We start from the raw sequence: 72,089 nt of genomic DNA, 5'->3' as shown, positions 1-72,089 counted from the left end.
AAAGAAAAAGAAAAAAAAAAGGAGCTTTCTTTGGTGGATTTTGAGAAATGGGTTTTTGTTGTTTTTGAGAATTATGTTTGATTAGTGATTTTATTTTGTTTGGTGGGTTTTTTTGGGGTTTTTGTGTGTTTCATGGCCTTGCCTCTCTGTATTTTTCTTTTTGATTTTTTTTTTATAAAAAAAAGATGATTTATTTGCTGGATTTTCTTATTTTAGAAATGGGTTTTTATTTTTTTTTAAATTCTTGATGTTATTTTGTTTGATGGGTTTTGGGTTTCATTGCCTATCTTTTTGACTTTTTCAAAATTTTATCTAAAATTCTTTTTTGGGTGGATTTTCTTGTTTTTGAGAAATGGGTTAAAAAATTGTGTTTGATTATAGAGTTTGCTTCGTTTGGTGGGTTTTGATGCTTCATTGCCTCTCTCTTTTGCTTTTCTTCATTTAAAAAAAACAAAAAAAATCAAATTTTGGTGGTTTTTCTTGTTGTTGAAAGATGGGCTTTAGTTCTTTTTCAAATTTCTGTTTGGTTATTGAGGTTATTTCGTTTGGTGGGTTTTGGGATTTTTGTGATGTGGGTGAGACTATTATGAGAGTGTTGGATTTCAGAATTTGTGTTAAAGAGTGGGGTCTGAAATTGGGTGCAGGCGAATGTGTGGAAGGATGAGGTTGCAGCATGGCCAGTGGCGAACCCTGTGGTGACTTGTGCTTCTGTTTCTGATGCTGGTTATCCTAGCAATTTTGTTGCTGATCCTTTTCTTTATGAACAGGTACAATTTCTTCCTGTTCTGTGATTTTGAAATTTTATATTATTTTTTCCATTTTGAATCACCATGTTGTTGGTGTTCTTTTATTTGAGGTGGCATTGTTTATTTCCTGTGTGTTTTTTTTTGTAAATGAATTGGTTGTTGTATAATATAACACGCAAAGTTGATGAATGTTTGTTTAGTATTTAAGGGCTAGTGAAGGGTACAGAAACAAATTCTAGAATTTTAAGTTGTTGAATTCTTGTGTGCGTTCTTAACAGAATATGTCACGGTTCTTTCTCTCTTACGTTGATGTGATTTTTTGAAGTTTTACTATTTGAATTCAAGTAGTAAAGAAGTTTGTCCAACCATATGGCCGGCCTTATCGAGGATTCATAATTGATCCCAAAATTTTGAGAATATGGTTTTGTTTGTTGTTGTTCTATTTTAATTCATATTAGCTTGTGATATGTGGTCCCTGTTAATAGGTAATTTGCTTTTCTTAATTGACGAGAGGAATTTATTATTAGGTTATTCTGTCAGATGTTTTTGTTCTTATCTTACAATTTGAAAGTTTGGTGAAGTTCACGGGGCTTTGTTATGAAAAGCAGGGTAACAGTTGCTCTTCGTGGTGAAAGATTTTCAGTATTTGTGTAGTGGTTCACATGATATCTGCGTTTTTGTTTTCTCTTAAAATTTTTGAAGCCAAAAGGTTGCGGCTCGGTTGGTAGATTCTGAGACTTTCTTCAACTGAAGGTTGACTAGGACTTAGTTTTGTAAAATTTTTGGAGTTGTGATGTTTTGTTTTTTTGATAAGGGATTTGTGATGTTTTGTTATTCTTGGGTCCACCGAAACAAGATAAAATGATGAGAAAATAATTCAAAAAAATTTCCAGAGGGAGAAAGGGAATAACATGATGTGTGATTTACCCAGCTGAGGCCTCTTTAATTTGAAATCAATAATTGTGAGTATAAGAGTCTTCTTGTAAATATTTCTTTTTTTCATAGAAAAAAAATTACAGTGCCTCTCTTTTGTATGAACTTTTCTAGTGTTGTGTATATTTAAGTTTTTATCTATTTTTCTGAGGAGAAAAAATTGATGGATTTGTTGTTATTTTCTGCTATTCTTATGCTTATCATTCTTGTTTGGTTATTTTGTCTATATTTGGTGGATTTTGCATTAAAATCACTAAGCATCTTCAAATGGTTTGAAATAGATGGATGTTGTGTTGCCAATTTCCATATAAAATGGATGACTCAACTGAAACTTTTCCTGATTATGGAAAATGAAATGTTCAACTTGTCACAGAAGGAATAAAACATATGCAGAAATGGGTAGTGGGCAATGGAAAGGGGTATTGGTAGCATGTGCAAAAAAGCAGTTCGTTGAGGAATATTGTTCGTAAATGTTTAAAAGAGATATTTTGATTCACTCAAGATGGTTAAATAAATCACTGTTATGTTCCTCTGAATGTGTCTTATATACTAGGGGGGGAAAACATACTCTACCAAAGATGGTATGTAGGTCATGCCAACATCATGTAGCCAATTTAAATTCCATAATAGAGGCACCATAATAACATGTGTAATTTATTAGATTAAGAACCTAAAATTAACCTTCTGGAAGAAGAGTGAACTGTATGACCCAAATTAGAGTATTGGTGAAGAAAATTCATATCTCTAAGTCATACTTTATGAGGCATTCTCGGACAATCTAGATGGTTCATACAGATAATGTTGAAGCCAAATAAATTCTTTGGCCTGAAACTACCTACCTGAAACTACCTTTACAGTTCATGAGGTGTTTTTTTTTGACTCTGCATTCAAAATTAAGCAATCCGATAATAAAAGTCTGTTCATTTATTTTGGGAGTCCATCTAAGTAATTTTGTGGTCCATGCTGCTGACATAAAGCATGACCAAAACGTTTCTTTTACTTTTCGTTTTTTTATTTTTTTCAAAAAAATCAACCTTTCTTTCTTTCCTGCTTAATATTGACCAAGTTAAATAATTATTTTGATTTAGGATTCTCTTGTATGGTCAAAAATCAAATACATGGAGAACACAATGTTGTCCCTTTCCCTCTGGCAGGCTGCCATGCAAGACAGTTGTGCTTGGAATGGGTTCTTTACAAATAATTAGGCTTTAGATAACAAAATTAAGTTAAGTTCTAGTATGGTTGTACTTTGGAGAACCTTTATTCTTTTGAAAGAATAGCCAAATATATATGTATGGTTGTGCTTTGGAGAACATTACTTAGAGTTACATCAGGTGTAACTCTAAGTAATGTTACATCACCCAGTAACTTGTTATAGAATTCATATTTTGAAAATCCCATCATTGAATTACATGTTCTATATGTTCTTAACATTTATGCCAATTGTTATGTCAATTGGATGTTATTTATCATTCGATCCATAAACTCATTTTTATGCATTATTTTAAACTACAAAAACTTGAATTTAAATAATTGATTGATGACATGGGTATTAATCTTTGATCACCTTGAAATTTTGCAAGCATGGAGAATATATGAAGATAATGTAATCTAACAGTGCCCAAACATGGAGAATATATATATATATATTTTTTTTTTAATTTAGCAAAATCTTCCCCCCCAACCCCCCGCTTCTGTTTTCTGTAAGTAGCTATGGAGAGGGGTTCGAGGGATACTGCGGTGGTTCCAGCACCTCTTGTGGTGCTTGGGCACTGGGGTTTGAACCCCAACAGCCCCTTTCCCCTAATTAACTATCCAAAAGGAAAAAGCCAAAAGCTCTCTTGAGTAAATGGCTTTTGATGGAGAGTGGATAAAAGGACAACTGATTACTTTTTTTTGGACACTACATCCTTTTGAAAGACTCAATAAAATAGAATTTCGATATTTAATGGGATCTTTTTGCTTGTCTTAATAACAGATTGAGGGCGGATGAAAGGACAATTGATTTTTTATTTTTTATTTTTTATTTTTTTATGTACAACTTGCTTTTTTTTTTTTTTTTTTTTTAATAGTAAAAGTGCAGCTCACTTAAAGAATTTTTATTTTTTATTTTTTATTTTTTTATGTACAACTTGCTTTTTTTTTTTTTTTTTTTTTAATAGTAAAAGTGCAGCTCACTTAAAGAATTGACAATGAATAAATTCTTTTCTTACATGTTAGAAACTTGCAATTTTAAATACTCCAAAAACTTTCTAGTAGCTTTTAAAAGATGAATCTGAACTTTAAATAAGTGGCAACCCTGAGTTTTTGTATATTTCATGAGTCATACACTGAATGAAGAAACTACTAAACAGTTTTGGAAATTGAAATGGTGTAATTGTTACATTAAAATAATAATACCCAAAGGTATAAACTTATTTGTCATTAAGCTATTTCTCTTTCTTATTCTTATGAATATTCTAATTGGCGTTCATAATTTTTTAAATAGATTGTTAGTTTTATAAGGTTATATTGATACCAGCTCTAAGTTTAGATCATACTTTGTTCCCTTTAGACTTAGGGGGAGAAAGAAAGCCCAAGTAAGTTGGGATTAGTGTTTGAAAATAAAATGCTTGTTTTGTTATACATACATGTATAAGAAAAATATGCATTTTTTGGGGGCTGTGTATGGACTTATTTGATATAACATTTTTTGTTTTAGATGTTCAAATAGTGATTTCCCCCCCTCTTACTTAAGAACATCATTGTTGTTAGGCTTTTTTGGCCATAATAGTTGCTTGGAATATTTGCAGTTATCAGGCCTTTATCACCATAATAAAAATGTATTTGATACTTATCCAAAAAAAATGTATTTGAAAAACCATTATGTGATGTCTCTCTTGTGTCACACTAAACTCGAATAGAGCAGATGCATTAATTTTTTGTGAAGAAGTTACAAGAGTGTTCTCCCAGTTGATTCGGAGACTGCTACTAGAGTTATCATACTTCTCTTTTCTCTTTCTCTGCAAATCTTTATGCTTGTATATATTTTAATGCATGTTGATTTTGAATATTTTGCTCGAGTTATTCTAGGATGTGAATTTCTTTGTTGTTTTTAGTGAAATTAACTTAAAATGTCATGTTCAATTATTCTGGCATCATGTTTCAGGGAGATGCGCTCTACCTCTTCTATGAAACTAAGAATCCAATGACTATGCAAGGAGACATTGGAGTCTCAAAAAGTACTGATAAGGGAGCAACATGGCAACAATTGGGCATTGCCTTGAATGAGGACTGGCATCTGTCTTATCCATATGTCTTCAATTACCTTGGCCAAGTAAGATTTCACTGTCTTCTATGCACACTCATATATACACATCAAATAATTACTTAAACAACCTTATAACATTGTTGTGCACCACCTGCGGGCTAAAATATGGACTAATTAAATAAGCTTCACATTAACTTTTCAAATTCCTTTAAAATCTGATTATCCAAAAACACTAGATGGGTGCTTTGGAAGTCCTTTAGATAGTTTAAAAGTCACATGCTCAAGGTCCAGTAATTATCATTTGGGGCCAGAAAATTCTTCAGAATTGGCTATCAAATGTTAGGCATCAATGCCTCACATGTGAAGTCTAATGCTTACAGTTACAGCCTCTTGTATGGGGGTTATAAATGCAGATCTAATAGTTCCCTGACCCAAAGATTTCGGTTAAGGATTTTTACATTGATTTCATTGCTTCATTCTTTATTTTTTCCCACAGATTTATATGATGCCTGAGAGCAGTAAAAGAGGGGAACTTCGTCTTTACCGCGCACTCAATTTTCCTTTGCAATGGACACTGGAGAAGGTCATCCTGAAGAAGCCCCTTGTTGATGCCTTAATCATTAATTTTGATGGGAAGTATTGGCTTTTTGGTTCAGATCACAGTGGTTTTGGTGCCAGCAAGAATGGACAGCTGGAGATCTGGTATGGCAGCTCTCCTCTTGGTCCTTGGAAACCACACAAGAAGAACCCTATCTATAATGTTGACAAGAGCTTGGGGGCTCGAAATGGAGGGAGACCATTTTTCTACGATGGAAACCTTTATCGAATTGGTCAAGACTGTGGTGAAACATATGGGAGAGCAGTGCGCATCTTCAAGGTAGAAGTTCTTACAGAAAATGAATATAAAGAAGTTGAAGTGCCCTTGCCCTTAGACTTAATAGAGCCTAATAAAGGCCGCAATTCTTGGAATGGTGGTCGCTATCATCATCTTGATGTGCAGCAGCTAAGTTCTGGGGAGTGGATTGCAGTTATGGATGGGGACCGCGTACCTTCAGGAGATCCGGTCCAGCGATTTATTCTTGGTTGTGCTTCAGTTGCAGTTGTTGCTGTACTTGTTCTACTGCTTGGTGTGCTACTTGGTGCTGTGAAGTGCATTATCCCCCTGAACTGGTGCATTCACAACTCGGGAAAGAGAAGCGATGCTTTCTTGGCTTGGGAAAGATCAAATCAGTTTTCTTTGAAAGTGAGACGGTTTTGCAGTCGCTTAAATAGAGTACCTTCATTTCTCCGAGGATGGATAAAACCTAATACCTATACTGGAAAACTGGTTATCGTAATAATATTTGTAGTTGGAGTTGCACTAATGTGCACAGGGGTTAAATATATTTTTGGGGGCAACGGTGCTGAAGAAGCTTACTTGTGGAAAGGTCACTACTCGCAGTTCACGTTATTAACAATGACATATGACGCCAGACTTTGGAATCTGAAGATGTATGTGAAGCATTACTCAAGGTGTTCTTCAGTGCGAGAAATTGTTGTGGTGTGGAACAAGGGGATACCTCCCGAATTGAGTGATCTAGACTCAGCAGTGCCAGTTAGGATCAGAGTAGAGAAAGAAAACTCGTTGAATAATCGGTTCAAAATAGATCCCAAGATAAAAACCCGTGCTGTTCTTGAGCTTGACGATGACATTATGATGACTTGTGATGATATTGAGCGGGGTTTTAGGGTATGGCGTCAGCACCCAGATCGTATTGTTGGGTTCTACCCCCGGCTTATTGATGGAAGCCCATTGAAGTATAGGGGTGAGAAATATGCCCGAAGACAAAAAGGGTATAACATGATTCTTACTGGGGCAGCTTTCATTGATAGTCAAGTAGCTTTCAGGAGATACTGGAGTGAGGAAGCGGAGCAAGCCAGGGAACTGGTGGATAGGTATTTCAACTGTGAGGATGTGCTACTAAATTACTTGTATGCCAATGCAAGCTCATCTAAGACTGTAGAATATGTAAGACCAGCATGGGCAATAGATACATCAAAGTTGTCTGGTGCAGCAATCAGCCGGAACACAAAAGTGCATTACCGGGTAAGAAGCAACTGTCTTTTGAAATTTTCGGAGATGTATGGTAGTTTGGCTGGCCATAAGTGGGAATTTGATGGGAGGAAGGACGGTTGGGATTTATAGCGACGAGAATTTTAACAGCAACTCACTGACTTCCATTTTGTTCTTCCTTTATTCTCATTTGGTATCATTTTTGTTGTTCCTGTCCATACTTCCCCCTGTTGTGAATTAGTTTGGGGAACTTTAGGTATCGATAACTTATGTCTGCAAAATGTATATTGGTTTTGCTTTGGCTTTTTAAATTTAGCCGTCTTAGTTTTTAGTTTTGAGAAAATGGTCAAATATGAGTTCATTGGAAAATATGTTTATCTTCAATCTTTCCATTGGGATATAGGAATCATGGCAAGTTTTGTAATAGTGTAATATTCATGTCTGACAAGATAAGATTGTTGTAGGATTGGTTTGCAAGTACATGAAATGAAAGATTTTAATTAGGGGTGTTAATGACTCGAGTTGGTTCGGGTTTTTATCAATCAATCCTCCACTTGAACCGACTCCGTGAGTTGGGAACTTTCTCGCTGGACAGTGACAGATTGATCGGTTGATATTGTTCTAAACTCACTTTGATTTCGTAGTCGGAGATCAGGTTGCCTTGCTCAATGAGTTGGTGGTGATGGATCTGTTAGTGGGGGAGAGAGAGAGGTAATAAGGGTCAGGGTTTGGTAGGTGAAAATAAAATTTTTACATCCAATTGAAAACACTCTTTCTTTATTTTCTTTTTTTTGAACGATTTAAGTATGTGCTTATTGAATGGCAGTTGAAATTATCTGGATGGGTTGAGTTGGTCCAATCTTCTTGAGTTGGTTTTTTGTGGATTGATGGGATCGTAAAGGTTTTAATATCTTTTGAAGTTTGGATTGGGTTAACAAAATTTTAAAACCGAGTAACTCGACCCTACACACATTATTAATAGTTTGAAAAATATATCTTTTCTTGAGTTTATTAGTAGTTTGATTTATTTTGGATTTTGGAACAAAATGTAAATTTTTTAGTTCAATTATTTTAAAATTTAGTTGGATGAAATTGGAATATTAAAGTCAAATTATGTAAGTTTTAATCATTTGTTGAATGAAAACATTTTGAGAAAAATAAAATAAATTCGACAAAATAGCCTAAATTTGACAATCCAATCCATATCCATCTTTATGGATTTGGTAGGTTTTTAAAGCTATTATGGGATTTGGTTGGATTAGAGATTTTTCAATGTGAGTGTTTAATTGGGCTGAAAAATCTCTTGATACCTAATTGATCTCTTGATACCTAATTCAATTCGTGCTAACCCAACTTTTTGGGTGCAATCAAGCCTAGTCAAATCACACGGGAAGGATCCTTTTCATTTGAATTCCGTTTATTGGCACATTATTTAAAATTTTAGATAGCATGATAGTATATACTTTTAAATTCTTAAAATTTAATTTAAACTATAATATAGACAAAATAAAAAAGATTTAAAATGGAAATAACAGTGTATATTTTTAGATTTGTAAAATCTAATTTATATTTTAGAGAATAAAATAGACGAAATGGACAAATTTTGAATGGAAGAGTGACCTCTTTCTTGGGGGTGGGGCGATTCTTTGAGCAACCCTCTTTTGGTGTAACTTATTACTTATGTTCTCACATAGCAATTAGGACAAGCTGTTTCCTAACTTGGCCCTATACAGAGGTCATGTTTGGTCCATTTGGAAACTTGTTTTTTCACATTATGGTCCTCATCCACGTGCATGTTTTTGAGAGAGAGAGAGAGAGATTATCCATATGCATGGGTTAAATCCTAAACTATTAATAGTTTATCCATATTCTTGCTATGGACCCATTTGACAGGCAATTGTGCCTATGTGTGTGATAGATATATAATATACCGAAATTGTCCCTGTGGGTATATTGGACCACTCTCAAAGGATGGTCCAGTCCTATGTGCACTTGACTTAAAGTCCTCCACAAGACAAAGGACCCAAATACGTCCACCACTCATTTTTGGTCCCACGACTTCAAATCGATTATAATTAGACTTCTCTTCCTTTCCCCTCACTCCTAAGGGCAAAGTTTGGGTATAGTGCTTACTAGACATGGCACGATGTATTGAGTTAACCCAGACCGCTTCATGTAGAATATGAAAAAGCATTATTTGTCCATGAATAAAGTGGAAAATGTCGGTGTTTTTATTTTTTATTTTTTATTTTTTCTTTGGGTACAAAATGAAATTGTTGAATACTTGTCGGTATATATTCTTTAGGCTAAAATTCAATTTAGTCAATTAACTTTTATTTCAATTTTCTAATTAATCTTTAAAATTTAATTATTGTTGATTTAGGGTCTGTTTGGATACAACTTATTGTTGCTGAAAACTGATTGTTCCTGAAAACACTGTAACAAAATAATTTTTAAATGGGTAAATAATACTATGAGACCCATTTTTAATATTTTTTAATACATAAACAGTGCTGCTACGGTGCATAAACAGTACACTACAGTACATGAACAGTGATAAATGTCTCTGCATAGTGATTTTATTGTTCATGCGTTGGAAAAAAAAAAAAAAAGTACCAAAACGTGAAATAGGAAAATGCAACGCCACATTAAGTGAGAAGAAGTGCTATCCAAACCGGCACTTAGTCTTTCCCTTAGTCAAAATGGTTAGTCTTTCCCTTAGTCAAAATGAGTCAATTTGTTCCTTATATCCAACTCCGTTAGCCAACGAAACTGTTTAAATAATACTTTTAAACAACAAGATCTATTAAATTGGCAAATCAATTTAGATGAAAAGATTGATTCATTTTGACAAAGTGAGAGCTTAAATTGACAAAAATTAAATTAAAATGCCTACTTTGACAATTGAAGTAAACGTCAAGGGACGAAATTGAATTTTAGCCAAAAAGGGGCTTGGATTTTGATTGATGTTCATCCCTTATCGAAAATTTAATATGATAGCCAACGAGTCCTCTCTCCTTCTTAAAAAAAAAAAAAGAGTGAATATATGTGGAACTAAAAATGACGAAATGATGAAAGAAAGTTTAAAATATCTATTTGGTAGTTATAAGGGTATTTTCGTCCAACAGAAAAATTTGTTGCTCATCCGTCCTAAGCAATCTCGACGGACCCAAGACTCTCTCTAGCCAAAGTGACATTAGGAGCTAACAGTTCCATCCACGTCGTCCAGGCGGATATGGATATGAATACTTCTAATAACCATGTGTCCGTCGCCAAGCGGTGTCCTTCGGATCCCTCACGGTAGTGGACGGGAAGAAGCCCGACGGGTGGAAACTAACGGAACACTGGGTCCTCGTCTCCTTACCTACATATAAATGGAAGAATGGCTAGGCCGATAGACAAAGGTAATGGGTCCCACTATTCTTTATGTAATCTCCACGAATAATACTTCACATGGAAATATCTTGCGCATTACGTCTAAAGACCCTACTACACACCCATATTTTCTTCATATGGAAAGACACTCTAAAATTTCGGAAACTCTAATTTCAGATCTTCTCTATAAGGAAAGATCCTATACCTAAGTGATCTTAATTCCCTGTTCACCATTATTTAAGTATCAGACCTCATTTTTTTCCAAGTACATTGAAAATTCCTAGCTCTCTCACTATAAAGTTCTTAGAGATTTCTCATTTACTAACTTAATCTTCGGAGGGTCTTTGGCCGATACCACACTGGTGCCTTCTGTTTGGTCATTGTTTCTCAATCTTTAGGTATTCATTGGTGCGATCAACGGCAATCAATCACCAATGATTTTGTGCATCATCAGGTAGTAGGGAACATGTGTTGAAAGTCAAGTGCTGGTGTGTTGAATTAAGAGTTTATAAATTATTTATTTGAATACTAGATAAGTTAAAATTGCTATTTATATATATGTCCTCATTTTTTTTTTCCTTTAGAAATAGTTTTTAACTTTCTAGTATCCACTTTTGAAATCTCACTTATTTTAAACCTCAACTTTTTCTATGAACATTTATTTATTTATTTTTATTTTTAACAATCCTTTAAAAAAATAATGAAAAAAAATAAGTTGTACCAAATGATTGGTATAGATTTATAATGGGGTTATTATTGAAAACTTCAAAAAGACCCCAAATTTGGGATCCCTTTTCACAATAGAGAAGTTACAGAAGAAAGCTTTTCTTTCGATTAAAGGAAAAATTGAAGAGGAAACTTTGAACGAAACAAAAAAAAATATTATACTTGCTACTAATTATTGACACAATTTTTATATTCTTTTTTATAAGGATATATGATAATTTTTAAGTATTTTTCAATATAATACTAAAGGCATCTAAAGTCTAAACTAACCATCAGTTTGTTTCGAAAAAAATATATTTCATATTCTTTGATGCTTGGTACGAAGAAAAATAAGTCAATGGAAAACGAGCCCAATGGAAAATTGGAAATCCCTTCCATATCTGTGCTAAACATTTCATTGAAAATATTTTCCTCATTCTTAGATTTTGGGAGCAGCTAAAAAAATTAATTAAATCAAAATCATTTTCCATTGACTAGGATATATAAACACCCTAATTAGGGTTGAAAAATGTTTTAAGCTCAAAAGAACATACCTCTAAAAAATAACTGAAATATCCTTGAAATATCTTCAGAGTCTCCAATCACTAAAACCTTCAAAATGACTATAATACCCTTAAAACCTCTCGAATTACAAAAATACTCTGGAGCTTTAAAATAACCAAAATACCTTAGATACCTCTAAAATAATAAAAATATCCTAAAATATTCAAAAAGTATCAAAATACACTCAAATCCTCCAAAATGACTGAAATACCACTAAGCGTATAAAAGGACTAAAATAACATCGTGTGGACAACCGATTTTGCCCATCAAATTTCAGTTTTTAGAAAATTGGCAATTTCACATGGGTATAAAACTTTGTAATTGGCCTAGCATCAAAATTCACATCACATGAGTTCATTATTGAATTAAGGGAAAAATGCTCTTCACTAAGTCTAAAAATAGTGTTTTGATAAATGAATATGAAAATGCAATTTTCATTGGTTAAGAGATGATCTTACCATAGACATGCATGTATAGGAACGTCTTAATTTATTTATTTTTTGATACAAGATAGAATTTCTACTCTAACCTAATTTAAGTGTATATGTGTGAAATTTTCTCTTAGAAACTTGAACCTCGGCCCTTACTTCCCACACCTCACAAACGCTTATAATTGTAGAGTGACATTGCACCAAGGGTGTGCAATGGTTATAGGAAACATCTTAATTAATTTCAATTGGTCATGTAAGACATTAATTAAGATATAGCTACAATATTAATCCCTATTAGTCCAAGTTATGAATAACTACAGATATGCAAACACAATAAAATCCTTAAAAAAAAAAATTAAGTGTAGTTTTTGAACTATTTAAAATAATTATTTTATCTTGTTCGGTAATGTAATTATCTTGATAATTTAAAGAATACTTTTAATTCCAAATAACCTAATCAAGAAGAGAATTAGTACGTTCACAACATTTTCAAAACAAATTAAGCTTAAAACTCTTGTTTATCTTTTAAAAATAGTAGGATTCATAATCAAATCGGAAATATAAAACCTGAAAAGTGAGACCCACAAGGTTGGTTGGCACTCTTGTTGCAATTAGAGTGCTGATTGGGCAATCTGAGTGTTGATTAGCACTTAAGATTCATGTTTCCAAAATTTTTTAACTTTCAATTTGATTTTGTTTATATATATATATATATATTTATTTATTTATTTATTATTTAAATTTTCATATATAAGGATAAAGGAAAGGTTTTATTTGTGAATGCATGACTCCCTAAGTCTTAAAAATACTAGAAAAACACTTTTCTATAACTATGGGAGGCCTTTGAAGTGAATAAGGTTCAAGATTTTCCATCTACCACTCAACTTTAAAGTTCTATTGTTAAGACTTTCAAAAAAAAAAAAAAAAAAAAAATCTATTGTTAAGAAAACCCTACCTATCACTAAGAAATACGAAATTTCACCATCTTATTTGTGTCTAGACCATTAAAAGGTACAATAAGCACCATAAAAATCTTTCTTGATTCCTCAATCCCATCATTATAACACACAAATTCAAGCCCTTCTAGGTAGATTGATCAATCATCATCATCAATGGATTGGAAGCACCTAACCAAACCGCACTTAGTCCATCATAGTCTTAAGAAGAGTTAGAGTCCATAAAGAGAAGGAAGGAGCACTGTTATTGAAGAAGTTCAAGGAAGGAAGGAGGAGAATATGGCGATCGAGTCCATGGTTGTGAGATCTTGGAGTTCATACATCACATTTATGTGAATGAGAGTGCATGCAACTAACAATTTTTACCTTTAGTTGATTAGATCTTTTTTAATTTGAATTTATTTGTTATGTGTGGATTCAACATGCTTTTAGTTTCATGAAATCTGAAAAATACAAAAAAATTTGCTTATTTCATGAAATAAAATGATGATAAACACGTTATTTCATTTATCATGCTTTTCTCTTTAGAATGTTGGTAGATTTACTATTCTATTCTATTTATATTACCATCAACCATTACATGTTCATACATCACATCGACATATGATTACATGCATTAGAATGATAGATCATGCCATGTAAAATGGGCGTGTGTTGTGTTTTTTTTATTTATTTATTTATTTATTTTTTTGTTTTTGAAAACCATGTAAAATATGTTAACATGTTAGATCTATAGATCTATGTTTATAAGGTAATGATAAGATGTAGATCTATCATAATATTGAGTTTTCTCACATGAAATAACTCTATCCAAGCATCATTTAATTAATTACAACATGTTTAAAAAAAAAAAAAAAATCTTGTATCACATGAAATAATAAAAATCAAAAAAAATAAATCCTTTGATTTCCTATCATTAGCATGACATGTAAATAGGCTCGTGTATTTTAAATACATGAAAATGATAAAATTCACGTAAAATAATGGAATGTAAGTTATATTATTAATTTTCAGGTTTGATATTAATATTTATTTTTGGTAATATTTGTGCAATATTCATGTACATCATGTAGATGTTTCATCTAGGATGTGCATTTAAATTTTTATTAAAAAAAAAAATTCACACACTTTCATTTATTTTATCAATTGTCCCTGCATTTAGGAGGGAATATTTTATTGCATGTTTATCTTGTTTTCATTCATTTGTTTAATGTGTTATATTATTGTGACTAACCTTTTATTTCCTTTTCTTTATTAGTCATAACTAGGGTGTGCAGAAAACCCATTGACCTGCCAAACCCAACCCGACTCGTCGGGTTGGATTGGTTTTTAAGGCTTGGTGGGTTGGGTTGGGTCACAAATATTTTTTTTATAGCGGGTCGGGTTGAGTGTGGGTCATAAAGTTACAAATCTGCCAAACCCGACCTGACCCACCCATATATAATATATATTTAAAATATATTATATATTTAATAATTTTTTTTAAAATCAGCTATAAATTTAATATATACTAATAATAATATTATATACTATAAGTGCTTATATATAATATATTATATATATATATATATAATATACTAATAATAATATTATATATTTAAAAATATATATAATATATACTAATAATAATTGTAGGGACTAGATTTGAGCACTTCTACAGGTTGAGAGAGCGGACCCAAGCCCAGCTTGCTCTTCAATGAATTTATAGAGAGTGGGCTCAAGAACTAGGCCCTAGTAAAGAATGCAACTGCCATGCATGGTTGGTCATGAGTTTAACAACTTAAACATGAATTGGGCTGCACAATAATGCTTCTCGGACTTGCCTTCCGGTGCTTGGAGTTGTTATTATTTCTTTGAAGATTGATTACAAGGATTCAGAGAGTACAAGTTGCTACCATCTCCCCTCATTTAGATTTTTCGTCCCCCTTTTAAGGGAGACTCTTTACATTATATACACCTCTCTCAACTGATCCTAACTCTACATTTGTTGATCAGCCAGGCCACCACTTGAGAGCCTGTCCCATCAGCCGCATTCCCATTCCTCCTGTGGGTTGCAGCACCCAAGTTAGCACTGTTCAGGAGTCCTATCCTTATTAATGCGGCCATGACGTTAGTTGAGGGCATTTAATGTGGAGGTGACAGCTCGCCTTAGACTTGCTCCTTCATCGTGCTCCCATCACCAACACGTGGCACTTGCCCTTTCCTTCTCGAATATTCAAGAAGACCCCTCTTTGATGGAGTGGCACTCGTGTACCTCTAAGGTCTCGGATGTCCGAGGACGGAGCCGTCCTTGGATATGCTCCTTGGGGCCCAGGCGCCGTACTTTTATCCTCAGACCACACATGCATCCTTGGCACGGGCCTCTGAGCCTGGTTTGAGGTGGGCCGAGACCACCTGATATTTTGGCTCCACAATAATATATTTAATAAATTTAATAATAATAATAATTTGTATAACCCATGGGTTCAACCCGACCAAACCCAACCCATGTGGGTTGGGTTGGACTAATGAGATGGGTTGGGTTGGGTTGAATTTTTTTTTTGACCCACCATGGTGAGTTGGGTCAAAAAATCCCCTTAACCCAACCAATGCACACCCCTAGTCATAACCTTTGATTATGTGAACAATGAATATAATGGGTGTTTATTTTTCTATTTTGTTATTGCTTTGAATCAATTGTACAACGGATAGGTGAATTTGTTAATAATGGTGATTGTACCAAAGTAAATAAATTTTAGTTCGAACGAAGTGAGTACCTAACACTTTTGCATTTTATAGCGAAGTCCCCAAATTTAGTTTAATGGACCTAGTTTAGGTTTTATTTTGTATTTTATTTTGAATTATTTTAGAAAAATATAATTAAGAAACAAAATATTGTAATTAAGTTTGAACCCATATAATTTGGTTAATTAAATTAAGTGGTGACTTCAATATTGTAAGTTCCTTAGGATAGGGGGATGATATCAAAAGTTGAATTTCCACTTTAGATTTGCTATAGAGTGATTTTATAGTTTACCCATTAAAATTAGAATCTATTTGTGACTCTCACATGTTGAAATCTCCAAGACTTTTAATATGATTGAAATAGCCCTTTAAACCACCAAAATGATAATGATAATAAAATACTCCAAACCACCAAAATGAGGAAAATACCTCCCAATATCCACATAATGACCATGATATGCATCAATATATTGGGAATCGCCCTTGAACTTTTAAAAGTTGAACAAAAACAACTTTTCAAGCGTCTTTTTTGATGTTTTAGTATTTTAATTATGAATGTCAATTTTATTACCATCTTTAAATTTCAAATACTGTCATATACAAAAAAAAAGAGAGTTAAATTATTATAAAACTAAAACAAAAAAAAAAAATTTTAGCCTATTTTTGATTTATGTGTCGATTTGGTTGCAAATTGTTTTAATTAGTGATCGATTTCATAATATGGCTTCGTCTCTATTCTCTCTTGTTATAGGTATTTGCTTCTTAACAACATAAAACAAAAAAAATTATTATAGGTCCATTCTTACCTCAACAAAAAGGAGTTTATTGTTTATCTTTATCCAAAAGAACCGATGTTTTGTTTACGTTAACTACACTGGGTAGAATGTGATGGTAATATAATGTAACAACTAACAAGTTACATACCAACTTGTTACATTAATTACACTGCGTAGAATGCGATACTAAAATGATGCAATATCAATCAATATCAAGTTACCAACTTGTTAGGGAATAACGTTAGAACAATACTTACGGCGCTAAAGAATAACATATCAAGAGAGAATAGATTTTGTAGTCTCTGCTCTCTACCATTGATAGAATAAAGTAACTATAGTACATAAAGTTACTTGCATCAATGCCTTAACAAAATTACACAATACCCTATACTAACATTACTAAGCAAATATAACGAGAGTAATGAACATGAGAATGTGTCATTTTGCTTATAATATGAGCCTCTATTTATACGTGAGGCCTCAATAGTTATTGACAGAAATTTGTGCCACATGAAGTATTATCAGTGATCCTCTAGGAGGACCCTTGTCTATTGTGTTATTATTAGGCGTTAACTTCTCTTTTAAAATATCATAAATACAATAACCGACCAACCCTAGTATTTCTAATAAGGGATTGCCACGATATCCATTACGTGTTAGCCATGCTATGTTGTTTTTTTGGCAGTCCTCCATGATTTGATGCACATGTCTCATCCCTTTGGTTCCATTTGCATTTTGGTCATAATAGTAACACACCAAAATAGGAAATACTATACATATGATCAACATGTGAGAAGCATTTGTTTTTTTTTTTTTTTCCCCAAATAAAATCACCCCAATTAAAATCACTCCTAGACTTAGGTGAATTAATATCCTAGAGAGTTTATAGGGTAACTCTACCATCGATTTTTTAAAAATCTTGTTCATCCATTGTTGCCGTTGTTGCCATTTTTTTTTTATAATTTTTATAATTTTTTATTATTTTAATTTTTTTAATATTTAAATTGATAAAAATCTTTTGCCATTTTTTTTTTATAATTTTTATAATTTTTTATTATTTTAATTTTTTTAATATTTAAATTGATAAAAATCTTTCTCATCATTGTGATTAACATATTATCAACACTTAAACAAAAAATTGATTAACACTATTTATATTTATTTATTTAAATTATTGATAATGTGACGAAAATGATCAACTCATTTCATAATTAATGGATAAAATTTTAAAAACTCCATACTAGAATTACTCTAAAAACTCTATAGAATACCAATTAGGAATGATCATGAGTTGGGTTTGGGATGAAAATTGCTTTTCTAAATCCAAACCATTCCCACTCATATTGGAAAGACTTAAACTTGTTTATCTAACCACGATTCGGGTCAAATAAGTTGGATTGAGTTGGGATGACCTAAAATTGAACATCTTAAAAACTATTAACAAAAATTAAACATTAGTAAGAACTTCTACACTAAATTATAAACGATGTTTTAGGAGAGAAAATAGAGGCAAACTTACTTTTATTATAAAAACTCTAAGTCTCTTTGTATAAACAAAATTAATAATAGGATTACTTTAGTAATCTAAACACATAATCGAGCCTGAGTTGAATTTGAATATTTAAGATATAAGAAAAACCAAACCCTTTTCTAAGTCCTCATGATGTTCATGAGGTTCATGGTTTGAAGCCTTTAACAAGCGTTTTGAGATCATCTCTAAGAGATTTCTTCCTAGTTTCTAGTGTTTGTGGTTGTGGAATGATGAATTACAAACATTCCAGTGAATAGTCAAATGCTTAAAGAGAGCCTTGGATATCTTGTTAAAAACCATTCTCTAAATCAATAATCGTAACAGATCAAGTTTTCACAGGCGGCCAAGATTTAAGAATTTTGTAACTTAACTGTCAGTTTCAAACCGGAGATATTAATATATAGGACATAATATTTATATATATATATATATTTTTTGCTAGATATGGTTTCCCAATCATAAGGAGCATCAGCATCACCCCCCTACTCTGATTTCCCTTTTTAGGTGTAGAGAGAGAAACAGAAAGAGGAGATGTCCATCATTCAATCCCATGTGCCATTCTCTCCTCTTCAATTCCCATACCTTCCTCTCCTCCATCAAATATAATACCAAACCCAAATACACAAAGCTCTGTCTCAGTCTCTCTCTCTCTCTCTCTCTCTCTCATCATCCAATATTGGAGTTTGAGAGTACTTTCTAGGGGTTTTGAAAATTGAAAAACAAAAACAAAGCCAAAGCCCAAAGCTTTAAAGCTGATCACACACACACACACACACCTTCACCTCTAAACACCACACTCACACACATACCCATATACCCCCAATAAGGGAACCCCAACTCTCTTACCTTTTCTTTTTCAGAGAATATTATCAATTATCAAAGACACAGTCTCTCTGATCCAATTGGTCAAGCTCTCCTCCCAAAGTTTTCATTTTTATCTTCATTTTTTATTCTCAGGAGAGAGAGAGAGAGAAAAAAAATGTGGGTTCAGAGAATATGTAGAGAATATTGAAGGGAGTGAAGAGAAAAAAAAAGAGATGTTGGCAATGGAGAAGGATTTTGATTCAAAGTTGAAACTTCAGGCCACTTCTTCCAATGGTGGGAATGTCCAGAAATCCAAGAGCTTTGCTTTTAGGGCACCCCAGGAAAATTTTACTGTTCAGGATTTTGAATTGGGCAAGATCTATGGCGTTGGTTCCTATTCCAAGGTTTTTATTTTGGAAACCATTCTTCCTTTTTATTTTTTAGATTTTTCTTCATTTTTTGCTTTCTGGGTTGTTTTAGTTTGTTTTGTTTTTGCTATAGATTGCTGGCTTTTGATTGAATGTTTGTGTGTGAACGGTATATTTGTATCAGTTCTTTTAACATGTGATAAAAGTTCAAAATTTATTTTCTTCTTGGTGTGTTTATTAATGGGCAGTAATGGTCAATGGGTATTTGAGCAATAAAGCTATTGGGGGAGTTATTGGCAATATTATGGTGGATTATATTCATATGTGGAGCAAGTATAATTATGAATTAATGCAAACCCAGGTGGGTCTTGCTCAATAGGGGAGTTTCATTTACAAGGAAGGTAGTTTTGATAAATTGGGCCCTGAAATGAAGATGGATGTGATGGATGGAACATGGGGTTTGATTTCAGTGCCCTTTTGATTGGTTGCTGGGAAATCTGAACCAAAGATCCTTTGCTTGTTTTTTACCCTCAGAAAATGCAGCTCTTCCAAGCTGTATGGTTGGAGTTAGTTTTATAGCATGCTGGTTTTTCGTCTTTTCAGTTCCAAAACAACACACACACACACGCAAAAAGAAGACTCAAATCAAATTTTTACCCCCCCCCCTCTCTCTCCAAAAAAAAAAAAGAGAAGTGTTGTATGTCCACAACATTTTCACAACAAATCATAGATGTTATGTTGTTACTGTTGGTTCACCATTGCACACCCTTGGTGCAATGGTCACTCCACAAGTATAATTGCTTGTGGGGTGTGGGAGGGCAACAGCTAGGGTTCAAGTTTCTAAGAGAGAGTTTTACACACATGTATACTTAGATTATGCTATAATTGAATTTCTATTTTGTTAAAAAAAAAAAAAGAAGAAGTTGTTATTGGATATAATTTGAACCCACCACTACCCACCAATAATAACTAGTAACAACCTGCCACCTAAGATATTTGTTGTGAAAGTGTTGTGGACGTTACATTTTTCAAAAAAAAAAAGTGAGAATTTTAGAGAAAAAATTTATGAGCTGAGTACATCGTGTGGGTTGTTATGACAGCATGGCCTGTTGGAATTTATGGAGATTCTCACCTGCGCTTTTATAGGTTTAAGCTTAGAGCCACCAAAACACAAAAAAGAGTAAGGATGTGATAAGGGGTAGACTATTAATTATGATGAGTAGTTAGTCTGTGATGCTATCTAAGACCAATTTGGATGCTATGTCAAATTATTTTCTTATGCAACTTACCTCTTGTCATGTGAATGATTGATTACAATTGATGTGATATGCCATGGTAATTTTCTCAATTGGTTGGCCGTATGTATTGATTGACAATCACCTGTCCTTTTTTACCTCAAGGTTTCTGTTGTGTGCTTTATGAGGATGATTTATTATTTTTCACAGACAGAAAAGTTTAGTCACATTGCTTTGGTTTTCGTTTGTTTGACATGCCAAGGTTGACCAAATTTGAGGCTTTCCATTTCTGTATTTAGAGCTAATATCATACACATGACTCTACATGCAAGAAAATAATAGTTATAATTATCTGTTCTATTCTCCAACCTCTTATTCTCTTCTTTAAACTGTTGTCGACTCTTATAGTTGTGTGGCTCATATCATCTCTTCTTGTCTGTGTTAAATGTGTAATTATTGATATATTTCTATTGATCTTCTTTGAATATTGAATAAATGATACTAACAGGTTGTTAGGGCAAAGAAAAGGGACACGGGAATTGTGTATGCATTGAAGATCATGGACAAAAAATTCATTACCAAAGAAAATAAAACAGCTTATGTGAAGTTGGAGCGCATTGTACTTGATCAATTGGATCATCCTGCCATTGTGCGGCTATATTTTACATTTCAAGATACTTTTTCACTGTGTAGGTATTCTTATTGTAATTTTGTAGCAGTATTTTATTTTTTGAATACTGCTTCGGCTTCCCAACTTTTTTACTGGTGTTCTTTATGTACGCTTTGTTCTTTGTTATGCCTTTCTGGTTTTTCCTTATTTGGATTATCATTTGATGTTGATTTCTTTTATTATATCGTGAAGACATGGCACTTGAATCCTGTGAAGGTGGAGAACTGTTTGATCAAATAACCAGGGTAAGAAATTTTATAGCATGCATCCATTGTGGAATCATCTCTGATTTTTCCAAAGAAAACTTCTTTGGCCACTTTTTCCATGTTTGATATAAGCAAATAGAAAAATAGAAGATGGTGTTTTTCTGTTTAATATGTAGCTTTGACGCAACTCATCCCACTTTTGGAAGTTTTATGGTTATTTGCATCTTGTTTGTGAAAAAAGAAGAAGCTCAAAAGGCGCCAATAATGGTAGTGCTGCTGAAGTACATGGGAAGAGGGTGACCAAAGCGAGGGGAAAGAGGGGGGATGGTGGTGAGGGAGCAAGGCCAGTCGTCTTTTATAATAAGAGCTGTCCATAAAATTTAAAGAGGAGGAAATCTTAATAAAAGGAGTAACACATATTTTTACTTATATATATATATATATAAATAAAGTAGTAATGCACATCCAAGAAATTGAAGTCCTTGTAAACTTATGCTCAGGAACTTTTCCATTCGTCCAAATTTCCCTACCATGTCATCAAAAGCCTTTTATTTCTTTGCAACGAAATACCCTTCACCAGTGACAATGGAAAGCATCCTACTTTTCCCCCCTCCTAACTTCCCTCTGTTATTGGACACCAAATTCATCACTGTATTAGGCATAGACCGGTTAAGCCCAAAATCTCTCTCTCTCTCTCTCGCTTCTGAATATTTGCTTTGTCAAAATATCAGGAATTCCAATCTGTTGTTATGTTTCCAGTATCTGTTGCTGCCTTTTAGCTTGTCATTCTACAGTATCCACTATTGGTTAGTTGTATTTGCAGAAAGTTCGTTTGTCAGAGGATGAAGCTCGCTTCTATGCAGCAGAAGTTGTAGATGGACTTGAATACATACATAGTCTGGGCTTGATACATCGTGATATTAAGGTAGTTTCCAAGTTGGCTTGTACTATTTCATTTGTATATGAATGATTCTAAAAGTTTTTCACATGGCAGCCTGAGAACTTGCTGCTTACTTCGGATGGACATGTTAAAATTGCCGATTTTGGGAGTGTGAAGCCTATGCAGGATAGCCAAATTACAGTCCTTCCAAATGCTGCATCAGGTTGGAGTAGATCTTGTCATGTGGATGCTGTTAATTCCACTTTTGAGTGATATGTTAAAAATTTTCAGTTAATGCCTTGTCCAGATGATAAGGCCTGCACGTTTGTGGGGACAGCTGCATATGTCCCTCCAGAAGTTCTCAATTCTTCTCCTGCAACATTTGGGTGAGTGACTTTCTTTCCTTGATTACGCAAGGCATATATAAGTTAGAATGCATTGTTATTGCAATTAATACAAATTCTTAAGTTTAATGCTTCTACCATAAATTTATATTTATTGAATTATTCACTTCAATCAATACTTGGTTCTTATACTTCACCTTGTTCATTCTTTTAGTTGTTAATGTTGTACTGCCTTCGTAGGATAACTTCCTTTGCTTTTTCTGAACATATTAAAACAGAAATGACCTCTGGGCACTTGGCTGCACCTTGTACCAAATGCTTTCAGGAACTTCTCCTTTCAAAGATGCAAGTGAATGGCTTATTTTCCAAAGAATTATAGCCAGAGATATTAGATTTCCAGATCACTTTTCAGAGGAGGCAAAAGATCTCATTGACCGGTTATTGGTAAGCTACAACTGCAGTTGTTATTAGCTTGAGGGTTCTTGTAAGCATGCTCTGATTGTGTATGTTGGGGTCCTACTGTTTCTTTTAAACATCTTTATCAGGGCAAAAGAATAATGTAGAATTAATCCCAAGAGATTATGGTGTGCTTTTCAGCTATAATCTTTAGGAAATGACTGTGCTATAGGGCAAGCTCATGTTGCACTGGTTTGAAGGCACGTGGTTTTATTTTTCTGTTTTAGGGAGCGAAAACCCTTATATCCCCATGATTTACAAATAGTGCTTCTTGTTGGAAGAAAACTTTGAAGAAGGCAACTACTGTATTCAGTTGAAGACAGGGAGGGTGGATCTTGGGAATAGTGTAGCTGCTGTCAGTTTTGCTTCCATTAAAAGCCTATATATAACATCATAAAATGGTTAGTTGACTACCATGACTAGCAGTAGGATCACCACCCTTGAGAGTCCAGTTCAACAACAACCAATCCTTAGTCCCAAATTTTTTGGGGTCGGCTATGGTGTGGTTCCTTAAGGACCTCAACAGATTAATCAAGGTCAGCCACATGTACGTAAAGGACGCTCCAATGAATATCTGTGGTGAATTCCTTCATAATAGAGTGACTAAGTTTTACGTTGGCAGTCAACCTACAGCAACCCTCATCCTTTTCTCAAGCTTGGGACTGGCTGCGGACAAAGTATATGACACTAAGCATAGACATAGGTCTAGTTCCTTGAGAGTCCTATTGATTTGCTTTATTCATTAGTGAATTTTAAATTGTTTACTTTCACAGTTCGTCATATTTGTGAACTATCACATATCTTGCACTACCTACAGTTCTGACTTAAAATTAATAACACAGATTGATAAATTTCTGACATTGAAATTAACTGCAAAGAAAACAGATGTAATCCTAGACTACATATAATCTTTTGGTCCACTTTTGGTCCTAGCATACAATGCATCGATAATGGCCTACAATATAACTTTTTGTCCATATATTTTCAAGTAGGAAGGTATTCAGATAGGATAAACAAAAAAAATCCACGTATAAGATGTGCATAAATTGACAAAGATCCAATGAGAGCAAGTAGGAGCCATTTTGATCTAAGAAAGACTAGAGAACCATCCCACTTATCTTTGATTTCGTTTTTCCTGGAAAGTGGAAGGTCCTTTCCTCTGCTTGGTAACATGTTCTAATGATTGAATTTCATCCTTCAGTAAATAATCAAGAAATTTCCAATTATTATCAGAGTTTGTAATTGTCAATATAGTTAGGTGCTTTTGTTAGTTTTCCAAAAAATGTTTCTTTAGGGGAAAATATCTTTATTTATCAACAAAAATAAATCTTTCAAGGCTTTAAATTCATTTTTCTCTCGTGAGGGAACAACGCAGGCATTTACAGAAGATCTATTTTTGAATATATGTTGATTTATTTTTTCTTACTTAATCTCTGTTGCATGTGATAGAATGTTTAATTGACATTGCTTGATGAAGTGAATAATTGCCCTAAATTAGCCACAACCATGATGCAGGATTTAGATCCCAGCAGGAGACCTGGCGCAGGACCTGATGGTTATGTGGTACTCAAGATGCATCCCTTTTTCAAGGGCATTGACTGGAAGAACTTAAGAGGGCACACCCCTCCAAAACTTGCTTTGGAACGAGGGGTATGGCTTTGGCTATGTGTCAAACTGCAATCTATAAAGAAATCTCACTACCTCTAAGAATCCTTGCCTTCACTGATTGAATAATTCTAAAAAAGGTTTTTTTTTTACATCAATTTTGATAATTGTTTTCTCTAATTTTTTAGGCTCCCTCAAGTGAGGGTGAGGATGTTCAAGATTCATCATGGAACCCTACACACATTGGGGATGGTTCAGACAGACAAGCAGATGGGAATTGTGGTGCTGCTTCATCATCTGAAGGGTCTGGCCATATAACTAGGCTTGCTTCAATTGACTCATTTGATTCAAAATGGTATTGGTTCAACATCTTTATCTTTATTCTTAGCATCTATTGTGCTTTACTGTTAAGAAAATCTGGTGTTTCTTTGACTAGCAATTCTATCTGTTGCGAGCTCTACATTTTTAAGAGTATAGATATTACTCCCTCTGTCCCATTTTGTTTGTCCAATATTCCATTTTTTGCTGTTTGCAAATGGTTGTCTAGTTTTTGAAGTCGATGGTCATTAATTTACTGACTTACTAATATTCCCCTGCTCTTTATTGTATTCATGTTTAAAATTCTTGAAGTTTATAAGGGTAATTTGAAATCTTCTACACTTTTCTTTGAGATATGATGCATTAAATGAAGTTCACTTAAAAGTTTAGATTTTCTGAACTGGACAATTAAAATGGGACAGAGGGAATTGTTGTTGTGCTTGTTACTTTGAAGGTGTCTCAAATGTTCCCATGCCCAAGATCATGATTGGACTTGATCTTAATTACACCATCCATTCCATTGTTAGTGGTTCTCATGAAGGATGCCCTGTAAATTTTGATGCAATTTGCAGATGAAATATAAATCTGCGTAGGTTTTGTAATAAAGCTTAAGCTTTTCTAGATGGTAAGTACAAGGAAGATTCACATGATTTTATTAGGGACTTGGACTCCAAACGTTTACTCTCTTAGAGCGTTTAAACTGTTGAGCTCAGTCAAGAAACATGCATGGAAAGAAGTTGTAAAGATCAAGTTGCTGTGTTCCAAGAAAGGTCCTCATTGGGGCTATCCAATAAATTCACCTTCAAAAAGGACATTTGGCTAATTTCTCTAGAACTTGGGCTGAAATAATTTTTCTTTGTTGATGTTTTAGATTTTTGAGAAGTATGAGGGGAAAGGAGCTCTATAATTATCCTTTCATTTCTGTCATACTTTCTGAAATTCAAATTGATTTTGAATCTGTAACGTTTGTAGGTTTTGCTTGGCCATCAACATGTGTTCTTTTGTTTGTGTATGCATGGTGACCCATATCTAATCTGAATACTAACCATGTTAACAGGCAACAGTTCCTAGATCCAGGGGAATCTGTACTTATGATCTCAATGGTGAAGAAAATACAGAAATTAACTAGCAAGAAGGTGCAGCTTATCCTCACTAACAAGCCAAAATTGATTTATGTGGACCCTTCAAAGCTGATTGTGAAGGGAAACATAATTTGGTCAGACAATCCTAATGACCTCAACATCCAAGTCTCAAGTCCTTCAAATTTCAAGATCTGCACAGTAAGTCCCCCTTGCTCCCTGCTCTATTATCATCAAGGGCATATTTCCAGTTAACTCTGTCCCCCCTCTACCCTACCTTAGCTTCAAAATAAACAAGTAAATAACAAGTAAAAAAAATATTTAGCAGTAGCCAATCATAGTGGGCCTCGTCATTGTATTTGGAATTCGCAATAATCTTTCTCTAATAATGTATCATATAATACATAAATCTTGAGTGTTATGATGTGCAGTTTTAGTAATTTTTATCTTCATACCCTCCCTTTGTTCCTTAGCTCTCTCCTGTGTAATTAGTATCCTTTCCTTTCTTTTTTCTTTTTTCTCTTTCTTTCCCATTGTACTTTTCTCTCTGCCTCATGTTTTTCCGCATAAGGTAGTTTCTTGAATATATATCTTTATTACTTATCCAAAAAAAAAAAATGTAGCCAGCATGAGAATTTAGAAAGCATTACTTTCATTGATTATTGCAGCAAAATTATTTTGATAAGTGATAGAAATTTTATCAATAAAATAAAACTGTCTAGTAGACCAGATCTGTACAAGAATGTTTCATAAAGTTTTAAAATCTGAATTTCATAAACTCAAGAAAGAAACAAAAGAAGTTGAAGAGTAGCACTATGAAAAGCACACATTGAAACATACAACACACAAGAATTTTTAAGTGAATAAACTGAGAGCTCCACCCCCTCATAATTCCAGTTATTGCAGCAAAAATTGAATTAAGAACTAAATTTATAGGGTTTTGGTCCTACTTCTGTTCCTTCTTCTTTTTTAGATCTTCGTTTCCTGATTCTAATTTATGTAATTGTTCAGCCAAAAAAGGTGATGTCATTTGAGGATACAAAACAAAGAGCATGGCAGTGGAAAAAGGCAATCGAAGGGCTTCAAAACCGGTAAAATTTGTTTCGTGGTTTTGACAACATATTCTTTGGATGTTATAATAGTGTAGAGGAACGTGGAGATTCTCAAACATTTGACACCCCTGAGAATTATTTATTCAATGAAAGAGATTTGAGTTGCACATTCGGCTCTTCCAAGGTGCAAAGCTGTTCCCCCTCCTCTCACTGCTTTTGTCTGAGTTTGTGATGAGGGTTTTTTTCCATCCTTTTTTCACGCATTGTGTGGTAATCTGTACAATGTGAAGTTGTAACTGTAGGGTTTGTAGGGGGGGTGGGTTAATCACTTGATACTGTATGAAAAGGACATTACTTAAATGAAATTTTCTTTTTGTAAAATGATTACTGTATAACAGCAATTTTGAGATTGTTCCATTTGGTTTCTTAGCATTTCATATGCATGCAATTTACTGTGATTGGTGTTCATGCCCTTCATAAAATGGCATCATGTTTTGGCCCTCTCGAAATGGAAAGTAGCTATTGAGCTCTAACTTGACTGACACGTCGTCCTATTATAAGTTGGAGATGAAGGGCGATGTCATGGGTTCAAGATCCATTGGGTGCATGTGTAACTTAACCGATTTAAAAAACAGATAGTGCTCAGTCTGTAAGTGTAAGAGTGCTTAGCCTTACCTTTTGAGTTTCACATCAGTTTGCTTGAGACTTTGACGGACTGAGCTAAACCATTCAGTTTCATCTCCTATTGTTCTGTCATCCTCCATTGCTTAAAAAGGTGACAGCACCGGTAGTGCATTTCATATTATGATGAGATATATTCTTGTGATGGTTTCAGACTTCGGAGCACCTATAGGTCCTATACTGTTGAGTCTGTAATCATATGCAAACGGCTCTTGTATAGATTATGGAAAATATGCCATCTAAACGTAGATGAAAATCCTCATAATTTTAATTGATTGTATTTACATTATGATTCTTTAAAGTGCAGGTGCCATCTTAAAATGCCATGCATGTTTTTAGAAATTCTATGTTAGATTACAAATCACATGAACTCGGTTATGTCTTCTTATAAAAACTAAAAAAGAAACTTAGGTAATAATGTGGGAGGCAGAGAGAATTAAACTGGCAGTTTGTATGTGATGTACGAATTAATTGAAAAGTATATGCAAATTAGAGAAACGATTCATTAATATCATTGAAGTTGAACAATAAATTTGATAGTCTATATGTATATTATTAGGTAAAGCTGAGAGAAAATCAAATTAGATTTTAAATTGGATTTCAATTAGAGTTAATTTTGCGCAATGTGTCTCATTTCATTTAAGCTTTTAAATTTTAGTACCAAGTGAGTTAATTTAGTGTAAAAATTAGATTTCAATTAGAGTTAAATTTTGCACTATATGTTCCATCTTATCTAAATTTTTAAAATTTTTGTGTTAAATGAGTTAATTCAGTGTTAAATGAGGAGTCCAATATAAATAAATTTAGAAAATATATAACCAAAGCTTAGAGAAAATTTGATTAAAATTAAAATTAGATTTGGCATTTGTTAGCATTTTATACAAATTAAATTGTGTTAGATTTTTGCCTTTTATTTTATTTTATTTTTAATATATATATATATTTTGAACAAACGAGTGTATTTTTATTTTATTTTTTTATACTGTTTCTATTTACATATTTTGTATGTGAAGATCTTGAATGTAACAAATTGTAATTGAGTTAAATGATCCCATGCACCTATTCCCATTCAATTTAGTAGATATTATTGAACCAATTTATTATTTTATTTTGTATTGTATTTAATAGAATTTCACGGACAGTGATAGTGAATTGATATTGTATTTGTAGTGTCCAATAGTAATTTCCAAATTATATATATAATAGTAGTGTAATGAGAAATTTGGTATAACCAATATCATTAAAATTGTAAGGGAAAATCATTTTAATACTTCCAAATGTCATTTTCGAATTAATGTCTTATATATTTAATGATCTAAACTAACATTAATAGCACAATTATAATTTATCATTCCTGTGCATAAGCACGAGTTACATACTAGTAAAAATAAAAGAAAAAAAAATTTACCTCAAAGTTTTTCAAATTGCATAATGAAGAACCTTATATAAGATTTTCTTTCAAAAGTACGAAAAAATTATAGTGAATGACTTAAATACTTTGAAATAAGTAACGAAAAGTTATTTTAAATTTCTTTAAAATTTTGGTAATATAATTTTAATTAAATATTCTTAACTTTTCAGAATTTTATTAATAGAATTTTACTAGATTAAATTATTTTGATTATATATATATATATATATAAAGTCAAAACCTAGAGAAAATTCAATTAGATTTTAAATTAGATTTCAATTGCGGGCTAATTTTGTGCCTTGTGTCCACTTAAAATTTTTAATCTTTGTGTCAAGTGAGTTAATGAGTTCAAATTACTAAGAATCTAATATTAATGAACTATAAAATAAAAATTAAAAACCAATCATGTATCTACCAATAAAAATCATCATACAACAAAGATTATCACGCATTCTATCTTAGTAAAAATTAAAAGAAATGATCATAATTAGCATTAAATTTATGCAAGAATTTTAACATATAACTAATTACGTTTACTTTTTCAAATAATTTTAATAATTAGTTTTGTTTTAATGATAAAAAATGTGTTTATTTTTAAATACATTTATGCGTATGCATGAGTCACACACTAGTTTCAATGATAATAAGCAACATTATGTAAGCACGTCGTTTTATAGTGTTTATAATGAGTCATATAATAATGTATATAAGATGCTATGCTTATTATATCTTATTAACAATATGTCTGTGCCATGTACAACTTAACAAAAAAGTAAACTGATATTATTGAATTTCAACAATAAAATAAATAGTAATAATATATTAAATTATTTTACAGAAGCATATTGTGTAGTAAGACATAATCTTCATTAAAAGAAATTATGGTGGATGATTAAACCAATTTAAAAGGAATAACAAAAGCTCTTGTAAACTTCTTGAAACTTATAGTAATAGAATTTAATAGAAAAATATTTAAATTTCTTGAAACTTGGTAATAGTGTTTTATTTAGAGTAAATTGTGTTACTTATTGTATGAAGAATAAAAATTGTATCAATTTTTTTACAAAAAGTTTACAAACTAAACAAGACAATGGATGTGATTGGTGACATATCAACAACATAATAAATAAATTTATTAATTATTAATTATTAATTATTTTTGTTTATTTTTTTAAAATTAAATATATTAATTTTGTAAGAATTATGTAGTAAAATTTATAGTATTCTTAAAATCATTATAATGTTAATAATATTTATAGTGAGAAATATAACAAAAGCATGTTATATGAACTGTAACATTTATGTTGAATTTATGGATGGCATACGAGAGCCAACTTGTCATGAAATAGATAATGCTTACAATGAGTTACATCGTTTATAATTTATAATCTATATAAAACAATATCATTTTGACTTTTTTTTTTTTTTGAGAATTAGAGTTTCAACCTATGGCGTCCGCTCCTAATAATTGCCCTTTTATCATCAAACCAAGATACCGATTGGTTTTTGGTATAGGCGGAGATAGACCCCCAGATCTCTTATTCAACCATCAGAGACTTTACTAATTGAGTTAACTGGAACTTACTTTTAGTTGAGCTTAATATATTGCGTCACATAAGTTTTTGAGAACTCACATTTTTTCACGTTATTATTTTAGTATATATTTTTAATTGAATTTAAATTCTATTCTATATTTAAACTACCATAATGATCAAATTTTATACTTTGAAAAAAACTAAAAGAAAAAAATTAATATTATTTTTAAACTTTTTTTTCTTTATATATATATATATATATTGCTCAAGTTACCAACTAGTGTAAATATAACATGAAGATCTCATTTTCATTATACTAGATTATAGGGCCAACTTGAATACTTGATATAGTTTGAGGCTTGAGGGGATAATTTTTTTTTTTTTTGTTTTTTTTTTTGTTTTTTGGGGGGGGGGGGGTTATATTTTAATATAGGTTAAATAAATATTTAATACTAATTAAACCAAGGTTAATTTGATGAATTAAATATACAGCTTGATGAATTAATTCTAACCAAAATAAGGGTAATTTTATATAGAGAATTAAATATCATAGTTCAAGCATATAATTTAACAAAAAGAAATGAAAAATCATTATTTTTTAAAAGGGTGTTTACTTTATCCTGGATAAAAGTTAATACATGATTAAGTAAAGTTGTGATTTATTCATTTATTTTTATCTTGATATTAAGAGAGAGATAGAGATTGTTTATGGTGTGGTTTTATGAAAACATTTGGCTTAGGTTGACCTCATGATATTTTATTACATAAACTTTTAAGGACTCACAATTTTACATGTCAATCTTCTAATATATATATATATATATATATTTTTAAATTAAAATTCAATTCTATTCTATATTTAAATGCTCAATTAGAATCTTAAGCTATCATAGTTTGTGGCTTTAGTATTTTATTTTCTATTAAATAATAGAATAATTAGTTATATATACAAACATAATCATAATAAATACCTATTAGAAAAATGTTTGGCTTCAACCGTCAATAAAAAGATGAGATATGTCTCGTCATGTGTAATACACATAACTCACTTGGTTTATTGGGTTAAGTGAGTCATACGCAATATGCACATGATAATGATAAATATGATCTTCCTATTGTGGTTAGAAGTTAGAACCCAATAATTCAAACATGTATGAAACCAAACTTTGTCCTACCTATTAATAATTATCATAATTATATATTTAATCGATTCATACAATACAAAATTATAATAACTACTCATTAATATCTATCATAATGATCAAATTTCATATTGATATGCAAAATAAAAAAGAGAAAATAATATCTATAGAAAAATTATATTTTATTAAATTTTTTCGTGCATTACATGATTTGTCAACTTGTCTATTTGGTTTATAAAAATTAAAGCCTCAAGTTGTAAGGATAAATTAATCATCATTGATGATTAGGCACAATTAAAACAGATTTTTCTCAATCATATTCTATTGCTCAAGTATTTTGCAGACCTTATTAGAGGGGAGAAAAATTCCATTGTTTTTTTGTTTTTTGTTTTAAATCATATTCAATGAAACCATGGTTTTATATTATTCCTTCAGGATGTATCAGTATCACCAATTCACTGGCACTACATAATTTTTTTATTAGAATGATAACTACAATTATTGGTTCAAAAGGGATTTTTTCTTTTAACTTGTTTTCCTGATTCTTATGTCATATCTTGGGGATGTGCTAGAATGATGATCTTGATGACTTTACTCTTTATTCATGTGTTTTAATTATACAACATAAAGCACCATTAAATATACCACTTAGGACCAGTAGACTGTGTCCTTTAAGGTCTGTTTGGTTGAAAGAGTGGAAAAGTGGGATGATAGAAAATATTTTATTTTATCTCTTATTTTTTTGGTTGAGAGTGGAAAAGTGGAGGGGTGGAAAAAATGGGTTTGAATAAATTTACTCATATACCATTGTTAAATAATAATGCCCAATTAAAACAAAAAAGTGACAAATAACAAAAAAAAAATAAAAAAAAAAAAAAAGAAAAAAGAAAAAGAAAAAAGGGCAACGTTTCTGCCGAGAAGAAAGAAAAAAGAAAAAGAAAAAAAGGCAGCCTAGAAAATCAAAAGAAAAAAAGAAGAGGCAACGTTGCCAAAAAAAAAAAAAAACATAAGCCAAAAGCAACGATACTGAGAAGAGGCAAAAGTCATCATGAATAAAGTGAGGGGTAGGTGAGAAAGTATTTGTATAAAATGTATTTCGTAGCACTTTTCTCTCTCAATTTTTCTCCCGAATTGGGAGGATAAAAAAAGGGACAAAGTTTAGCTATAAAACCAATTGTAGCTTAAGGCTACAAACTGCTCTAATAAACTGACATGTGTAAAAAATGGCATGTACATTGCATGTGATTACATAAATAAACTTAACCTAACTAACCTAGTTAACTATACCATCTATTAAAAAAATAAAAACTAAAAACCTAAAAAGGACAAAACATATAATCTCTCTCTCTCTCTCTCTCTCTCTCACATTGAAGAAACCCAACTCCCAAAACTAGAGACCCAAACCCTCTGTCTCCACCACCGGCCAACACAATAAAGTTGTTAATAAAAATTAGGGTAAAATATCATTTTCTTCCCTAAACTATCACAAAAGTTTGTTTTTCGTCCCTAAACTTTCAAAAGTTCATTTTTCGTCCCTAAACTATCACAAAATTTCGTTTTTCGTCCCTAAACTTTCAAAAGTTCTATTTTTGTCCCTAAACTTTTCCAAACGTATTAATTTCCGTCCCTCCGTCTGACGGAGTGCTGACGTGGCTTTGACAGTGTGCTGATGTGAGAGGGATGAAAATCAATACATTTGGAAAACTTTAGGGACGAAAATAGAACTTTTGAAAGTTTAGGGACGAAAAACGAACTTTTGTGATAGTTCAGGGACGAAAAACGAACTTTTGAAAGTTTAGGGACGAAAAACGAACTTTTGTGATAGTTTAGGAACGAAAATGATATTTTACCCTAAAAATTATAATGACAAGACGAGACTTTCACTAGAAAATGCTTCCCAATCCAAATCCAAAATTGCAATCAAAACTGAGACCAAATAAAGGATGGCAGTTTATGTGTTTACGAGTCGTCAATCACATTAACCCTTCATGAATTCCAATGGCAATGTGAGTCCAATTTCAACCACTTAAGTTTCATCATCATGAAGAACAAGAACATTATCCTAGAGGTGAGATAACCTGCAGAATATTCTAATCACATATTGCACCTAAGTACCATAATCCAAACTCTATGTTCAATAAATCTATCGTGTCAATACCAGTAACTTGAATTCCTATTAAAGGTGTTGTCATTATAGTAGTTCTGGATATGAACGATAGATGTATCCATGTATTAGCATGGAGTTACAAAAGTAATAACACATTAATGAACTTCTTCATTAATGAATCTAATTAATAAAGTTGTTTATTAACAAATGTAACATTTCTGTTACATGAAGTGTTATTACGATAGGAAGGATTTTATGGCTGGTCATGTCCTTTCTGAATATTATAAATATTGTCAAGGCCACACTTGCAAGGGGGTGTGAAAGAGAAAAAAAAGCTCTTGTTAATCCTGACCAGCTGGGGAGAGCATCCTGATTGCTTGTGAGGTCCTTGAATAACATAATCTAGTATGTAAATTTTTCACATCTTATTGTTGATTTTTATTGCATATGCACATGATATAATTGTTAATTGATAGATGTATTATATTTGTTTCTCTTGAGTTATTACTTTTTAAGTATAATTCCAACACAGACAAGGCCGAAGAAAGATTCTATTATTTATTCTAAGGTGTCTACAAAAGCGAAAGGATCAACTGATTTGAATTTGGTCGGTGGTGGAAACAGAGGGTTTGGGTTGGCTGGCTAGCGGTGGAGATAGGAGGGTTTGGGTCTTTGGTTTTGGGAGCTGGCCGGGTTTCTTCAATGAAAGAGATAGAGAGAGAGATTATACATTTTGTCCTTTTTAGGTTTTTAGTTTTTAGTTTTTATTTTTTTTGAATAGGTGGTGTAGTTAACTAGGGTTAGTTGGGTTAATTTTAACTTAAGTAATCATGTGCAATCCATATGTCATTTTTTACATATGTTAGTTTATTAGAGTAGTTTGTAGCCTTAGGTTACAATTGATTTTGTAGCTAAACTTTGTCCTTAAAAAAAGTAGGTTTGGAGGAAAAACTTTCTTCCCTATTTTCTGTTTTTCCTATTTTCTTTCCTCAACCAAACAATGGATAATGACACTTTCTACCTTATTTTCCTCTTTCTATTTTCCATCCTCATTGTTTTCACTCCAACCAAACACACTGTTAGAGGCTTATAAGCCTATTGTTTTATAAACTCTTTAATATCTAAATAATACTCCCCTTTTATCCCAAAAAAAAAAAAAAAAAATTACCACTTTATTGGGTTAAAACTAGTTTTTTTGTGAATTAAGAAATTCAACAAATAATTTCAAACAATCTCAACAGATATTGTAACAAAAATTCTTAAGTCTGGAACATAATTCAATCAAACAGCACATAAACTATACAAAAATACTAACGTAAAAAAAGAAAAAAAAAAAAGAAAAGAAAAAAAAAACCTTTTCATTTGAAGAGAAATATCATAGAAACAAATCGGGGTTGAGTGTTGACTGAATTCTCGGAGTTATTCACTTATATTTTTCTCCACCTTCCAACTCCAAACAAACACACTATCATAAAATTAATTATTTATTCTCAAGTTAATGCCTTAAAAACAAGATTGACACCAATAACAGATAATACAAGTAAAAATATCTCTATATTAGCAACAAAAATAAACCAGTAAAAATATCTCAATAAGAATTACATCATAATTTTCTCATAAAAAACTACAAACTTTAAGAGGTCAAAATGCTCAAAAAGTCAAATATTATGATGGAATTCACCCACCAAATTCCTACAAATCCTCCTTGATATTCAAAGTTCAAACCTTTGAAGAAATTCAGAACTTGTGAGTCGTCGTCGTCTCTCTCTCTCCCTCTCTCATTCTGTTTTCTCTCCCAAGTGAAAAAAACTCTCATTTTTATTTCCAAGACCACTGATAGTTATGGTTTTTTTCTCTCCCAAGTAAAAATAAAAACTCTAGTTTTTATTTCCAAGACCACTGATAGTTATGGTTTTCTTACTTTTGTTTACTGGAAAATTGAATCATAATTTAATTCTTCAATTAAAATAGATCACCTTTTCTTATCCTATAAAGATAAGAAAAACGATAGTATGAGAGCATATCAATTTTTTATAATTTTTTCACAAAGGCTAATATGATAAATTGTAATTAAAATAACATCACTTTGACATTAACACATCATTGGTATCATTTTTATTAATGATGATTAGTATTACAACATACCGTGGGTTTGCCACTTAACCCCAACTCTATTGTTCACCCCAATTTTTTTTTTTTTAAACCCAACTCTATTAAATAATTTCTTTGTTGCTTACTTGACTTTTGCCACTTAACCTAAACATCGTATTGCTACGTTGAGATATGAAAAGGAAAGAGATTAATGCAATGATACCAAAAGGTAAAATAGTACTATTACATACTACACACTATACACATTGTTTTTTAACTGAAATTACGACTTGAAGTTATGATTTTAGTTAAAAAACAATGTATTATGATGAGTGGTGGCTCTAGGAATTTTATTTAGGGCGGTCACTAATAAATTTAAATTACTACAATATTTTTCTTAGTACTATTTTTTAAGGAAAAATGAAATTAGAAATTATTTTTATTGAATAAGTTGAACGAGTTACAAATTTATCTTTTTGTTTTATAATAGATATTTTGTTGAATAATTTTTTTTTTTATTTGTTGTTGTTTGGTCTTGTATTATTTTTGTTTGGTTTATGTTTGTTGTTATTTGGGCTAATATTTATTGTTATTATTTAAGTTTAAAAAAAAAGGGATTAAGAATTATGTTTGGGGCAGAATTAATTTTGGAGTAATATTACGTTTATAACATTTTTACAATAAATCTTATGTAAAAAGTTGTTATTAGTGGGTAAAAAATAATATTAGTATTTGACCTAAATTTGAATTAATAACAACTTATCACATTTATATTTTTTGTGAAATTATTGTGAAAATGTTGTGAATGTAATAGCACTGTTATTTTTGTTGAACCCAAATCTATATCTATATATTACTAAAAGCTGAAGCGTAGCTTTTAATTTCGCTGCTCTCATGTTGCGCCACATCAGCTGCCACGTCATTTTCTTTATTAAAAAAAATAATTTTTCCTTCAATTTTTAATTGGTTTTTACAATTTGTAGCCCTATAAATCTCAGCCCTATAACTGCAACCCACTACTTATTTATTTACTCCCACTATCATCCTATAATAAATTGGTATAATTAATTCAGCCCACCTATTATTTATTTAGTTCCACTATCAAGCCCAACCCAAAACCTTTTCAGTTCAGCTTAAAGGAAAAAGAAATTAAAAATATCAAACTTTCAAGCCGGTTTGGAAAAAAAAAGAAGAAGAAGGAAGCGTAGTGTTTTGAAATATGTAACGTAGAGGGAAGCTTAAAGGGAGGAAAAAGAAAAAAGAAGAAAAGAAAAAAAAAAGGTATGTTCAAGCAGGTTTGGAAGAAAGAAAAATGAAAAAAAAAAAAAATGAAAAAAAGAGAAAGGGAGGCGTTCAGGTTTTGCATTTAGGGTTTTGAAATATTGCATTGCATGTAACGTAGAGGGAAGCTTAAAGGAGGAAAAAGAAGGAAAAAAAAAAAACATTGAAGCTTCAGGTATTGCGTGAGAAAACAGAGAGTTTGAAAGCTTCCCACCTTCCTGCTCTACTGTTTCTCAGTAACGGCTGCCTATCTGATTTCCTTCCTCCATTTATTCCTTTCCACATGGTTTATAAATACTGACAGAACCTCCCTGCTTTGGTTGAGGTATCTCTACATCTCAATTCTTTTTTTTTTTGGGTGCAAAACTTTTATTCTCTATTTCAATTCTTTTTTTTTTTTTGGTGAAAAACTTTTATGCTTTGTTTATATTAATATGAGATGCCTTTTTTTTGTTTGTTTTTTGTTTGTTGTGTTTGTTTATATTAGACGAGCATCCTGGCACGCCATTGATGTGTTTGTGAGATTGCCTGAATGTTGTTTCAATAGTGCTACAATTTTACTGCCAAAAAAACTATTTATTTTACCTTGGTTTATTTGGAAATATCTCAAGTGTCATTTTTTTAATTTGTTGTGGCTTATTGGAAGAATGTAAGACTCTAAAGTAGTGAAGTATAAAGTGTTGGTGGCACGTCTCATCCATTCCAAGGGATTTAAAGGTGAGTTTTCATCTCTCTTATTGTTTATATTCCATGACTGAGGGAAGTAGTTTGATAGTGGTATACTGGAGTTTGAGTGGTTGTTAGGAATGGGTATGACCAGATTTTAGGGAGTCATTGGATTGGGTGCAAAACTTTTATTCTCTGTTTCAATTCTTTTTTTTTTTTTGGTGCAAAACTTTTATGCTTTGTTTATATTAATATGAGATTTTTTTTTTTTTTTTTTTTTTTCGTGTGTTTGTGTTGTGTTTATATTAGACAAGCATCTTGGCATGCCATTGATGTGTTTGTGAGATTGCCTGAATGTCGTTTCAATAGTGCTACAATTTTACTACCAAAAAAACTATTTTATTTTACCTTGGTTTATTTGGAAATATCTCAGGTGTCATTTTTTTAATGTATTGTGGCTTATTGGAAGAATGTAAGACTCTAAAGTAGTGAAGTATAAAGTGTTGGTGGCACGTCTCATCCATTCCAAGGGGATTTAAAGTGAGTTTTCATCTCTCTTGATTGTTTATATTCCATGACTGAGGGAAGTAGTTTGATAGTGGTATACTGGAGTTTGAGTGGTTGTTAGGAGTGGGTATGGCCAGATTTTAGGGAGTCATTGGATGTAAGTATGTGAGTTTCTATTGTATTTTAGACTAAATACAAGTATATGGTGAATTAGGGAGAAATTTTATTAAACAGATAAAATGAGCATGGAAGCCCAATATAGTGAAGTGAATGAAAGTTATCACTTGTGGCTTTAATTTAAATCAAGTTTTGGGCCTGATTTTTTGAGGGGAAAAAAAAAACCCTGATTGTTATCAATGCATTAATCATATATGTACCCCACATCTACATGACTTCTATATCCTATATATCATAATGAAAAATTTAGTAAGATACGCCTAAATCCCAGTTATAAGATATGAATCCAATTATTAATTTTGTTGATGTTGAAATAGTTTAGGGTGCATATCAAAGATATGATGCATTTGTCTTCACATCTGACCAAAAGCAGCAGCCAACTATGATCCTATGCTAACACATGATATGTGTGTTGGTGAGAATCAAAAGTAGTAATTGAAGATATCATGTTGAGGTTCTTCTTTAATTCTTTTTCTTTACTCAATTGCACTCAAAATTAAGGGTAGTAATTAAAGATATCATCTTAAGGTTCTTCTTTAATCCTTTTTTCTTTTGTGAATTGCACTCAAAGTCACAGCAAACCACTCCTCTCTGCCCTTAACTATAGCTACAATACATAATTGACCACCATTGTGAATTTGCGTAAACTCCCAGAACAAGCTTAGCCACATACAAAGAAGAACACTAGCAGTACATAATGACTCAAAATCCATTTAACTAATGCAGCAAAAGCCGGCATTGGACAAAAGACATTTCAATGTTAGCTAGAAACAATAAAAATGATAAAAACAAAGAACAAATATATATATATATATATATATATATAAACAAGCCTGCCACCAACAATTATAATATTAATTGGAACTTCCCAGCAACAAAACTTAGGCCAAGGGACCACAAACATACATGGCCTACTACCACCAAAATTTATATACTGAGAGAGTCCCAACAAATTTGACTTATATATTTATATAATAATAATAATAATAATAAATAAATAAATAAAAATAGAGTCCCAATGGATTTGTTTAAGCACATATATTTGAATGAGGTTAGATTTTGGAATTTTTAGGCACCTAGGTTTGGTAGATCCAAATTTTGCTACTAAAGTTGAATTTTTTTTTTAAATATTTGGAAAGGTTGGGGAGGGGACCATTCATGTTGATATTTTAGGCAATATTGTACTAGCTGGAGAAAATTTCCCAATACAGCATTTATATCGGTAAACTTTCATCCAAACCATTGTCTCTTGCCACAAACTTAATACAAAAGCCACATCATCACCTTCCATATTATCCCATATGCCTTTGGATATGATTTTGCAGATTCTCTTTTGTAACGCACAATAAATAACCAAAGTACATCAACCATGTGCCTCTTGGTCCACAGTGTCATTGATAGATCCAGAGCTATTACCACTATAGATGCAGAGGTAGCAGTCTATCTGGATAAAAAACAAATATGTGAGTGGTCAGAGCTTGATAAGTTGCACATAGTCAGAACATATTACTTCTACTTTACTACAATGTATTGTTTAATGAGTTGCTTTGCTAGGAAATTCCACATTTGGCCGAACAGTTTGTGTAACCAAAGAAAATAACCAAAAAAAAAAAAAAAATAGGACATTGTTGAATGAGTTGCTTTGTTGGGAAATTCCATTGTAAATAAAGTTGGAATGTTTCTTCAAGTATGTCCAACACTCAATTATTAATAAAATGAAAAGGCTATGCTAAAATATTTATATTATCTTTTGGTATGCTTGAATAATTTTATATTATTTTTGGTTGTGTAGGGTGTTTAGTTCAAAAATTGGATTGTTTCTTCAAGTATTTGTAACTTTTAATTATAAATAAAATGAAAAGCTATGCTAAAATATTTTTTACATTTCTTTTACTTGTGTAGGTTGTTCATATTTATACCAGTTGATTAATGGATTATCTATTNCTGTCAAATGAGATTGTAAAATAATTTAGTAAAAATTCCAAAATCTTTAGAATCACATGATGTTCAAATTTTGGAATAACCGTCAGATGAGATTGTAATATGTTTAGAGATTAGATATTTTCTATTGAAAAACATGAATGGTGCAAAAATATCACATTAAAGGTCTTGGTGTTGAATGATGTGGACACCTGTCATCGTTCTGATTACTATTTTAATCACCAGTTCCTCACAAGTTACCCGTTAATTTACACGTTTTTAAGCTGGATTGTTTCTTCAAGTATTTGTAACTTTTAATTATAAATAAAATGAAAAGGCTATGCTAAAATATTTTTTAATTTTTTATTTGGTTGTATAAGTCGTACATTATTCCTAGCAGTTGATTACGGAATATCTATTAAGTTGCAAGTTGAACAGCTATAAAATGAAAAGGCTATGCTAATTTTTTTTTTTAATTTTTTTTTAATTTTTCGGTTGTGTAGGTTGTTCATATTTTGTACCAATTGATTATGGATTATCTATTAAATCGCAAGTTCAACAGCTGGATTGTTTCGTAAAGTATGTCCAACTCTCAATTAATGAAAAGGCTATTATAAAATTAAGCTTATATTATCTTTTTATGTGCTAAAATAATTTTTATATTATCTTTTGGTTTCTACCAAATCATAATGGATTAGCTATTAAATTACAAGTTCACGCGAGCTGGAATATTTCTTCAGGTCTCTCTAAAATGAAATTCTTAGCTAAAATAGTCCTCATATTATTGGTAGGGTGTTCATGTTATCCACCAGTTATTTCAAATGATTTTTTACTATAATGACAGTTAGTAAATGATGGTTGGTAGGTACTATGGAGTCACGTCAGCAGCTATGATGTCTATCTTTCAATATGAAATTTTATTGAATTACATTCCCATGATACAAAAGAATTTAAAACCTAGACAAGTTGGGAAAATGGGGAAATTTTATAAATAAAATATGTTCCAAATACTCTAGAACCACATGATATTCAAATTTTGAGATAACTGTCATATGAGATTGTAAAATAATTCACTAAATTTTTTTTAGGACTACATGATGTTCGGATTTTAAGATAATCGTCAGATGAGATTGTAATATGTTCAAAGATTACATATTTTCTATCGAAAAACATGACTGGTGCAAAAATATCCACTGTTTTAAAAACCGGACCGGCCGGTCCGACCGGTTCAACCGGGAACCGGGGGCCAATCCGGTCCGGTTAAAAGCTCCAAAACTGGTCAATAACCGGTCAACAACCGAAAAACCGGTCAAAAACCGGAGTTGAACCGGAAATTACAAAAAAAACGGTTCTATAACCGGTTCGGTTTTTAAAACCATGAAAATATCTCATAATTTTTATTGTTTTGCAGCCACAATGCTTATTATTTTATTTATACACAACTTTAAATTCAAATCTCATGTTTGTTACTTTCACATGAACTCGCCACTTTTTCCCTACTAATCACAATCAACCACATCCAAAATTGTGGCACAAAATATTGAAATCTTATATTTTCTCTTTTTATTAACTTTTTACTATGACGTAGTGCACAATGCTATAGTCATCATTATATTTCTAAAACAAAAAATATTTATAGCTTCATCAATCAAATATTGCAATTGAAAAAAAAAAAAAAAATTTTTATACACTCCCTAGGGGCTGAACAGATGCAGAGTTTTTCTTTATGGCTACGACCCTTCACATTAAAGTTTCCTGCGTTACACAAATGCTGTATTCCAAAGTCATGACATGAATGATGTTACATAGTCAGCGTGATGCGGATATATATATAGATATATATATATATATATATATATATATATATATATATATAATATATATATAATATATATATATTATATATATATATATTCTTTCTCATTACAATGTTGATCCATATATCCCAAGTTTCAATTTCCTCTTTTTATTAACTTTTTACTAGGAAGTAGTCCACAATTCTATAGTCATTGTTATATTTCTAAAACAAAAAAAAATTTATAGGTTCATCAATCAAATATTGCAATTAAAAAAAAAAAAAATTACACTCCCTAGGGCTGAACAGATGCAAAGTTTTTCTTAGTATATGATTATTGTCATGTTTTGTCACCAGTTCATTTTTTCTAACGCATTACTTTCTTAATATGTCTTTTCGTTTTTTAAAAACAGCTGCAAGCGATTCAATCGGCTAACCAAAAGAAAAAAAGTTCTTCACCACATCAACCTAACTGGACTACTCCAAAATCCATTATTCCTTCGAAACGATGAAGGAAAACTCATTCATCAATGCTTTAGGGCTGCAAATAAACAAGCACTATTTTGGGTTGGAGCTCACAAATATTTTGTACGAGATCAAACTAAAGTGGGAAAACAAATCCTTCTTCAAGCAAACATAGAAGGAGACAAAAATGCAAAGTATGGACTCGCAATTACGTTGTTATGCAAATCAAATGATGAAGGTATACAATTACTATTATCAATTCTAAACCAACCAAATGGAAAATAATTGCTGCAAAACTATCACCAAGTCCTTCGACATACAGTTTTTGGAACAAACACATTTCGCATCCCAAAAAACCAAGCATGCAAGAGAAATGGAGTGGGTCATTGGGATCATGAATGTCGTTACCCATATGGAAATGAAGAATTACATGTAACATGCAAAATGTGCTCAATTGACTTGGAAATGTATAAATTAGCCAACCGAGTTTGGTAGAAATTATGTTTCCAAAAAGCATAATACAATAAAATTTCCTCATCCTGTTTATAATAATAATCTCTATCTTTAAAGGAATAGATCTTTTTTTATTATTAAAATTTATTTTAGAACACTTGAAACAACTTATTACAGTCCTCTAAAGTTTTCACCTAGCATGACGCTAACTTCGAATTTATAAAATTCTTTCTATCTAATTTTAAACTAATTAAATTTTACTAACTTGGGAAGATGGATGATCATCTCTTGACTGACTACAACGCCAACTATAGTTGTATCCTTTCCACATCTAATTCCAACACAATACCTTCTATCATCACAAATCCTACAATATATTGTTTATACATATATAATGCAACTTAAGTAGTAACACATTCAAAAATATTTCAAATAATAACATGATCATAAAAAAAATAAATAAATAACCACGCGCAACGCGTGGGTCCGCGACTAGTTTTTGTAATTCTCAAATCAGAGTACTTAAAATTTTTATTAGGGTAATCACAATAAGTTAGTTTAGCATATAATATTTTTTTAACAAGTGTATATATATATTTTTTACAAATTAGGATAATCTTTTGACCACCCGGCTTGCATGTAGAGCCGCCAATAAGTATGTTTGTAATAACCATTACTCGTAACAAAGTAAGTACGCGTGTGATGACACCGGCCAAACAAAAGTCTTAGATAATTTTAGAATATGCCTTGCTGGAATCTCTTTGAGTCTGAACAAGTCATTTTCTTATATAGCTTATATATTGGCAAATAAATCAGTCTCTTTCACCAGAACCTAACCATGGCTGCAAAACTAGTTACAAGTTGTTCACTGCTTATGCAGGTTTTAGTTTTCTTTCTGCCTGTTGTTCCTGATGCATTTGCTTTACCACTAAACAGGTTGAAATCTCTGACTGCAATCAAGGAGGTAAACCGCAGAGGGCCTTATCTTGGTCTCATCACAGTGTATGAACCTGAAGAGAATGCATTTTTTGCTACTGGGGCTTTTAAGCCTCACAAAACTCACCCATTTGTTGACTTATCAGGTGAATTTTGTTCCCCTCCATCTATGCCTTGTTGAAGTTGTAGTTATTGGGATTGAATTAGTTTGTTAAAAATACAACTTGAAATTTGCAGGCCGGCGATTCCGGGTTGGAATTGTTCCTGATGCATTTGCTTTACCACTAAACAGGTTGAAATCTCTGACTGCAATCAAGGAGGTAAACCGCAGAGGGCCTTATCTTGGTCTCATCACAGTGTATGAACCTGAAGAGAATGCATTTTTTGCTACTGGGGCTTTTAAGCCTCACAAAACTCACCCATTTGTTGACTTATCAGGTGAATTTTGTTCCCCTCCATCTATGCCTTGTTGAAGTTGTAGTTATTGGGATTGAATTAGTTTGTTAAAAATACAACTTGAAATTTGCAGGCCGGCGATTCCGGGTTGGAAATATCCATGGTGAGAAAGTCATCTATGTGAGATGTGGGGTTGGAATGGTAACTAAATACACCTTCAGATTCTAAATACTGTAGCATACACCATGGTGGTTATGTTGTTTTTGAATAAAAATCATCAGTCCCACTTAATGTTTCATGAATCATAGTTGGTCACTTTTTTAAGGTGACATAATATTAAAGTTAGTAAAGTATAAAATGGAACACAAAAAATGATGTCGTTATTTTACTAGATGCTATTTTGATGACCAAAGAATACCAGCTACAACCAGTTTACCTTAATATTTCAATTTTCTTATATATATAATCAATCTCTATGTGCCTTGTTGCTAACCTTTATAGTTGTTATTCCGATTGGTGTTGGGTAAATCAGGTAAATGCTGCAGCAGCAACACAACAAATGCTGGATTTGTTTGACATAAAGGGCATAATCCATTTTGGCATTGCTGGGAATGCAAATAATTCTATGTCCATTGGAGATGTTATCATTCCCAAACAATTTGCTAACACTGGCATTTGGGGCTGGGTGGTATATATTTTAGTTAACTCTATAACTTTAGTGTCTTTTAGTCTTTATATGAATCTTTTTTTTTTTTTTTTTGCTTTGGTTGTTCTATGGACTATATGTTCTGTGCTGCTTATGTGAGAAAAACTCTTTTGTTGACAGAACCTTAACAGTACAACGAACCTTAGCGATGTTGTTCACTTGGATATTGCAAGCTACAATGTACCAAAAGGTGAAGGAACTAATTTGTTGGGACATATTGGGTATAGTGATGAGGAATTCTACTCTGAGTTGGGGAAGCCCAATACTGCTCAGCCGCTGTTTTGGGCAGAAACAAGTAAGCATTGGCTTCATCTAGCTGCCAACTTGGAGGTATGACTAACATTCAAGCTTCTTCTTCCTACTTTTTGGATTATTTTTGTTATTATTATGTATTTTCTAGTCAACAGAAAGATAGATCAGATAGGAAATTTGGAAATTTGTCGGTGACTATGAAGTTTAAATTGTTAGGTAAGGCAATGACAAGTCAAATTGAGTTCATATAAATTATAATAGATAAGGAATTGTATGTAACATTATTACTCCATGCCTTAACATCCAAAAGTCATTTGGCATAGCCACAAAACACCAAATGTGTAGTGCCCAAATATAAGATAGTGACAAGTATTGACAACTAGGTATAGTACTACAGCCAATAAAAAAACAAGGAAAATTAAAGTTTCTCCTTTGACATTTTCTTCCATTCTGTAATCAAATTAATTAAGTTAGGTAAAATATGGGTAAGGTAATTTGATGATCGAAATTTCAGGAAATGACTGATAAATTGATCTAGAACTTTATAATCTTGTTGATAATCAAAATCTATTTTGGGTTAAATTTTTAATTTGGTACTCCAACTTAATATAGACGGCAAAATCTACCCAAACTTATTTACCCACCCATTAAAATAAGAACTAATTACCCAACTAGACCCAAGTATCATTTACCCAAATCACTCAACTTTGAAATATCCCAAAACCATTAAAAAGACCAAAATACCCTTAAAACCACCAAAATGACTAAAATACACTATAAATGACCAAAAATATCATGAAACCTCTAAAATGATCAAAATATTCAAAAATTTTCTAAAATGACAAAAAATACTCAGAAATCCCTAAAATAACTAAAATACCCCAAAATTAAAGATAAAATTAAAAATTTAGTTTGGTCCCTTGATAATTAATCATATAAACTTAGTTCCAATTAATTGTATCAATTTAGTCCCCTTTTGAAATCAACTCAATTTTATCATTGAATCTTCTCTCCATTTAAAATTTAACGAAATTACTTAGTGTGGCAAATGGAATATAAATTAAAAGGTTATAATATAAAGTTAAAAAAAAAAATTAAAATCAAATTAAGTTCAACTATTAATTTCATTAAAATTCAAACAAAGAGGAGAGTTCAAGGTGAAATTGAATTGATTTTGAAGGTTAAGCAATTATATTGATACAATTAATATTTGAGAAACTCAATTAAACTTTATCTCATAGTTTGAGGATCAAATAAGTAGGGTATTTTCTTTTTATTGATTATATTTTCAATTTGAGTACTTTTTCAGGGGATGGAATTGGAACAATGTGTGAATTCAAGCTTGTGCCTCCCACACAAGCCCAAGCTAGTAGTTGGACTAAGGGGATCAACATCCAACATTTTTGTGGATAATGCAGCTTATAGGAATTTTTTGGTTAGAAATTTTCACGTGTCGTCCATAGATATGGAGAGTGCAGCTGTAGTATTGGTAAGTTTCTTAATCACTTTATATAACAGTTATAAGTCTCTGATGGTTGTATAAAAGATCTGAGGTTCAATCATTGCCTACACCAAAAACTAATTGGTATCTTAGTCTGATGGCGAAGAGCTATCATCAAGAACAGACGCCATAGGTTGAAACTCTCTCTCAAAAAAAAAAAAAAAAAATTATTGTATTATTTACAAATTGATTGCTTAATGATGATTGGCAGGCAATATATATAAGTTTAATTTAACCTTTGCATGGATGGCGTAGATTTAGTTAGTTCAATTGACAAACTCTCATAGTTGAATAAGAGACTCGAAATTGAATTATGCCTTCATAAAAAAAAAAAAAAACACACACACACACACACATTAATGTCTTAACTTGATGGTAAAGAGTAATTATCTTGTAGCGAATGCATTACTTTAAATCTTATCATATTTTGAAAAAAATAGCCAAGTTACCCTAAAGATAAACACAAAAGCTTTTATTCATTCATGTGAGTAGATTTTAGTTCCAATTAAATTAGTGGTTATGCATTTTGCACTTTGATAACCTAATAGGAACTTATTTTATATAGAGAAATAGCTAATACAAAATGGTACTTCTTTCAGACAAGCTTGTCAAATGGTTTCCCAGTGATAGTATTCAGAGGGTTATCAGATTTAGCCGGAGGACAATCAGGAGAAAATGCAATTTCAAAATTTGGACCTCTTGCAGCACTCAATACTGCCAAAGCTGTTGTTCAATTTATCAAGACATTACAATGATGAAATTTTTATTTGTTATTGCTTTCGTAAACTCATACCTTTGATGAGGTCAACCAGTGATGTTCATTTAAGGGCTATATACGGACAGTTTAGGTTTATGCTTAATGAATAAACTATGTAAGTTCTCAACAATGAATCCACTAATCTCTAAAGGGAAGATTATATTTAGTTGATTTTCATATTGAAATTGAACTCAAGTGTAATTTCTCAATTCTTGAGTTGTAATAGTACGAGTAGCAAGAATTGAAGAAAGTGCGTGAAAGCAGGCACTATTTGTAAAAGTTTTCTGATGTGGTAAAGAAGATTTATTGCACAAATTTTTTTGGAAAGGCTATTCAAAGAAAGGTTTCATTTCTAATCAAGTTTTGATAAATCAAACTCAATTCTATTGTGTATAATGCTTGTAAGTTTTGTGTCACATCAAGAGGCCAAAATAGGCATTTGCCTATTTCGTCCACAACAAGTAGTAAAATGCTCCTGTTCTGAAACTATTTAACCATATGCCATTGTTTTAAACTCTATTTTCTAAAAATCGAGTTTCAATGAAAAACTCGATTCTTAGAAAATTGAGTTATAGGCAAAAAAATTTTTTTAAAAAAAAACATGGAACTCAAGTTCCATGTAGCATTTTGCAAGTAACTCGATTTTCATTAAATCGAGTTTTGAAACTCGATTTTTTAAAAACCGAGTTTCAAAATAGGGGTATTTTGTTAGATAGTTTCAAAACATGAACATTTTACTACTTGTTCGGGGCGAAATGGGCAAATGCCCACTTTGGCCCACATCGAGAAGAAAGTATCTTAGCAAACACAATCTCACTGTGCTCAAGTAGAAAACACAAAGGAGGAATCAATTAAAGAGAAGTGCTCAAGTAGAAAACACAAAGGAGGAATCAATTAAAGAGAAGTTTTATTGGTACTTTAACATTACACACTGTGTTTAACACACACACACACCACTATTCACTATTTCACTTTTTGCTTTCTTATTTTATTACACTTGTATTTTGCTTTCGTACTTGCATTTGTTGGATGCTTGATAAATACCGTAGGAAGTCTAATATAGAAAACCAACCTATACTTCACTTCAAAGACAAAGAGACGCATTAAATATTATCACCTACAAGTTGAAAAATTTGACTGCATGCAAAGAAGATTCAACAGTATCGACTCTTCTTCCTTTAAAAACCTATACCTCGTTTTTTATTTTTTTCTCACACATGAAATTTCAAAGACAAGTAGACAATATTCACCAAACAAAGAATCCCATTGTCCCTTTATTGCTTTCCGGCCCTAGGCCTAGGCCAATTATGCCATTGTTTAGGGCCCCCTACTAGAGAAAGGCCCCAAATTTGATGGGCAAAAATTGTTTAAATATATATATATATATTTATTTATTTATTTAGGAGATATTAAAAAAAATTTAGTTATTATTATTATTTTTTTACGATTAAGAAGGCCAATTAAGTGTATGTCTGAGAGCTGATTAAAGTTTCAGCTTATTTTAGAATTATAGCTTCTTTTTGGTACTACTCATAAGTCCCGTTACACTTTTTAGTACTATTCATAAGTCCCATTGTACTATTTAGCTTGCATTTAACCTTTTTATTTAATACTTTTGGCAAAAAGTTTTTAGTTTCAGCTAAATAAATTGTTCCCAAACAGACTCTAAGTAATGCTAGAGATAGAGATAAGTCAAATTTAAATAAATAGGTCTTACAAATAGACGTATTACTAATCATAAGTAATTCAAATAGGAAAATGTTAAAAATACTATAAATTTTACTACATAACTTTTATAATTTGATATGACAATGAATATGATATGTGAACTTCAATAAACTATTGAATGCATTTTTGAATGAATTTTTGTTATTGGTAATATATTTTTATAATTCTCATGTTGTAAATTTTATAATATTTCTGGCATTTTTTTAAGCCTCATGTCATTGATCACATTTGTTAGAACATCAATTTGTAGAAAAATTTGTTATAACTTTAGCATTTTCTTAAAAAAAAAAAAATCATATTAAAAAATGAAAAGAATGGACTTAAAAAAATTATTATATAAAATACTAATTAAATATTATTTAAGTGATAAAATAAAGGCTCCATTTGAAGCTTTCACCTTAGGCCTCTGAAACGTTTGGGTTGGCCCTGCTTTCTAGCATCCTAAAGACATGCAAACACATATCATACTTGTTAAAGATATATTAGCCCAATATCATAGGTATAAGCTTAATCCTTCTATATGTGCAAGCCTAAGCCCAATCCTTCTATTGGGTTAATATATCTCTAATAATGCTAACTCACCAGCACAATATTGGTTTTGATGCATGCATCATCAATACCTATAGTTTTCAAATAATTAAAATTATCTATTATCACAATACAAATATATTGATGTTAAAAAAGTGCTAACTATATCTACACTTATAACTTAAAAGGTATAATCAAATCGCAATTGAGATCCAATAAACTTAAGATCCATATAGTAAACACTTTATTTAGGATTCAACACATGCCTACATAATATCAATGTAATGACCTAAGGAAAGCGCTAGCTATATCTACACTTCTTGTAATTACTTATGAGCCTAAGATTCAGTTAGTAAAACACATAATTTGGGACGTAACATACAGCTGCATAACACACATTCAAACAATTTTATCAATCAAATCCACACAATTTGGGTTCTTTTAAATTATTGCAACTTCAGGTGCACCATTAAAATCTTGCAAATTCTGGTGCATGAGCTTTTGCGATGATTAAGTTTTTTTGGAACTCTAAATCGTGCAACTTTTGATGCATAAACTTATGGGATGATTAAGTTCTTCTGGAACTCATATCTCTCCCTCAAATTATTTCATGAATTTAGGGGACGTTTTACTGTAAGACACTCATTTTATATTTCTTCATGGAAATATTTCAAATAAAGATCATTACTTTTAAGCAATCCCGTTGGGATGCTTGGTAGCCATTCAAAATAATATCTCCAAAATTCATTACACCAAGGTGGATCACATCAAGGATCTTAATAATTAATTATTTTTATCAATTTGTGTCCAAAATTAATAGACATTTATCACATATAATTTCAATATGCTTAAGATAAATATAAATTCTATAGAATTGCTTAATTTATCACTGATGATATTTAACAATATTACCATATGTAATATGTTTAGCATGAGATCCATAATATATAAATTTACCTTTCCATGGATGTTAAGTTAGCCTAAACATAGATTTAGTTAGTTCAATTGACAAAATCTCATAATTGAATAAGAGATTTGAAATTGAATTATGCCTATATATAAAAAAAAAAAAAAACACATTAATGTCTGAACTTGATAGTAAAAAGTAATTATTTGAAATATTTATAGTAAAGAGTAATTATAATGTCTGAACTTAATGTCTTATCATGTTTATAACGTTTTGGTTTTTGTACCTACTTAATGGACTCGCAAGAAAAAATTCTAGTCAAGGAATTGCCTGCTATGCCAAACAAATAACTTGCATAGGATTTATTGTAAAAAATTGTGCCTTTCTCTAAAAAATTCAGTTATCTTTTTCTAAAAATGTTGTGCCACTTTTGGACACTTATCACTATTTTAACAGATCTATTGCATTGAATGCACCCATATGTGTACGCGATGTAAGAAACCCCAAAATTCCACATGGAATGTAAGCCATATGTCCATATAGTGGGTGGGACCCACGGGTGGGGCCCACCCACTATATGATAAGAGCTCGGCGCACTATTAAGAAACTAGAAAATGCTAAGACCATAATTTTTGTTACACCTTGCTCACGTGACAAATTGTGAATGGTGAAGTAAAAGTGGTGGGTCCATATAGGTTCACAACTCCACCACTTACGATTTGCCACGTGAACAAGTTGTAACAAAAATTGTGTTTCTAGCATTACTCATATGGAACTATCTAAGCATTTCCCTCATTTTTGACCCCAATAACCAAAGTCAATATCAAACATTCACGTTAATGATGCCGTTTCCAAACAGCCTGTACTCATTGGACCCATTTGTGTGATGTAAGCTGCCCAAAAATTCCACATGGAATGGAAGCCATATGTCTATAAGTTAATACAGTTAACGCGTATTCCCCTCCAACTAGCAATTAGCAAAGGTTAGCTTGACAATGACAAACCAGAAGCCCCTCCTCTCTAAATTCCTATCCTTTCTTTTGCTCAGTCTCAGCCTTTGCGGTCATGAGTCTTTGATGATGGCAAATGAGTTGATACCAGTTGGAGTAGTTCTTGATTTGAAGTCCCCGGTTGGAAGAGTGGCAGAGAGGTACATGTCCATGGCGCTCTCAGACTTCTATGCTGTAAATCATAACTATAGCACAAGACTTTCTCTCCTCACAAAGGATTCTGGAAATGATGTAATTGCTGCAGCATCTGCAGGTACGGACGTAAAACTAGATGTTTCACACATACGCATATTATATCAAGCTAGTTCTCGCACACAAGTGAAAACATGATAAGTTGTGCATATATCGCTCCACATGATGAAATACCACTGGAAATGTGGTTTTTTTTTTTTTTTTTTTTTTTCTTGACAATAATTCATCTTAAAAGCAAGGAAATTTATATCGCTCCACATGATGAAATACCACTGGAAATGTGGTTTTTTTTTTTTTTTTTTTTTTGATTGACAATAATTCATCTAAAAAGCAAGGAAATGTGTTACATACACTAGGATAGTGTGGCCTACAAAGCTTCTCGTAAGAAGATTTTTAAGATTAGGATATATATTTTTCAGGAATAAAATCCTTTTTCATTTCAAAGTCCTTATTTTGTCAATTTCAATTAATGTTAACATTCTATCTTTGGGATTATAATGTACTGTGTAGCGCGTGTACATATAGAAGCTACATGGTAGTCTTTAAGCTTCTAAAATTATAAAATTTAATTGTATCATGAAATGTATTCATTTTAAATGAAAATAATCATTATTCTCTTTTCTATTAGCAGCTTTAGAAAATTGTTGCAAACCCTAGTCCTTAAACTAACTAATGGATCTCACTCTCAAATAAAGCCTCAAGAAAATTTTCTCCTCCACATTACTAATGCTCCATTTGTTTTGTAGTAAAATACTAATGCTCCATTTGTTTTGTAGTAAAATATTTTACGAAAATATTTTCATCAATTTATCATGTTTGTTACCCCCCAACTAGTGGTCGCTGATCTGGCTGCTGGTTTAGTGGCTAGTGTTGATGGTTTGGTCTTTGAAGTTGGTGGCAGTCACTCTACCTAAGCCACCGGTTTTGGTGGTCTGTGTTTAAAAATTTTTATGTCTTATCAAATATTCGAAAATATTTTATATATAAAATATTTGACATTTGAAAATTTTTTATAGTGAAACAAACTGATTATTAGATACAATTTTTTGAACATGTATAGTCAAGTTCAGTTTAGGTCCTATAAATATATATCTTCACAGGGACAGAACCAAGATTTTCTCTTTGGAGAGCCAAAGCTTGAAACAAAAAAATTATCACCTTTCAATAACAAGATATATACAAATACTCAAAGCTATATTAATATATGAAAAATGTAAACTAATATCTATTCAATAAAAGAAAAAATATGAAAAATAATTGTTTCCTAATATGTTTATACTCAATAACATATTAAAATGGAACTGAATGTTGTTTTAAATCCCAAAATTTATCTAGTTTTGATTTTGAGATAAGCTTTGTTTCGATTTTTATTTCAATGTACAAAATCTGAGAGTTCATTAAAAAAAGCCATTTCACATTTTGTTGCAGTGCCTAATTTTGACAACATTTATGATTGGAAAAGTCACATATTATAGTAGTGAAAAAGCAACTAGTGTTTCCGAGTGTATTTTTAAGAAAAAAACCCAAACAAAAAAGGAATCAAGTCATTTAGATGTAGTCAAACATGTCAACATCCAAACCCCAAATATTTAAACTTTTAAACTTTGGATCCTAACCGAAAATCTAAAGAGTCAAACACAATTGATATTTTTTTTTATTAAAAAAAACCAACAGTTATTTGACTATTTTAAAAAATTTAAGTAAGTTGATACAAAAAAACACTTAGGTTTCTATTAAGTAAATTGGTTGTTTGTTCTAGGAAAGACCACATACTATAGGAATGAACTAGATAACCATTTTATTTTTTTGGGGGAAATTAATATCCAATTTGAGGAGGGCCAAGCATAATTTTCCCCTAAATTTAAAACCTTAATCTTATGCACATACACACTATTTTAAAAAATAAAATAAGTCAAGAAATAGCTTTTTTTTTTTTTCTTTTTCCTTTTTATGATAAGAGTCTAGAAATAGCTTTGTCCCTTCACCTTCACATTTTTACAAAAAATTATTGGCATATTGTAAGGTATTAGTTTTGTAGTTGTGATAAACTTCGTAACCTCTTTATGAATGGAGCGCATGGCAAAGCTAAGTGTAACAACTCAAGGAAAAGCACTAATCACATCTGCGTTATACCTCAAAAGAACTAGTCACAATTGAGACTCCTTATAGTTGTTAATAAATCCTAGATCTACCCAGTAAATATCCGATGTGGGACTCATCATACACCCACATACATTACACAATTAATCAAATTAGGGCATCACAATCTCCCCCACTTAAATCCCTAACGTCCTCGTTAGGGCCCACTTTGTGGAGTAGTGTCTCTGAGACCACACGGGGTTATTGGGCCAACTCTGATACTATATGTAACAATCCAAGGAAAAGCGATAGTCACATCTGTGCTATACCTCAAACAGACTAGTCACAATCGAGACTCCTTGTAGTTGTTAATAAATCTCAGGTCTACCTAGTAAATATCTAATGTGGGACTCATCACACACTCACACACATCACACAATAAATCAAATTGTGATGCCCTAATTTGATTGATTGTGTGATGTGTGTGGGTGTGTGATGAGTCTCATATCAGATATTTCCTGGATAGATCTGAGATTTATTAACAACTACAATGAGTCTCAATTGTGACTAGTTTTTTTGAGATATAGCGCAGATGTGGTTAGCGCTTTTCTTTCGGTCATTACACTAAGACTTGAATTGGAAAATAAAGAAATAAAAAAACAGTATTTTATTCCAATTTGGAAAATAAAAAGTCATTAATTTTGAACAATAAGGAATATTTAAATGTAAAAATTCATTAAAAGATAGTATATTAATCATTTTTTTATATGTTTATCTATTAAAGTAAAACTTAGGTACAGTACTTAGGTGCTGTTCTTTAAGGTGTCCTCTTAAAATTCTGCCATATGACTTTTTTCTCATTAAATAGATGTGTAATTTTTAATTAAGTAGCCATATGATAGGATTTTAAGATAGAAACCTAAAGAACATTACTTAAGATTCTATACATAAGTTTTTTCCTATCTATTAAGTGATTCATTTTTAGTAGTTGACCATATACCAAGTGAAACTTATGTCAATTTTGTTACTTTGATTAATATAAAATTTTCAATTTATTTTATAATTATATCCTTCCTTTGTATAGTATAATGAATTACTGCAAAAAGAATTTGATTAATATAAACTTTTAAATTTATTATGTAATTAAGTTCTTTTGTAGTTTTTCATTTGATTAGAACTCTCTTTTCTTCATATTCTTTTTTCACTTATTATTTTTATAAGTTATATTGTTAGAGCACTACAATTTAACTCTCTACAACTGCTCTAAAAATAGGCTAACGACGACACCATAAAAGATTTGAGTGTATATTCCTTATCACCAATTGATTTTGAGGTAGAGTGGCACAGTTTAGGTTCCATAATTGGTATCATAGTAGGTCCCGGGTTCAACTTCTTGTTACACTTGTGTAGGTGTTGGGAGGGAGATTGTTGGGTAGAGGCCTAATGGGCCAAGTCTAACATTTTATTAGAGATGGAGGTCAAGTTAGGTCAAGTTTCAATCAACCTATTGGCATTAGGCTGCCATCCTTTCATAGAATAAAGTTGTACCCTTTCCATAAGCTATAACTTTCGGTGCAGTAAGTAAGCCCTTGGTTCCAACAGTTATGAACCAAAATAGACATTGATAAAGTATGTTGGTGTATAGTTTCAAAATGTTAATATTTTCCAGAATGTATTGATAAAGTTTGTTATCAATGTATTGTTGTTGTTATAGTAGTTGTTTTGAACATTGCCAGTAAAATTTCAATTTTCTAAGTAATTTACTGTTGCAATGAAATCCAGCGCTGGATTTAATGAAGAAAGAAGAAGTACAGGCCATTATAGGACCTCAAAGCTCAGCACAAGCTAGGTTTGTGATAGAACTTGGCCGTAAAGCTCGGGTGCCCATCATTTCCTTTTCAGCCACAAGTCCTTCTCTTTCTCCATCTCAAAACAAGTTTTTCATACGCATAGCCCAAGATGACTCCGCACAAGTTAAAGCCATAGCAGACATTGTTAAGGCCTTTGGTTGGCCGGAAATTGTCCTTATTTACGAAGACACAGAGTATGGCAATAGTTTGATTCCACATTTAATGGACACTTTACAATTGATTGACACTCATGTCCCTTACAGATGTGTCATTCCTCCATCTTCTAATAATACGGAAATCATTAAAGAGCTTAGTAAGTTAAAGGAAAATTACACAAGAATATTTCTTGTTCACATGTCTGCTTCACTTGGCTCCAAACTCTTTGCACTTGCAAAGAATGCAAAAATGATGAGTGAAGGGTATGCATGGATGGTCACAGAAGGTTTATCATCTTTGCTAGATCCTATGAGCTCAAAGGTCATGGACTCAATGCAAGGTGTATTGGGAATAAGGCCATACTTAACCCCATCTAAACAGCTTGAAGATTTTGAAAGAAAATGGAAGAGAAATTTAACCTCAATCCAGGCAAAGATCAAGAGTACTACTAGCTTAAACTGGTTTGGATTATGGGCATATGATACAATTTGGGCATTGGCTATGGCAGTGGAGAAGGCTGGCATGCATTCCCGCTTCTTCAAGCAAAGTGCTAGCGGTTGTAATGCTGATCTGGCAGCTTTAGACATTTTTGAAAATGGTACAAGGCTTCGCAATACAATTGCAAATACTACATTTGAAGGCCTAAGCGGGAATTTCGGTTTGGTTAATGGGCAGTTGGAGCCTTCAACCTTTGAAGTATTCAATGTGATAGGAAAAACTGAGATAAATATTGGATATTGGACCTCACAGAGAGGATTTTCCAAAGATTTAAAGGATACTGGTGAAAAGGCATACTCGACCTCAAAGGACAAACTTAAACCACTGATTTGGCCAGGATACACAATACACCAACCTCCTTCAAGGTTAAGGATTGGGGTTCTAGTGAAAAATGGTTTTACAGAATTCGTGAAAGTGGAATGGAATTCTTCTACTGATGATACGCCTAATGTATCAGGATTCTCCATTGAAGTGTTCTTTGCTGTACGAGATGCATTGCCCTTCCCCCTTTCTCATGAGTTTATTCCCCTAAGGCAGAGAAACGGGACATACAGTTACGAGATTAAGACTAAGGTAGGTGCCCCTGGCCCCTTATATATAATATATATATATATATATTTCTTCTTTCTAATGGCTTCAGGTGTGTTTTAATTAGTTTAAAAATGTTAAATTTACTATAAATTTTTACTACGAAAGCTTATAAGCTAACTTATCAAAGAATGTGAATAGTACAACTTTATCAATATAATGAATAAATATTGATATGTTTTTTATACTATTGGCACATCAATTTGTAAAATTCATGCAGTAAAATTGTAGTATCTTTTACTTCTTTAAACTAATTTAAAAGTCCATAAATTGATAATTTACCTCTTTCTCAAAATACAGAAGTGGGATGCAATTATTGGAGACATAGCAATTATTGCTGATCGCTCCAAATATTTTGATTTCACTTTGCCTTATACGGAATCAGGCGTGCAAATGGTGGTTTTGGTGAAGCATGATGAGAGAAAAAGTTTGTGGGTCTTTTTAAAGCCACTAAGCTTGAATTTATGGCTAACAACTGGTGTGGCGTTCATCTTTACAGGTTTTGTAATATGGGTTCTTGAACATCGTATAAACACTGAGTTTCGAGGCCCTCCAGCGCAACAACTTGGCTTGATTTTCTGGTTCTCCTTCTCTACACTTGCCTTTGCTCACAGTAAATTTCTTCTATCTAGTAGAAAAATTTTAGGGAAAAGTATGTAAGACCCTCATTTTTTCTCCATAAAGCATGAAACCCCATAATATAATTTTATGTGTTACCCGTTATGCATCCATGAAAATAAAGGGTAAGTTGCTCATATGACAACACATGTCCATATATAGATATACATTTTTATAAAAAACAATGCCAAAAGGGGGGTATTACATAAAAAAAAAAAAAAAAAATTAAAGAGGTTAAATGTTACACAACTAATGGCTTATGCATAAAACAACATCGCAATGGGTTAAGTGTTGTGCTAAAAAAATAAAGGGGATTTTAATCTCTCTATTTGTGGTTCAATTCAAATCAAAACATGGGTTTTTGTTATACACATGTATGGTAATAATAATTCAATGGTTTTTGCAGGGGAGAAAGTGGTAAATAATTGGTCAAGATTTGTGCTAGTCATATGGATTTTCTTGGTACTCATCCTAACTCAAAGTTATACTGCTAGCCTAACCTCAATACTAACAGTACAGAGATTGCAACCTATGTTTGTTGACATTAAAGAGATAAAAAAGAATGGTTATTTTGTTGGATATCAAAAGAATTCCTTTGTTAAGGAGCTTCTAAAAGAACAGTTTGATATCCATGAGTCCAAGTTGAAACCATATGAGACCCCTGAAGAGTATCATGAAGCACTGTCAAATGGAACTCACAATGGTGGGGTTGCAGCTATTTTTGATGAAATCCCTTATTTAAAGATCTTCTTGTCAAATTATCCCTCTAAGTATACTACAGTTGGACCCCTCTACCAAATCGATGGATTTGGCTTTGTGAGTCTCTCACTCTCTCTATTAAAATTTTATTTTCTAAATTTAAGAGTGTACATTGTGCCACGTTATTTTAAAATTTAAATGATGTGACAATGGATATACCTTTAAATTTGTAATATTTAACCTCAATCATAATTTGATCTATTTCAACTGAACATGACACTAATATCCAAAACAAAACCTGATTTTTTTTTCTTTCAATTTTAAGAATACAGTAAAGAATGCGACAAGATTGTTAGACCAATAAGAAATTAGTAATAGCCTTTATGTATCAAAGTGTATTCTTGGTCATCCTCATTCTGCTTCATAACTGATTCTTAATAAACATGTAATTAATTCATATAGTAATTCTTGTGAAATGGACTCCTCTAATTTTTATTCCTAGATGCTATAATTTTTTCACATATTTATTTAGGTATTCCCACAAGGATCTCCTTTTGTCCCTCACATGTCGAGGGCAATCTTGAATGTCACACAAAATAGATCGAAAATTCAAGCAATTGAGAATAAGTACTTTCCAAGTCAGCTTACCTGTGAAGATCAAAACACCAGAATCTCTCCAGATAGTCATAGTCTTGGAGTGGATAGTTTTGGGGGCCTCTTCCTCATCACTGGAATCGCTTCTACAGTCTCACTCTTGGTTTATGTGTTCAAGTTATTTTACTCACATTGGCCTATTTTGAGTAACAAAAATCCTGCCGACTCTTATTGGTCCAAATTAGTTAAAATGGCAAAACATTTTGACCAGAAAGATCTCTCTTCACATACCTTTAAGGGAGAAGAATCAAGGGTACATGCCGTGGCAAGTCCTGAGGTTTCTGTACCTTCACCTGGTATTGATGATATGTCGAATCACACAAGGAATTCCACAGAAGGATTAGATGATGTGGTTATACATGATGACAATGGTAGTCTTTCTTCAAGTTCAAGGCATGGTGATACATCTATGCAGGATGTACCCAATTCATCATAGACTTGGTTTTCAACCTAAATCTTTAAGAGATGAACTCATTCCCCTAAGTTGAGTTCATAATTTATTACCTGAAAATTATGCAAAATATATCATATTCAATATAATAAAATATAACAGTCTTATCAATCTTGATTACATTGATTGACTATCTTCTTTTTGTAGGAAGAGATTACATTTTTTTTTTTTTGGGTCTTGGTTCGAATTCCCATCTATTCTACTCTAGATTCCAAGGATTTAGATTTAGCTCTATTTGTTTCAGTGGTAATAATTTTTAGAAAATTAGTTATTTTTCAAAAAAAAAAAAAAAAGTTTTCTATAAAGCTATCTCATTTTTCTATGTTTGGTAACAATCTTAAATAATGAGTTGAAAAAAAAAATTTCGAACTTCGGTTGGGTGGACAAGTCTAGAGTTACCTCGGGTGTATTCTCTGAGGTTTTGAAGCTGATTCAACAATGACCACAATCAGTGGCTCCATTTGTAGCTACAATGTGGTCAATATGGTACCATCGAAACAAAATCCGACTTTAAGAATCTTCACTGCTGCTAGAAAAAATTCCAGGTTTCGCTCGAGATTATGTTCGAGACTTCACAAAACAGATTAGTTGCTCTCCCAACACTCGACGCAAGGTCCTCAAGAAGTGGTGTCGTCCTGAATTGGATTTAGTGAAGATCAACTTCGATGGTGCGATGTTTAATGAGCAGGATGAGGCTGGTATTAGAGTGATTATCTGTAACTCCATGGGTGAGGTAATGGCTCACTGTTTGAGAAGATTAAGAAATCATCTATCATTGAAATTCTAGAATTGCTTGCTGCCAAGCGGGCTATGTGCTTCTCCCTCAAAACGGGCTTTAACAAATTTGTTATTGAAGGAGACTCTGAGTCGGTGGTCAGATTTCTAAGGTTTGGAGGGTTGGCAAATTCACAAGGTGGTCATCTCATCAAGGATATATTATTTATTGTAAACTTTTTTCAGAGTATTTTTTTCTCTCATGTTGTTTAGCAAGGCAATACAGTTGCACATGCCTTAGCCTAGAGAGCTAGACATTCTTTTCCTTTACTTGTTTGGATGGAGGCTATTCCACCAGACATTTTGTCTTTTGTTTTGTCTGATTTTCCTCATTATGTATTAAATATCAGCAAGTATTTCATTCTCCAAAAAAAAAAAAAAAAAAACTGCTATGAGATAGAGTTGTTTTCCAAAACATTTTAGTAGAAAAATAAGCTATACTTTTTTTGTTGACCAAAAATAGTTTTATTTTGACTCATTTTTTCTAATATTATCAAACATTGAAAAACACAAAATTTTATCTTTACATAAGATTTTTCATTGAATGACTACATTCTTCATTCTTCTTTCTAGCAACTTAAAAACTTGGGTAGGTAATATAATTTCCAATTAAAATGATCAGTTTTTTTAAATCATTTCAATTCGCACTCTTAATGAACTTTAGGTGAAAGGAGTTTCATTATTTATTAGATTAATTATTAATGTATTATAAGTTTTTATATCTAATAAAGACTTTTTTTTTTTTTTATGAGATATCTAAGGTCCGTTTAGATAAAACTTATTTTGCTGAAACTGAAAACTAAAAATACTGTAGCAAAATAATTTTTAAATGTGTGAATAGTGCCGTGGGACCCATTTTTAATGAAAAAGTTACTGAAAAGTAAAGTTTGTGGAACCCATAAACAGTGTACGGATGCACTGTTCACTGTTGACTTGGTTAACAACTGCGGCTGAAGCGAAAAAAAAAAAACACAGACTTAAAACGTAGACTTGGATCCAAACCCACACCTAATGTCTAATAAAGACTTGACCTCACACAACGTGCATTCATCACGTACCCTAAAATATTTTTTCTCCTTTTAAACACTGATAAAATTCAAAAGGAATTTCATACTTGGTTTTATTTTAACATATAATTTTTTTTTGTTTTTATAAGAATTTGGTCTTACACAATGTGCATTTTATTTTTTGCTCTTTTACTTTGATTATATATTTTGTTACTAAATTTCAATTATATCATTAAAATGTTTTCTTAACTTACACACACATATATTATATATATATATATATATATATATTTTTTTTTTTTAATAAATTGTGCCTCATGAAAAGTGGATACCCTGCATTTACAACAAAATATGTAAGAATTTGGTCTTATAGTGTGTGTGCATATATATATATATATATACATTTTTTTTTTGGGGTTATAATTTGTATAACAAAAGAGTTCTCCTGAATTGTACACACATTAAAAATAGAAAGCTAATTCAACTCATATTACCAAAGTTCCAAGTTAAATATTCAAACTTTCATTGAGGTTAAAGGAAATGACACTATACCTCAAAAGGAAAAACGACGATTCTCTCCCTTAAGATTTGTGGGAATTAATATATTAGTTCTTTAATTAATAACAATAGCAAAATATTCCAAATTTTGAAATTATCCTCTTGACCAAAGCTTAAACACAATTCGGTGACAAAGAACAATATTCAACTAAAAACAAATTCACTAACCATGATTAGGATTTGGTTGGGAGAATTTTTTAAAATTTGGAATATTTTGCTATTATTATTAACGAATGCATATTTTGTTAACTTCCTTAAACCTTAAGGGGAGTATAATTTTCCTTAAGATTTGGGGTGGAATGTCATTTCTCCAAATCTTAAGGAATATTTGTGCATTAAAATTTTAAAAGAAATTAAATTATTTTATTTAACTACCATAATTTTTAGATTGATAAATAAAAAAAAAAAAAATCAATGCTACATAGTAGGCTTTTGTCAAATAACTTATGGGCAACTTTTTATTTATTTTAAAATTCCACTAATATTTGCAATCCTTTCTTCGCCTTTTTTAAAGAAGAATATTTTCTTTACTTAACATATGAATTTTATTAATTTCATGCATTGCACCAAAATGCTATTATAAACTATGGTTGTGCTAAATGATTTTCTTTTCTCTATGTCCAATGTTTGCATTTTCATTGCACCAAGCGTTTACCCTTATTAAATACTTAGATAAATTGCATAATTCTCTATAATTTAGGGTAATTAAAATTAAACCCTATATGGTTTCACCAAAAAAAAAAAAAAAAAAAATCCTATATATTGAAAACTTTAATTAAAGTTATGAACTTCTTAAATTATTTAAATTCACACCATCAATGAGTTACTATTAACTAATATTTACATAAGCTGTGACTAAATTCTATTGAACACAAAAAATTGCTTCCATGTAAAATTTGAAGACATTTGGTATACAATATAAGAATTTTGAAACTATAGAATAATAAGTTATTTAGTTAGTGTTATCAAAACATTCACAATAAAATTAATACTAATTACATAAAGTCATATCTAAATTATATCATAATTATATCTTATACAATGTGGTTGCACTAAGTATACATCCTCTTAGTAATAGCTCTTTTCCCCTACAAGTTGTTCTAATTAGAAGGTGGAAGTGGACTGCATAATTATCCTATAAAGTTTTTGTTGTTCGTACTAACTAATTGGCAGATTGGACCCAATTCAACGAAATTTTATGGTTATTTGAAATAAGAATTTTTTTTCCTTTTTCAACAAAAGTTTATTGCTGTTCCGAATACAGTTAAGTCTTAACAACATGATGAGACCTTTACAAACAAACAGTGATGACTGTTGTACTCTAGTTGTCAGGCAAAAATATAATAGCTAACCCTCTGCTGCATACTTCAACAAAATGGGAGAGAGGGAGTGAATATAGAAACAACATTAAGAAGGGAAAGTAAAGAAATTAATGAGCTTACAATGAGTTTGGGTAATGATCCTCTGTACTTTGGTGCTTGTCATTGCTGCCAAATTCGATGGTTCATCGGGTTAATTTCTTGTTCATGGTTCAATCAAATCTTTCTTGTGCCATTCGAATATTACACCAACTCAAACCATGTATAAGTGTTACAGTGCCAATGTATCTACTCAATGGATAGAAAATCATTTATAAGTTACATAAATCATACTTAGATGTCCAAAATGTATCTAACAAAGCTGGTAAACAAAGATGCTAGAGACCTCCATTTGATTGAAAAGGCAACATGATGCTAAGTAACATGGGCATGTTCGAGAAAAAAATACTGTAAAAAAATGTAATATAACTTATGTGATAAGCCTAGTCTTATATCGAAATAAAACTAAATGGACCAATTTTATGGGGAAGCCTTCCATTAAGAGACAAGAGAAACAATGCGAGCCTTGAGTCTTGAGTCTTGATCCCTTGAGGAGAAAAACAAATGGGCTTCCAGCCCAATCCGTGAGGTGTGAGAAAGGTGGACCGTGAGCCCATCAAATGAGATTGGCAATAATGTTACTAATTTGTGATGACATAGCACGATGCAGGTTTAACTCCATTCCATAAAATGAAGCATAGGCCATAAAGTTGAATCACGATGTGGAGAATATAGCCCAATCTTTGAGGTGATGAAATAACGTTGCCATGAGCCGATTATGTGATATGTAAAAGGCCATGAACCTGTTCTATGAAGTGAAAAGTATTGAGCCCAACACACACCCACCCAACCCACCCCCACCCACCCCAAAAAAAAAAAAAAACATAAGGAATTTGGGGTAAAGCCCAACCGGTATGGTTAGAGAGGAATTTGAGCTTTTCTACGAATTTAGTCCAAATCCCATTCCTTCTCTATTTAATAAAAAGATGTTGCTAATGTGTGTCCTAAGGGCACACAGTAATTTTCATTTTTGTAAAAAGTTTTTTCAAGAGTTGAAAAAGTATTGACAGTTTTTTCAATTCTCGAGAAAATATTTTCAAAAGCGGATGGAAGACACACATTAACCGGATCCTTAATAAAATAGTGTGGACATGGTATAGATTGTCCAATAACATCGCCCCATGTTGCATGTGGGAAAATTCACGGGTTCTTGTATCAAAAATATCGGTTGAGGGGGTTCACATCAAAGGCTTCAAGTTCAACTAATAGTTGTCAAGAAGTATTGGGGAGAAAATTATGCTTGAAAATTGCTTTTTTTTAATAACATATTTTTATAATGTGAGATAAAATATTAAAAGCTAGCTTATTTAAAAAAAAATTGAATTTGTATTATTTAAAATAAATTTGAGAAAAAAAATTAGTATAAAATCCGCGAACAGTAAATTATTTAAGTAAAAAGCTAGCTCATATCCGTTGCCAAACTTTGGCAAAATTTGGAAGTTTTGGCCATTCAAAAGAGGTGTGTGCAATGAGAATGCTCTAATTCTAGGTGAGGTCTTGACTCTTGACTCTTGGGCAGTAGCCAGTAGGTGGTTTGGTTTGGCTAGATATACTACTATATCTAAAGGAAAGCCATTGGATTAAGCCTGTGCCTTGGTCAAGCCTGGCTTTCATGGGAATTGATGTTTGAACGTGGGGTTGCCCTTTCCGTTAAGAAATCCAAGAGTGAGAAAAGTCAAGATTATGATTGGATTCTTCCTAGCTTGTTCAAGTCACTACCGTGTGAGAAGATTAAGAACCCCAGGTTTCAAAGTAATTAGACTTTCATAGCCGAAAATGTTTATACCTGCTTAATTGTATTCATCTAAAACGTGGCACGTGCATGTCTATCCAAATCAGTGTTAGAGTCATTGTTGATTAATAATATGAAGCTTCATTCCGACATTCGGAAATTTGCCTCATTAATTAGTTTGTGGGTATTTCTTCTGAAATGACTAGTTAAATAGGATTATATCAAAACGAACTGAAAAGTCAGAATTGGAAAAATGAAGGTTACTACAAATACAATGTCTGGTTGTTTTGGTTTTCGAACCTGCTTATTGGACTTGCAAGCAAAATTTCTAATCAAGGAATTGCCTGCCGTTGCAAACAAATAAGTTGCATATATACTAATACCAAACCAATTCCAACATATATAAAGGTGTAAAAGATGACAATAACAATAATAATAATAATAATAATAATAATAATTCTTTTTTGGTAAGCAAGGCTTTTCATTCAACAGCTAAGCTGCCAACCAGCAACAACATAGTTTGCAGAACGATTATACAAAGCAACAGCAAAATCTCAGCTATGCAACAAAGAAAGCTCCAAAGGAGGATGCACATAAGCAACAAATTAAGGAAAGTTTAGGAAAATTTTGACACCAACTTTTATGGAAAATATAAAATGTTGTTAAAAAAATACTATGTCCATAACATTTTTACAACAAATTCTTAGTAGCAAGTTGTTTCTTGCTATTATTAGTGGACAAAAAAGTCATTTTAGCAGTGAATTCAGATTAAAAACCCATAACAACCTAGAATTTGTAGTGAAAATTTTATGGAATACTTCTCTAAAAGAAATCAGATATCTTTTTCTTTTCCCATAAAATAAAAGTTTTTAAAAATATTTTTTATATAAACCAATAACCTAGGCATCTATTAACTTTTCCCAACAACAAAATCCTGAGAAAGCAAAGCTCCAAGTCTAGCAAGTACATCAACACACTTATTTACCTTCTTATAAGGCTATAAAAGCATCACAATTGGTGGTGGTAAAATAGCCTTTTAGCTATTTTACCACCTCAACCTCCAATTAGTGCCCAACATTGGTGGAGCCAAAGACAAATTTTTTTGCCTTCTTTCTACAGTTTATTGCCAAGACTAGCAGTTCCCTTTAGCAAGAAAGACATAAAAAAAAAAGGTTATTATTGTATCCATGGTTGTCAAAATTGAGATCCTACGTAAGATCGTGGGAGGTAGGATCGGATCGTGAATCGTAAAATCTTACATTTTTTGAGGAAAAAAAAAAGGTATGTTAAATAATCACATAAATTATACATTCATAAAAAATCAAAAATTTGCATCAATTTGATGTAATTATCATGCATCATTACATTCATTTCTAAGCATCATTTAAGATGTCAAAAATCTCAAAATGTAACACTTTATTTGGACGTTATTTTTTATTTGTATTAAACTAATACTCTATCTCGCTACATTAGAATAGCAAAACTTGATCTATTGGAATATTATTTTTCATTTGAGTCCAACTAAACCTTCTTTTAAGTTAAAGAAGATTACAAGAAACCAAAATCATTTGGAATCGTCAGAATCGTATGATCCTGAACGATCGCTAAGATTCTTGAAAGATTTAGATCGTTTTGGGCAGGTGAGATTGTAAAATTGTAAGATCGTAGGATTCAGATCGGGATTTTGACAACCATGATTGTATTACTTATTGGGTTTCGTGGCAGAGAGGAAGAGAGAGGAAGTGAGAAAGAAATTAATAAAAAAATGAATAGTGTTTGGCTTATAGGAAATATAAGAGCATAGATGCAAGATATGTTATGAAATTGTGTGTTAAAATAGATAAAATAATTTTTTGAGGTGTTAAATGCTAAAATTTTTAACTCCACTAATGTGAATGCTCTCAGTGTTAGATTTTAACCAAAGGAATGCGTTCAATCCCATTCTTGCAATCAACAACAATGATATCAATAACATTGGAAGAAAAAAAAAATGAAAATGCAAGCTTCTTTATTTCCTTCTTTTGTTATTTTCTTACCATTAAATTTTTTTTTTTAATTACTTCTCAAAAATAAAATTTTTTATTATCATTAATTTGGTTACCAAACAAATGTCAAAACTTCAATGCATTTAATGTGAGATAGGTATTAATATTATAACTTCAAAATATGTTATCACTATAATTTTGTTTTTTTTCCAAAGAGCAAACTACACCAAATTTAGGGGTCTTTGAATTTTATATTCTAAAGTTTTAAAAATTGAATTTTTTATTTCTTGAATTTATATTTGGTTTGCATTAGCAGTCCCTCTATCCATATTTTCCATTAGGTGCTACATAAACTTGCTATGCGTGTTTAGTTTGTCCAATAAAATAAGTCAAGTCATTTTCATTATGACACATGACATCATTTTATTTAATGAATTAAATACGTGTGATAAGTTTATGTGGCACTTAACAAAAAATATGGATAGAGAAGTTTTTATTAAAAAAAAAAAATTTGGAGAATAAAATTGATATTCTATAATTTCAAAGTGTAAAATCTTAAAATCCCCAAATTTAAGGGCTGTAGTTTGGATTTTAGCTTCTTCTTTTTTTATTTTTTTATTTTATTTATTTATTTTTTGTGTGGGTAATTCAATGTTCTCACTATGAGTTGATAATGTTTTCAAATGCTATATAATTTTTCAATTAAGAGAACTCAAACTAGTCTTTGCAAAATAGCAAAGGGTACAATTTTACACATTCAAGTCCCCAAAATCTCCGACATCAGTTCAACTATAATTGTGTGAAAATTGCTATAGTAACCATATTTACACGATTACTATTGCTGTGTATATGAATATTTTATTAATTTCTTTATTTTTATGTTCATTTATCATATTTCATCTCACTTTTCTACTTTTGTTCTCTCTCTCTCTCTTCTTTTGTGTCTCACAAACGAATTCAACCACCACCATCCGACCACCACAGCAAGTTAGAAACCCAGCACCAACCAAGTCAAACAACCACCACCACCACAACCCATTACAATACCTAATAATTCGATCACAAAACCTGATCGAGCCATCAATTGAAAACCCAAATCAAACCCATCAACCCAATTCCAAAAGTCAAACCTAAACCCATACCTGGTCAGCCACATGATAGCACACTGGTCTTTGAGACCCAAACACGGTTGGCGGAATGTCTGAATCTAGATGAGAGAGACTAAAAACATGAAGCTCTGAGAGAGAGAGAGAGAGAGAGAGAGAGAGAGAGAGAGAGAGAGAGAGAGAGAGAGAGAGATAATCAAAAATTTGCATCAATTTGATGTAATTATCATGCATCATTACATTCATTTCTAAGCATCATTTAAGATGTCAAAAATCTCAAAATGTAACACTTTATTTGGACGTTATTTTTTATTTGTATTAAACTAATACTCTATCTCGCTACATTAGAATAGCAAAACTTGATCTATTGGAATATTATTTTTCATTTGAGTCCAACTGAACCTTCTTTTAAGTTAAAGAAGATTACAAGAAACCAAAATCATCTGGAATCGTCAGAATTGTATGATCCTGAACGATCGCTAAGATCCTTGAAAGATTTAGATCATTTTGGGCAGGTGAGATCGTAAAATTGTAAGATCGTAGGATTCAGATCGGGATTTTGACAACCATGATTGTATTACGTATTGGGTTTCGTGGCAGAGAGGAAGAGAGAGGAAGTGAGAAAGAAATTAATAAAAAAATGAATAGTGTTTGGCTTATAGGAAATATAAGAGCATAGATGCAGGATATGTTATGAAATTGTGTGTTAAAATAGATAAAATAATTTTTTGAGGTGTTAAATGCTAAAATTTTTAACTCCACTAATGTGAATGCTCTCAGTGTTAGATTTTAACCAAAGGAATGCGTTCAATCCCATTCTTGCAATCAACAACAATGATATCAATAACATTGGAAGAAAAAAAAATTGAAAATGCAAGCTTCTTTATTTCCTTCTTTTGTTATTTTCTTACCATTAAAAAGTTTTCTTTTTAATTACTTCTCAAAAATAAAATTTTTTATTATCATTAATTTGGTTACCAAACAAATGTCAAAACTTCAATGCATTTAATGTGAGATAGGTATTAATATTATAACTTCAAAATATGTTATCACTATAATTTTGTTTTTTTGCCAAAGAGCAAACTACACCAAATTTAGGGGTCTTTGAATTTATATTCTAAAGTTTTAAAAATTGAATTTTTTATCTCTTGAATTTATATTTGGTTTGCATTAGCAGTCCCTCTATCCATATTTTCCATTAGGTGCTACATAAACTTGCTATGCGTGTTTAGTTTGTCCAATAAAATAAGTCAAGTCATTTTCATTATGACACATGACATCATTTTATTTAATGAATTAAATACGTGTGATAAGTTTATGTGGCACTTAACAAAAAATATGGATAGAGAAGTTTTTATAAAAAAAAAAAAAAAAATTTGGAGAATAAAATTGATATTCTATAATTTCAAAGTGTAAAATCTTAAAATCCCCAAATTTAAGGGCTGTAGTTTGGACTTTAGCTTCTTCTTTGGGTTGCTGTTGATGGGTTGATTGGGTGGGAGGATTTCCTCGAGAGATTTAGATGACAAGAACTAAGAACCAAGAAGAGACAAACTCTTAGGTTAAAAGGAAAGAGACTTGTGGTGTTTGGTGTTTTGTGAGAGTGAAAAATAGTTAAATAGAAAAAAGTAATTTGCAATGTAGAATAGAAGGAAAAATGAAAAAAAAAAAATTGATGAAAAATTATTATTTAAATAAAATTAAAAATAGGGGACGACGGAGAAAATAGAGAGAGAGATCTAAGAAGAAGAAAAAAGAAAAAGAAACAAATGCAAATACAAATACAAACACACACACACACCAATAGATAGAGAGAGAGAGAGAGAGAGAGAGAGAGAGGAGTAGGAGTGGTTCTAGGTTTGGGTCTTGATGTTCTTAATCAAGACGAACGAGATCTAAATTCCATCATTTTTTTTTAATTATGCTTTTTTCTTCTGTTAAAATTGATAAATTAAAATTTTAAGTTAAATGCTGATGTGGATCTAACGTGGCATTTATTAGTATTATTTTATTAGTCACATCAGAATCTAACATGTAAACGGTACACTTTGTCTATTACATATGCAATTTCCGTTAGTGAGATGATGCTATGGACCAAAATGATAACAATTTTTTTTTTTTTTAGGGACCAATATAGGTGTTCCAAAAATATAGAGACCAAAACGGAAATTGGCCCAAAATGTAGGGGCCAAAAGTGTAGTTTCGCCTATTTTGAATGGTTTCATTGAGCGTATAGAACAAAGTCATTATCAAACATTTATGGCAATGACACTGATTTACATGTAGCACCGTATTCAAAGGCAATGGTTAATTCATAGGTGTAAGGACTCAATTCAATTTAAACTGAGTGTTGGGTTTCAGCCCAATAAGCCCAAACAATAAATTTATAGAGAGTGGGCTGAAAGGCTTAGGCGCTGGCCGTTGATCACCATGGCCAAACTTATCTCAAAAAATGGCTAAGTGTTTTCTTACAAACGGGAGAATGCTCCTCGGCCTGTGGCCGAGGAGGCCTTCTTGTTTCTTCCCCCCCCCCTCCTGGGGTTACTAACTCTTCTTTTATAGTTTTCATCTTCCTATCTCCTGCTTCCATCTGTTGATCATCTATTCGCTTTTCTTCTGGTTGTCCGTCCCATCAGAGGCCTTATCGGTACTCAAGTGGCTCGCTCTAACCAACGTTATCCTGTCAAAGGGTTACCTCCCCATTAATGCGGCCAGGGGGGTTAGTTGAGTGCATTCAATGCGATAGTGACAACTTACTTTGGGGTTAAACTCTCCCCAAAACCACCCTTGTCAGGCCGAGGACAAGGTATCCTCGGCCTTTTTTTTTTCTCTCTCTGCTCCTCTTTTTTTTTTTTTTTTTTTTTACTTGATTCTAGAACAGTCGTCCCAACGCAATCCAGATGGGTCATCTTCGTCCCAAAGTAGTTGGCCCAGCTGGAGCCGTCACTCATCTTTGTCCCAATGTAGTCAAATGGGTCAAATGGCTTCTGTCTTCTGTTTTTTTCCTTTTTTTTTTTTTTTTTTTTGCTTTTATTGTTATGATTTGATTAATTTTAAAATTTGTTTTTGAGTTTGTATTTGATAATCTGATTATGCTTGAGTTTGTATGTTTGTAGTTGTTGTGTTTGTAGTATGTGAGGGCATTTCTGTAAAAGTGTTGTGAGAGCACTTTTTTCTCCACAATTTTCCTCCTGATTTGGGAGGATGAAAATTGTGGGCCTGGGAGAGAAAATTTTCTCTCGGGTTTTCCATCCTAGCATTTTCTTTTTTTTGCCAAACAGTTAAAAACACTGTTTTCCATCCTCCCTATTTTCACCCCAACCAAACACAGTGTAAATGTTCAAAAATTTGTATGTTATAATTCATTTGTTTCACAATAAAATATTTTCTATGTAAAATATTTTCAGTTAAATATTTTCAAGTATTTAGTGACACATATAAAATTTTTTTAAACACAAACCACCAAAACCGATAGCTTAGGTACAGTGACCAAGCCACCAGCTTCAACGACCAAACCGTCAACACCAGCCACTAGACCAGCGGCTGGACCAGCAACCACTAGATTGGGGGGGGGGGGTGGTGGGGAGTCTTGGTCAACTGAAAATATTTTCAAGTTTGACCAAATTTTACAATAAAACAAACAAAAAAATTGATAAAAATATTTTTAGTAAAATATTTTACAGAAAAACAAATGGAGCATTAGTATCGTGG

At 31.9% G+C, this 72,089-nt stretch overlaps 4 protein-coding genes across 6 annotated transcripts in view; all 4 read left to right on the top strand.

Moving 5' to 3' along the window:
• Positions 1-7,495, top strand: part of LOC112026628 (glucosamine inositolphosphorylceramide transferase 1) — a 9,036-nt gene extending 1,541 nt beyond the window's left edge. Inside the window, exons 2-4 of the mRNA XM_065764443.1 lie at positions 645-767; positions 4,828-4,995; positions 5,426-7,495. Of these exons, the coding sequence (XP_065620515.1) occupies positions 645-767; positions 4,828-4,995; positions 5,426-7,114 (1,980 nt within the window). The 3' untranslated portion in view covers positions 7,115-7,495. The remainder of the gene's footprint in view (positions 1-644; positions 768-4,827; positions 4,996-5,425) is intronic.
• A 10,998-nt stretch (positions 7,496-18,493) lies between these two features.
• Positions 18,494-27,478, top strand: LOC112026659 (3-phosphoinositide-dependent protein kinase 1). The gene is made up of 11 exons (XM_024059350.2): positions 18,494-19,252; positions 20,960-21,140; positions 21,314-21,366; positions 22,151-22,252; positions 22,322-22,430; positions 22,515-22,593; positions 22,830-22,995; positions 24,523-24,657; positions 24,801-24,967; positions 25,988-26,210; positions 27,021-27,478. The coding sequence occupies exons 1-11, from the start codon at positions 19,082-19,084 to the stop codon at positions 27,102-27,104; spliced, it is 1,470 nt and encodes a 489-aa protein (XP_023915118.2). The 5' UTR covers positions 18,494-19,081; the 3' UTR covers positions 27,105-27,478.
• A 16,621-nt stretch (positions 27,479-44,099) lies between these two features.
• On the top strand, positions 44,100-48,119 carry LOC112015120 (bark storage protein A). Of its 3 annotated transcripts, none has more exons than XM_065764446.1 (6): positions 44,100-44,374; positions 44,758-44,825; positions 45,157-45,312; positions 45,451-45,660; positions 46,892-47,071; positions 47,683-48,119. In XM_065764446.1, exons 1-6 carry the CDS (start codon positions 44,131-44,133, stop codon positions 47,836-47,838), a joined length of 1,014 nt encoding a protein of 337 aa, XP_065620518.1. In that variant the 5' UTR covers positions 44,100-44,130; the 3' UTR covers positions 47,839-48,119. The 3 variants fall into 3 exon arrangements, with proteins under 3 accessions (XP_065620518.1, XP_065620517.1, XP_023903246.2); XM_065764445.1 differs by lacking the exon at positions 44,100-44,374 and adding an exon at positions 44,493-44,666 and having other exon boundaries at positions 45,157-45,324; XM_024047478.2 differs by lacking the exon at positions 44,100-44,374 and adding an exon at positions 44,654-44,666.
• A 3,867-nt stretch (positions 48,120-51,986) lies between these two features.
• LOC112026646 (glutamate receptor 2.8) lies at positions 51,987-60,023 on the top strand. Its single transcript, XM_024059335.2, has 5 exons — positions 51,987-52,266; positions 56,067-57,361; positions 57,677-57,989; positions 58,401-58,810; positions 59,226-60,023. The coding sequence occupies exons 1-5, from the start codon at positions 51,999-52,001 to the stop codon at positions 59,781-59,783; spliced, it is 2,844 nt and encodes a 947-aa protein (XP_023915103.2). The 5' UTR covers positions 51,987-51,998; the 3' UTR covers positions 59,784-60,023.
• The last annotated feature ends 12,066 nt before the right edge of the window (positions 60,024-72,089 follow it).

The sequence above is a fragment of the Quercus suber genome, unplaced genomic scaffold (assembly GCF_002906115.3).
Source record: "Quercus suber isolate HL8 unplaced genomic scaffold, Cork oak 2.0 scaffold_561, whole genome shotgun sequence".
Lineage (NCBI taxonomy): Eukaryota > Viridiplantae > Streptophyta > Magnoliopsida > Fagales > Fagaceae > Quercus > Quercus suber.
Note: the sequence above shows the minus strand (reverse complement) of the source record. Positions and strands in the feature narration are given on the sequence as shown.

Bases quoted from the DNA above. Each gene is read 5' to 3' on its own strand.
- LOC112026659 (XM_024059350.2), top strand. From the start codon at position 19,082: ATGTTGGCAATGGAGAAGGATTTTGATTCAAAGTTGAAACTTCAGGCC. The intron at 24,658-24,800 runs GTATGGCTTTGG...CTAATTTTTTAG, and splicing joins AACTTGCTTTGGAACGAGGG to GCTCCCTCAAGTGAGGGTGA. The intron at 24,968-25,987 runs GTATTGGTTCAA...CCATGTTAACAG, and splicing joins GACTCATTTGATTCAAAATG to GCAACAGTTCCTAGATCCAG.
- LOC112015120 (XM_065764446.1), top strand. From the start codon at position 44,131: ATGGCTGCAAAACTAGTTACAAGTTGTTCACTGCTTATGCAGGTTTTA. The intron at 44,375-44,757 runs GTGAATTTTGTT...TGAAATTTGCAG, and splicing joins CCCATTTGTTGACTTATCAG to GCCGGCGATTCCGGGTTGGA. The intron at 44,826-45,156 runs GTAACTAAATAC...TGGGTAAATCAG, and splicing joins TGAGATGTGGGGTTGGAATG to GTAAATGCTGCAGCAGCAAC.
- LOC112026646 (XM_024059335.2), top strand. From the start codon at position 51,999: ATGACAAACCAGAAGCCCCTCCTCTCTAAATTCCTATCCTTTCTTTTG. The intron at 57,362-57,676 runs GTAGGTGCCCCT...CTCAAAATACAG, and splicing joins GTTACGAGATTAAGACTAAG to AAGTGGGATGCAATTATTGG. The intron at 57,990-58,400 runs GTAAATTTCTTC...TGGTTTTTGCAG, and splicing joins TACACTTGCCTTTGCTCACA to GGGAGAAAGTGGTAAATAAT.